Raw genomic sequence first — 71,174 nt, forward strand, 5'->3', positions numbered from 1 at the left:
CGCATATTAAATTCTAAAGAGCCACATGTTGGCCACCCCTGATCTAGACCATCCCTGAGAGGTGTTTGTCCAGCCTGCTCTTAAAAATCCCCAACGATGGAGATTCCACGACCTCCCTAGGCAATTTATTCCAGTGCTTAACCACCCTGACAGTTAGGGAGTTTTTTCCTAATGTCCAACCTAAACCTTCCTTGCTGCAATTTAAGCCCATTGCTTTTTGTCCTGTCCAGAGGTTAAGAAGAACAATGTTTCTTCCTCCTAAACGAACATGTACTTTAAAGCTGATGATATCTTCTCCAGACTAAACAAACACAAATATTTTAGTCTTCCTCATAGGTCATGTTCTCTAGACCGTTCATCATTTTTGTTGCTCTTCTCTGGACATTCTCCAATTTGTTCACATCTTTCCTGAGATGTGTCATCTAGAACTGGACACATTACTCCAGTTGAGGCCTAATCAGTGCGGAGTAGAGCGGAAGAATTACTTCTCATGTCTTGCTTACAATACTGCTGCTAATACAGCTCAGAATTATACTTGCTTTTTTTGCAACAGCGTAGCATTGTTGACTCATATTTAGCTTGTGATCCACTGTGACTCCCAGATCCGTTTCTGCAGTGCTCCTTCCTAGGCAGTCATATCCTGTCTTGTATGTGTGCAACTGATTGTTCCTTCCTAAGTGGAGTACTTTAAGAACATAAGAACGGCCGTACCGGGTCAGACCAAAGGTCCATCTAGCCCAGTATCTTTCTACCGACAGTGGCCAATGCCAGGTGCCCCGAGGGAGTGAACCTAACAGGCAATGATCAAGTGATCTTCCTGCTGCCATCCATCTCCATCCTCTGACGAACAGAGGCTAGGGACACCATTCTTACCCATCCTGGCTAATAGCCACTTATGGACTTAGCCACCATGAATTTATCCAGTTCCCTTTAAACATTGTTATAGTCCTAGCCTTCACAACCTCCTCAGGTAAGGAGTTCCACAAGTTGACTGTGCGCCATGTGAAGAAGAACTTCCTTTTATTTGTTTTAAACCTGCTGCCTATTAATTTCATTTGGTGACCCCTAGTTCTCGTATTATGGGAATAAGTAAATAACTTCTTATCCACTTTCTCAACATCACTCATGATTTTATATACCTTTATCATATCCGCCTTAGTCTCCTCTTTTTCCAAGCTGAAGAGTCCTAGCCTCTTCAGTCTTTCCTCGTATGGGATCCTCTCCAACACCCTAATCATTTTAGTTGCCCTTTCTGAACCTTTCTAGTGCTAGAATATCTTTTTGAGGTGAGGAGACCACATCTGTACACAGTATTCGAGATGTGGGCGTACTCATGGATTTATATAAGGGCAATACTATATTCTCTGTCTTGTTCTCTATCCCCTTTTAATGATTCCTAACATCCTGTTTGCTTTTTGATCGCTTCTGCACACTGCGTGACATCTTCAGAGAACTATCCACAATGACTCCAAGATCTTTTTCCTGACTCGTTGTAGCTAAATTAGCCCCCATCATATTGTATGTATAGTTGGGGTTATTTTTTCCAATGTGCATTACTTTACATTTATCCACATTAAATTCCATTTGCCATTTTGTTGCCCAATCACTTAGTTTTGTGAGATCTTTTTGAAGTTCTTCACAGTCTGCTTTGGTCTTAACTATCTTGAGCAGTTTAGTATCATCTGCAAACTTTGCCACCTCACTGTTTATCCCTTTCTCCAGATCATTTATGAATAAATTGAATAGGATTGGTCCTAGGACTGACCCTTGGGGAACACCGCTAGTTACCCCTCTCCATTCTGAGAATTTACCATTAATTCCTACCCTTTGTTCCCTGTCTTTTAACCAGTTCTCAATCCATGAAAGGACCTTCCCCTTTATCCCATGACAACTTAATTTACGTAAGAGCCTTTGGTGAGGGACCTTGTCAAAGGCTTTCTGGAAATCCAAGTACACTTTGTCCACCGGATCCCCCTTGTCCACATGTTTGTTGATCCCTTCAAAGAACTCTAATAGATTAGTAAGACACGATTTCCCTTTACAGAAACCATGTTGACTACTGCTCAATAATTTATGTTTTTCTATGTGTCTGACAATTTTATTTTTAACTATTGTTTCAACTAATTTGCCCGGTACCGACGTTAGACTTACCGGTCTGTAATTGCCGGGATCAAACCTCTAGAGCCCTTTTTAAATATTGGCGTTACATTAGCTAACTTCCAGTCATTGGGTACTGAAGCCGATTTAAAGGACAGGTTACAAACCTTAGTTAATAGTTCCGCAACTTCACATTTGAGTTCTTTCAGAACTCTTGGGTGAATGCCATCTGGTCCCGGTGACTTGTTAATGTTGAGTTTATCAATTAATTCCAAAACCTCCTCTAGTGACACTTCAATCTGTGACAGTTCCTCAGATTTGTCACCTACAAAAGCCAGCTCAGGTTTGGGAATCTCCCTAACATCCTCAGCCGTGAAGACCGAAGCAAAGAATCCATTTAGTTTCTCCGCAATGACTTTATCGCCTTTAAGTGCTCCTTTATATTTTGATCGTCGAGGGGCCCCACTGGTTGTTTAGCTGGCTTCCTGCTTCTGATGTACTTAAAAAACATTTTGTTATTACCTTTGGAGTTTTTGGCTAGCCGTTCTTCAAACTCCTCTTCAGCTTTTCTTATTACACTCTTGCACTTAAGTTGGCAGTGTTTGTGCTCCTTTCTATTTGCCTCACTAGTATTTGACGTCCACTTTTTAAAGGAAGTCTTTTTATCTCTCACTGCTTCTGTTACATGGTTGTTAAGCCACGATGGCTCTTTTTTAGTTCTTTTACTGTGTTTCTTAATTTGGGGTATACATTGAAGTTGGGCCTCTATTATAGTGTCTTTAAAAGGGCCCACGAACTTGCAGGGATTTCACTTTAGTCACTGTACCTTTTAACTTTTGTTTAACTAACCTCATTTTTGTATAGTTCCCCTTTTGAAATTAAATGCCACAGTGTTGGGCTGTTGAAGTGTTCTTCCCACCACAGGGATGTTGAATGCTATTGTATTATGGTCACTATTTCCAAGTGGTCCTGCTACAGTTACCTCTTGACCAGCTCCTGCGCTCCACTCAGGATTAAATCTAGAGTGAAATGTTCCCAATCAATATGGGGATAATTGAAATCCCCCACTATTATTGGGTTCTTAATTTTGATAGCCTCTCTAATTTCCCTTAGCATATCATCATCACTATTACTGTCCTGGTCAGGTGGTCGATAATAGATCCCTACTGTTATATTTTCCTAGAGCATGAAATTTCTATCCATAGAGACTCTATGGAACCTGTGGATTCGCTAAGATTTTTACTTCATTTGAATCTACACTTTCTTTCACATATAGTGCCACTCCTCCCCCTGCACGGCCTGTTCTGTCCTTCCGATATATTTTGTACCCCGGAATGATTGTGTCCCATTGATTGCTCTCAGTCCACCAGGTTTCTGTGATGCCTATTATATCAATATCCTCCTTTATCACAAGGCACTCTAGTTCACTCATCTTATTATTTAGACTTCTAGCATTTGTGTACAAGCACTTTAAAACCTGCCCCTGTTTATTTGTCTGCCCTTTTCTGATGTGCCTGATTCTTTTTATGTGACTATTTATCATCTGACCCGGCCTTTACATTATACTCTTCCGTCTTCTGCTCCTGACTATAACCTGAGATTCTCTATCATCAGACTCTCCCTAAGAGAAGTCTGTGTCCGATCCACATGCTCCTCTGCAGCAGTCGGCTTTCCCCATCTCCTAGTTTAAAAACTGCTCTACAACCTTTTAATGTTTAGTGCCAGCAGTCTGGTTCCACTTTGGTTTAGGTGGAGCCCATCTCTCCTGTATAGGCTCCTCCCATCCCAGAAGTTTCCCAGTTCCTAATGAACGCGAACCCTCCTCTCTACACCATCGCCTCATCCACGCGTTGAGACTCTGAATATCTGCCTGACTACCTGGCCCTGCGCGTGGAACTGGGAGCATTTCTGAGAATGCCACCATAGAGGTCCTGGATTTCAGTCTCTTCCTAGCAGCCTAAATTTGGCTTCCAGGACATCTCTCCTACCGCTCCTTATGTCACTGGTGCCTACATGTACCACGACCACCGGCTCCTCCCCAGCACTACACATAAGTCTGTCTAGATGCCTCGAGAGATCCGCAACCTTCGCACCAGGCAGGCAAGTCACCATACTGTTCTCCCGATCATCACAAACCCAGCTATCTATGTTCCTAATAATCGAATATCCCATTACTAACACCTGCCTTTTCCTAGAAACGGGAGTTTCCTCCCGGAAGGATTTGTCCTTATTGAATTTCATCCTATTTACTTCAGACCATTTCTCCAGTTTGTCCAGATCATTTTGAATTTCAGTTCTATCCTTCAAAGCATTTTGCAACCCCTCCCAGCTCGGTATCGCCTGCAAACTTGATAAGTGTAACAGAGAGACTCTGATGCTGGGAGGGGTTCACCATGTGTCAGAGGGTTACACCCTGGTGGGAGGGGGCTAGGCCTGTACTGGGATACGGTCACTCTGTGCTTCACAGTGTGGCAGAACCTAGAGTGTCCATTAGCAGGGAACAATGCTGGGGGGAATAGACATGTGGAAAGGACAGAAACCCTGTCTGAATTCTCTCACATTGCCCTTCTTGCCCTGGCAGGCTACAGAATAACGTCCACGTTTCGCCCCAGATCATCCCCTCCTCCTAGGAGGAAGAAAATGGCTGCAATGGAGCTGGCTCAGGTAAGGGATTCTCAGGGAGCTGGTGGTGGGTTCTGCTTGGAGGGAGAGGAGCAGTAAATGTATAGGAGGCTGGGAGCTGCTCGAGGTGGTGGGAGGCAGGAACTATCTAGGTGTGGAATGGGAGGACAGGATGTGACAAACCTGCTGAGACTTGTGGACTCTAGGGTGTGATGGGTTGTTACCCCGGGGTGCAGTCTGGGGGGTCCTGGGAACCGCTGTGCCCTCTAACCCTCAAGCTGGACTGGCCCTTTTCACACTGCTTTGCTGGAGATTCAGCCAGCCTCTTGGGGCCCTGTTATCACCCAACACGACAGCAGGTGGCACCTTACACCCAACTAAGCTACCTGAGTGGTTTACCTACGGGTACGTCTTTACTACCCGCCGACGGCAGGTAGCATCGATTTCTCGGGATCGATATATCACATCTCATCTAGACGCGATATATCGATCCCCGAGCGCTGCCTGTCGACTCGTAACTCCACCAACCCAACGGCGGTAGCGGAGTCGACATGGGGAGCCCCGACATCGATCCCATGCCGTGAGGACGGTAGGTAATTCAATATAAGATACTTCGACTTCAGCTACGTTATTCACGTAGCTGAAGATGCGTATCTTATATCGATTTTCCCCCATAGTGTAGACCTGCCCTAAGCCACTCAAGGAGAGAGAGAAGACAAAAGCCAATTTCCCTGCCGTAAGTGGTAGCAAACAGATCAAAGCAGATTACTTAGCAAATAACCAAAAACTCAAACTAAGCCTAACATACTATCTGGATAGAATTTGAATTAGCAATTTCTCACCTTGACTGATGATAGAAGCTGTCCATCAAGTTTCCATACACAAGCTAGAAATCCCTTTACCCTGGGACCAACACTTTCCCCCAGTTCAGCCTTTGTTCCTGAGGTGTTTCCAGGAGTTTTCTTGTGTGCAGAATGAGGCCAAGAGATGATGTCACACCCCACCTTATGTAGCTTTTCCGTATGGCAGAAACCATTTGTTCCAAACTCCGGTCCCAGTCCAGTTTGTGGAAAAATAGAGGTACCAAAATGGAGTTTAGTGGCTATGGTCTGGTCGCATGGCCTGCTGAGTCATAGTAGCCATGACTCATAAGCTGGCTGAAACATTCACAGGAAGGCTAAGCTCTTCCATGGTCCATTGTCTTTGTTGATGAGCCATGAACACTGTCTGGCTTCTTTGTTGTACCAGAAAGCCTCGTTGTGGATGTTACCCAGAGTAAGCACATTTGAAATACAGATACAGAGTCAATATCCATAACTTCAGTTACGAATATGATACATGCACACAAATAGGACAATCATATTCAGCAAATCCTAACTTTTCCAAAGACACTGAATATATGATGCCTTGCATAAAATGCATCATAATTATGTCCTAATCATTTGATAATCATACCACTATGCTGAATGTGGGGTGTAGTGTCAGGGCCTAATTTCAAGGCACAGAAGTTGGGAATGGAACTTCCCCTCTTTGTGGAACAGGAAATAACCCTCTAGCCAGGACTGGGAAAACTTCCCAGACTCCCAGTGCTGGAACCTGAACCTACTGATACTTCATTAGTTACCACCAACCCCGACCTTTGTGGCAACTGCAAATGTTATCGGTGATGATTTTATATTCTCTTCCAGGTCATTGATAAGAATGTTAAATAGCACAGGGCCAAGAACCAATCTTTGTGGGAACCCCCTAGAAAGAAATCTACTCAAGCATGGTTCCCCATTTATATTCATCGCTTTTAATCTATTTAATGTATGTTGTGTTTATTTTGTATCTTTCTAGTTTTCTGGTCAAAATGTTGTGCTGAACCAAGTCATATGCCTTACAGAAGTTTAGGTGTATTACATCAATACTATTAGTTGCAACCAAACTTTTGATCTCATGCAATAAGGATATCCCGTTAGTTTGATTGGATCTGTTGTCTCTGAACGCTTTTAATTGGTACTAATTATATTACCCTCCTTTCATTCTTAATTAATTAAATCCATATTCGCTGCTCCATTGTCTTGCCCAGTATCAGACTAACACTCTTGTAATTAGCTGGGTCATCTCTTTTACCCTTTTAAAATATTGGCACAGCATTAGCTTTATTCCAGTCTTCTGGAATTTCCGCAGTGTTCCAAGTCCTAATTAAAATCACCATTAACAGTCCTCCACACTCCTCCACCAGGTCTTTCAAAACTCTTGGATACAAGTTATCTGGACCTGCTTATTTAAACATGTCTAACTGTAATAGCTGCTGTTCAACATCCTCGTGAGTTATTGTTGGGATGGAAAGACTGTCAGCGTCAATGTCTTATATGACTTACATCTCCAAATCCAGGAGAGAAATATTTATTGAACACTTTTACCTCTTCTGCATTATTTTAATGATTCTGCCATTTCCATCTAGTAATTTACCACTACCATTGTTAGGGATTAAGTTTGTACTTAATATACTTTTTAAAAACTACCTTCTTATTTTCATTAATTGGTCATTGATTTCTGATAGCTTCCCTTGCCAACTTTCTACAATTCTGACTTTCTAACTTCTGTTCTTTACTATTAACTTCCCCTTTCTTCCATATATTTTATTTGGAGAGTGTTGGGATTCCTACCAGGGAACCACCAGCATGGTCCAGAGACAGCCCCATCTCCTATATCAAACTCTGGCTAGTGGGTATGTGATAAATGTGATGACCCTGCCTCCATCTGTCAGTTGGGAGACACAAAGGTTCTCTCTTTCCACCCTCTGATGCCGCCTGGCTGTTCTAGGCAAGGTGGGGTGGGACTCTGTTAACATGTGCCTTGTGGAGCTTCCATTTACCTGGTGCTGCTGTTCCGTGAATAGTGGGGCTGTGAGTGGAGCAGCAGGTCCTGAATGTTGCACTCTTGCTCTTTCAGAGGCCGGTGACCTTCGAGGAGGTGGCTGTGTACTTCACCAGAGAAGAGGGGGCTCTGCTGGACCCCACTCAGAGAGCCCTCTACAGGGATGTCATGCAGGAGAACTATGAGACGGTGACCTCGCTGGGTAAGGAGTCCTGTCCCCTGGGGTATTAGAAGCTGTGGGGTCTCTAAAGAACCTGAGCAGTAATAACTTTATACCTTTATTCATCATACAAGTTTTGACAAGTTTCCTTGTCCCCCCCCACCTTTTTTGCCTAATCTCCCACCCACTAGTATCATTTTTGTCATGTGCCTTTTTGGTGCCATCAGACATTTTAAAATTGCATTGAATGTGTCCTTATTGGCTACATTAATAACTATATTAATAACTGTCGCTGTGATGCCTTTCCCTCATTTTAAGAGGAAAATACGCCACCTGTAGAATTCTAAATTGAGGAAATAGATGTGTGACTCTTGCCTGGCTTGTGTGACAGTCAGATGAGCTCCTCTTTTGATAGGAGAGCGTATAATGTTGTCATTCAGGACCCCACGGATGAAGGGAGAACAGAGCTGTGGGGGGGGCGGAGAAGGGAGAATAGGTAATTCTGGGGTGCCAGGACATGGGGAGGGTGTGTGCAGGGTTAGAGCTAAGAAGCAGCAGGGAGGGAGGAGGTTGTGAGAGACGAGGAGGGAACACAAGAAGCTCCCAAGGTGCCGGCAGGTGGTGCTGGCTGAGAGTAATGGGAAGAAGTGGAGAGGAGTGTGGAGGAAGGGCACCGAGGAACTGGCTCAGTGTCAGGTGCTGAAGCTAAGTGGCCTGTCCTTGTGGAAGAGTGGGACCCCTTGGGGGGTCTAGTGTATTCAAGGGGCACCTCCCAAGGACTGTTTAAAAGCCAGGGCATTGCAGAGATCCTATGGATCCATGACAGTGCCAGAGGTTCAGCCTTATGGGGAAAAGATATAAAACAAGAAAAGGATCTAAATGCGTGTTTACCATCGCTCCTCTCAGTCCTCATGGGAATCCCTGATCCGCTCCAAAGTGTATTAAAACCTTCCTTAAAGGCTCACCTCTTGGTTATCAGGTCATGTCCATTTGTTAGAGGGTTTTCCTTCACCCTCCGACTTCCTGGTTCTTGTCACGCAGACAGCAAGCAGCGAAACACCAGAAGTCTGAAGCACAGATAATGCGATGTTTATTGGGGTTATTTCCAAGCAAGCATATTCCACTGCCCTAATGAACTTACACCTAGAAAAATTAATTATGCAGCAGACAGAAACAATTGGAGAACCAGACTGATTGTGGCCACCACTTTTACCTTGTTAAAGATAAAACGGTACAGAAATTAGGTTTCACAACCACAACCATTGAGAAGTGATTTCTTGCCAGACCAGCTGCTGTCAAACTAAGTTTTCATTAACCATCTTAAGATCTGTTTCTTTATCTGGTGGTGATGGGCGCTATCAGGACAGGATCATCTTCCTAACAGCCCAGTAGCACCTTAGTTCAGTGTGACTGGTTTGGGATGTGAGGATGTGACCCTTCGCTTCCCAGCTTATGGCTGCCCCTGCTGATTAGCCAAAGGCCTTAGCCTAAGAACAAGGCCTCAGCCTATCCTAGTGAGAGAAGGCCCATACACAGGCAGACTGTGATTTTGACTCTTAGCTAGTTACCGTATAAAGACAAAGTGATAAAAATACCCCTAGGTTCTTAAAGTCTAGGCTTTACAGGCAGGCCTGAATATCTCTATTCTAACAGTGGGTTCTAGCCCTTCCCCCATTCTGTGTCTGTCCTGTCTATTTAGATCGGGGTCGGCAACCTTTCAGCAGTGCTGTGCCGAGCTTCATTTATTCACTCTAATTTAAGGTTCCGTGTGCCAGTAACACATTTTAACGTTTTAGAAGGTCTCTTTCTATAAGTCTATAATATAGAACTAAACTATTGTTGTATGTAAAGTAAATAAGGTTTTTAAAATGTCTAAGAAGCTTAATTTAAAATTAAATTAAAATGCAGAGCCTCCTCGGACCAGGGCCAGGACCCAGGCAGTGTGAGTGCCACTGAAAATCAGCTTGTGTGCCGCAGGTTGCCTACCCCTGATTTAGATTGTAAATTCTTCAGGGCATGGGCCATCTACTGTTCTCTGTTTGCACTTTGCCTAGCACAATGGGGGCCCACTGTTAGTTGGTCCTTAGGCACTAAGGTAATGAATATGATTTGTTATAATAGTAACTCTCCTGCCACTTTGAGCCAAGGAAGATGGCCTTGGGATGCGTAGCCTTATTTGGGGTGTGTGAGTAATGTTGATTTGATTTATCAACTTGTTTTAATTTATATTGTAATTATTTTATTTAATTAATACTAATACTTAATCATTTTATATTAATTAATATGGGTTTAGGCTCGCCAATTTGTTTGATCAGAAGATAAAAGTTCGTGTTTCGAATCAGGTTCCACAGAATTGATAAAGGGACCTTCGGGGGTATGACAGGAAGCTCACACGGAGACAGATAGAGTCATAACGACTTTTTATTAAACTCAATGAAATAGTGAGTAAATTGTAAAACGGTAGAATTACAGAGTTACAATTGTATTACTGTTATTCAGGAGATACATATGATGATACAATATTATGTGCTGCAAACTTCGGTTAATATTCACACCCTGTTTTGATAAACTGCTGTTGGCCTCGCCTCTGGCGGTTCTGGTTTCACAGCTCTTGCAAGGGAAACTAATGCAAAGAGCTCTCAAAGCTACTTTGGAATTTACTTTTTAGGTCAACTAAATAATCTGATAGACAAATTAAAATAAAGTTTAGAGAGACCAAGCTTAGCCGAGTCCCTTTTGAACTTAAGGTTTGAAAAGAAAATAAGTGCAGCGTATTACTGGTTAATAGCTGTCGTGGATGGATAGCATGAATACGTAGTTGAAGATGGTGAAGTGTAGAGAAGAAGGAGGAGGTCGAGGTGGGGGTGGGGATACCATAGTGAGGTAGGTTACCTCTTTTTATAGAAATAAATGCCGGAAATCCTTCCTCTTATGCCCAAATTTCAGTCTTCCCCCATAGAAATGTTAGGGTACGCTTACTCCATAGGCTAGTATGTATGTGCGTATGGATGACAGGTATCTGCGCACTTATGGGGTACTTGTTCAGTCTGTGAGTGCAACTTTGAAAATCCCCTTTGCTATTCTTCATTGTCTGTTGGTCTAGGTAAAGGGTCTTAGACCTAAGCGTAGGCACTTTATTTGGGTATAGGAAAAACAGTTCCTTTTCTGGGTAAAAGGGCACAGGATGTAGCTATGCTAACTTTGCTTTAGCTTAAAATGCAGGTTTTTGGCCTGTAGGTTTCTTGCATTACAGCCAAATATTTTTTTAATATGAATTAATAAACCTATCACAATACTGTACTTATAAGAAAAGAGATATTGATGCAGGCAAGCAGATGAATCCTGAGAGCTAGAGATGTTACTGTCTAAAAATGAGATGGGGTTAAAACTATGGAATATTCTTTGTGACAAGTATCCCACAAATTCCACTGACCTCCCTTGTTTTCTTTGCCTGCAGTAGGGTTTCCAGTTTCCAAACCTGATGTGATCTCGCAGCTGGAACGAGGGGAAGAGCCGTGGGTCCCGGACCTCCAGGGCTCTGAGAAAGAAGTGGTCCAGAGAGCTGCCTTTGCAGGTGAGGAATTGGTTCAACAACTCAACAACTGCTTAGGAATGCAGGAAACATTTGGGATGCCCTACAAAGACCCCATGAGCTCTTCAAGTTCAGGATTGTTCCCTGCAGATGTGGAATCATTATGGCAGATGTCACTCATGGCTTCCGTCCTATTCTGACTGACAACTGGCAGCAGGTCCCTCCCTGATCTCACCTTCCCAAGAGTTATGGTGCAATGAGGACCCAGAACTGATCCCTTCCTCTCTTCTCTGTGGAAGGGTTTGGGGAAAATCAGCACCTGATAGGTTTGATCTCTCCCAGATATATTTTGGTTTCCATTCCTCTCTCTGACATTTCCTTTTTCTCAGGCACAGGGAGTGACCTATGTCTGGATTCTCTCTGTCTCCCATCCGGCGATGGGCTGGTGAGTGAGAACGAGGAGGAGAAACCCCAGCAGGAAGACACTGTGCAAGTAGATCCACATTGGATGTTATCAGGAATATCCAAAGGGAATGTTTCCAGGAGTTGTGCACTCCCAGAAAACACAAAAGCCTGTGAGACTCAGCAGAGGCCAGAGGAAAACTACAGTAGCCACTCAGCCCTTATTCCACGCAACAGAATCAACTTGGAAGAGAGACGCTACATGTGCCATGAGTGCGGGAAAAGCTTCAGTCAGAGCTCAGACCTTATCAGACATGAGAGAATCCACACAGGGGAGACGCCCTACACGTGCTCTGAGTGCGGGAAAAGCTTCAATCGACGCTCAAACCTTATTACACATCAGAGAATCCACACAGGGGAGACGCCCTACACATGCTCTGAGTGCGGGAAAAGCTTCGGGCGGAGCTCTGACCTTATCGCACATCAGAGAAGCCACACTGGGGAGACGCCCTACACGTGTTCTGAGTGCGGGAAAAGCTTCAATCGGAGCTCTTACCTTATCGCACATCAGAGAAGCCACACAGGAGAGAAGCCCTACACATGCGCTGAGTGTGGGAAATGCTTTAGTCAGTGCTCTGCCCTTATCGCACATCAGAGAATCCACACAGGAGAGAAGCCCTACACGTGCACTGAGTGTGGGAAAATTTCAATCGAACTCTCACCTTATCCCGCATCGTAGAATCCACACAGGAGAGAAGCCCTACATATGCGCTGAGTGTGGGAAAAGCTTCAATCAGAGCTCACACCTTATCACACATAGGAAAATCCACATGGGTGAGTAATCTTATGGATGCTCTGAGTGTGGGAAATGTTTCTTTAATCATTCAGGCCTCATCTTACATCAGAGAATCCACACAGGAGAGAAGTCCTACACATGCTCTGAGTGCGGGAAAAGCTTCAAGCACAGCTTAAACGTTGTCTCACATAGGAGAATCACACTCCGAAAAGGGAAAAGCTACAATCAGCGCTCAAGCCTCATTAGACATCAGAAAAGCCACATGAGAGAGAACTGTAATAAATCCCTTCACTAGGGTTGGCCAAAAATTTTTTAAAAATCACATTTGCTCATTCCCACATAGTGATTTTTGTACCATCTTCACTGTGGTCTCTCAGCTCCACCAGATCAGTTGCCTGCTTCTGCCTTTTGCACCTCATCCTTCTTCGGGTCAGTCCTGTGATCTTTTCTATCAACTCCTTTCCTTTGAGTCACAGGAGTGTGTTCCTCCGGCCAGGAATGTTCATCACCTCCAGGTGGGGGAAGAGAGGTTTGATCCCAACAAGGTACACTGAGGCAAAAACTACCCGTGCCTGACATCCACTAGGACTGTACATGGCATTGGCTGCTCAAGTTAGTGATCTTAATGTAAAAAATTGTAGTGCAGGTGCAGCCCAGGTGCAGTGATTGGCATTAGCTTTCCCCTTGACCTGACCTAAACTCCATCACTTTCCCTAGTCTAAACAAACCCTGAGCATCACGGTTATACTGTTCCCCCATTTCACAGCAATTATTAGTCATCGAGTTCTCCCTTGGGGAACAAATTGTTTCATTCCCAGTTGTTCTGATGTTGCTGCAGGTTGTGCTGAGAGCAGATATTTTCATCATCATTTTTCCCACTTAAAATATATTGAACTATAACAAAGAGCAGGAACAGGGCAGAGATAGGGAAAAAGGTCATTTCACCCGTTGCAACAACAGACGTAGTTAGGTAAGTCAGAGGATTCCCTTATTCCCTATTACCATCCTCCTTCAATCCGTGCTAGAACCTAAGAATCCTTTTCCTTTCCCCCGTTGTGGGATGGGAGACGTCCCAAAGTGCTCCCTGTGCTATAGCACATGGCTAAGCTCAAAGAATAAACCCCAAATAGCCCCTGAGCTTTGCTTTTTGAATTCTGTGTTTCCGATTACTTCAAGCCTGGGCATTGTGATTATTTACCAGTTTCTCTATCACTGTTTCTACCACTGTTTCTGTAACATTATTTGTTTTTTTTATGGGACAGGGTTGTTATTCCTTTGCCTAACCCCAACCTGGAAGGCCAAGGTGTGTTTTCTCTGGCCCCTCCCCACAGACAAATCTGACAGGGTTGAACCTGCCAGGGCAAACAAAATGCCCCACCGGTTACACACACACACACACAGCAGATAGACACACACAAGTCAGAGAAGAAACTGAATTATTTGAGCTATCAACATTTCCACTTTCCCACAGCATGTTAGTTCTGAAGGTTGTTTTAATTTGTTTATTTTCTTGGAACCAGAAATGGGGAAAGAGACACTGGAATCAATGGAATTACAGCAGGAAGGGATAAGTCTCATGATTCGTCACTAACCAAAGGCTTTGTGAACAGAGCGATAATGTTACTGAATGGTCTGGCTAACCCTGCAGTTAGAAACAATCAGCTCTATGGGTGGTAAATTTACAGAGGCTTTGCTGCTGATCATGAAATCCCAGCTGTTTAAAGGTAATGTGCTTCTATTTCAGTGCCTCTGGAAGTACAGAAAACAATGATCTGTGTTAAAGAAAAGTTGCCATTTCTCAGAGCCCCAATTTCTATTGTGTGTGTACAGGAAGGTTTGAATGTGTAGCAGGTAGTTTGGTAAAGCTTAGCTATTTTATGTGTGTAACAGGCTCCTGCCCACCTCCAGCAGAGGTTCAATCACATACGATGGCAACTTACCGAATGTCACACAAATTAGTCCATCCCTCCCCATATTCAGTCTCTGACCGGAATGTTAGAATGGGGCAGAGAACTGGGAAAGTATTGCAGTAGGAATACATTAAAAAGTGGGATTAATCAGAGCTGGGCTGCAGACAGAGCCTGTTCTAGAGCTGGTAAAGTGACAGGGACACACTCCCGCTAGTGCTGGCTCTGAAATAACAGCAGAAGCAGATCGAAGAGAATGAGCTCATGGGCAGCTGCCCTGGCAGTGCATCTCTCACCTGGCAGGTGTTACACGAAACACAGCACTTCCCCCCACTGCCACCACTTCATTATACTGTCCATGGGGCTGTTTGTCCTGCAGGACTTTGATCTCTCCGGGTGGTCCATGGTGATTCATAACAGAGCCATTGGGGAGCAGGAGTCATCCCAATGGAAATCTCTCCACTTCTTTCTCAGTGTTACCTTCTTAGCCCTGGCTTTGGAGATGACATTAGCCTTACTCCTGTCTTGATTTTAGGTAGGATTGTGATCACCTTCTGGGGCTTGGCAGCTTAGAACTTTTGAGGGCTTTTCTCTGCCTTTTTGGTCCCCGCTGCAGTCAGTACATTCTAGACATAGGCATGGTGACCTCCCTGGGGATCTTGACAGCTTTAGCCAGCTTCTTGGTGGCTATTTTCCTGCTCACCGCCACTGTCTTCTTCTCATGCCTTGTCCTGGGGGCCCAGCTGCTGGTTGAATGGGAAGGAGCAGAGGGTGCTGGTGACTTTAGCCCGCACCAAGTGGCCTTTGCTCGTCAGACTCCTGAACCCCAACTGGATGTGGTTCTTGTTCTTCTGCACAGCACAGCCCTGGAGAAGAGGGATCTGCAAATGTACATTCATATGATCCCTTTGTTTAATTGATGAAAACATAAACTAGACACTTAGAGGATTGGAACTGATTTCAGCTGATGGGCAGGTGTGCTAGGTTTTTATGCATTTGGACAGTGAAATGTTGAGTGTTACATTCATTTCAAGCATCCCCGTATAGTGGAGCTCCTGAACATAATGGAGAATGGTAATCAAAATGTTTTCCTTTTTTTAAAAATAAAAATAAAAGAATAAGGAGAGGCTTATTAGAGGGCACTTGGATTTGAAGCAAGGACCACTTGATCTGCAGTCAAACACTCTACCACTGAGCTATACCCCTGAGAGCAGATACTTTCCCATTGTAGCTGAAGCACATCAGTGATTCCAATAGCAGGGGCAGGTTCTCTCTGAGGCACAGAGATTTTTCGGGGAGTTGGTGGCTCCTTTCTTTCCTCACTCTGGAGTAAACTCAGCTTTTTATTCCATGGTACATGTTTTATGGATTAACAGCAGCAGCTTGAAGAAAGAGGAGAGTGAATATCTCACTCTCAGGGCTGAAGGTGGCCACGTCCCCTCTGTCTGACCGTTGCTATTGCAGGAGAGAAGGTTTCAAGGGAATTGAATGCCCTGGCTCAGACTAGAGACACAGAAAGGTTTTGCTGTTCATTGAACAGCAAAGGAAATTGTGTCTGTATGTGAAACTGAGGAGGGACATGAAATGCCCACAGGGTGGCGCAATGCCCTAAGCTAAGGCAGGAGGCTGAAGAAATGGGGCTGAGGAATGACTGAGGTGGACTCACCTGGGATTGAAATGACATTTGTTTGTGTCGGGCAGTGAGAAATGTGACATTAATTCAGATGCAGGGTTGAGGCTTCTTTAGCTCCTTGTAGAACTTGAACTTGATTTCCCTGAAGGGAAAAGGGGAAAGTCTGGGGCGGCCTTTAGTCCCTGGCTGGAGCAGTGTGTGAAAAAGGCTCCAGCTGGCAATTACAGGCCACTGAGGCTAACGTCAGTACCAGGCACATTGGGTGGAATTGTAGAGCCCAATTATTAGACCCATCGGTGGAGGGAATTTGCTGGGTGTAGCGGGTGGTTCCTGCTCCTGCCCTCTGCGGGGCTTGAAGCGCCCAGGAGAGGGCTGGGGCTGGGGCAAGGAGCCTGGGCTGATTGGGGGAAGCAGGCTCAGCTGTGGCCATGCCCCAGTCAGGCCCAACTGGCCCCTATAAGAGGCTGTGAGCCAGGAGCCCAGTCAGTCTCCCTCTGCTTGTAGTGAGAGAAGGGCCTGGCTGCAGGGACCTAAGCAAGACACCTAGATTGGGAGCAGGGCTGGGGAAGGGCCAGAGGAGCTGGGAGCTCTGGCCTGGAAGGCCCCAGGCTGCAGGCCTGACTATAGGCTGAATAGGTGCAGGGCTGCAATGGGGCAGCCCAGGGGGAAGCAGAGGTGGCAGGTCCAAACCCCTTTGCCTGTGATGAGTGGCTCATACTGCAGTCTGCCCCAGTGAATGGGGGCTGGATGGAGACTGGGCAGTAGCCAAGACTGACGTGAAGTGGGGATAGTGGGTGGGGGTTCCCCTGGGAGGGGGAGACCCAGAACTGGGGGGGTTCTGCCAGGGGGTACTGCCAGGGTAAAAGGGGCACCAGGGTCCTGGGAGGGACAGGGGGCCAGCTGCGGTAAGGCAGATCACCAGCCTGCAGAGGGCGCTCTGACAGCTGGAGAGCTAATTCCCAGGACTACCAGCAGGAGGTGTCGCCGGGTGAGTCTGCCCCCGCTTACATTGGGGAAGAATGAACATGGTTTTTGTAAAGGAAAATCATGCCTCACGAAACTACTATAATTCTTTGAGGGAGTCAACAAGCATGTGGATAAAGGTGATCCCGTGGATATAGTATACTTAGTTTTTCAGAAAACCTTTGACAAGGTCTCTCCCCAAAGGCTCTGAAGCAAAATGGGATAAGATGGAAGGTCCTCTCTGCGATAGGGAACTGGTTCAAAGGCAAGAAACAAAGAGTTTGACTAAGTGGTCAGTTTTCAGAATGGAGAGAGGTAAATAGTGGTGTCCCCCTGGGGTCTGTACTGGGACCAGCACTGTTCAACATACTCCTAAGTGATCTGGAAAAAGGGGTAAACAGTGAGATGGCAACATTTGCAGATGATACAAACCAACCCAAGTTAGTTACGTCCAAAAGAGAGTGCAAAGTGTGACAAAGGGATCTCACCAAACGGAGTGACTGGGCAGCAAAAAGGCAGATGAAATTCAATGTGGATCAATGCAAAGTAATGCACATGGGAAAACATGATCCCAATTCTACATCTAAACTGATGGGATCTAAATTAGCTCTTACAATTTAAGAAAGAGATCTTGGAGTCACTGTGGATACTTCTCTGAAAACATCTACTCAATGTGCATCGGCAGTCAAAAAAGCGAACAAAATGTCGGGAAGTCATTAGGAAAGGAATGGCTAGCAAGACAGAAATATAATATCGCCACCATTGTAACTGGTTCAAAGGCAAGAAAGAAAGGGTCTGATTTTCAGAATGGAGAGAGGTAAATAGTGGTGTCAGAAGATGTTGTGAGGGCCAAGACTATAACAGGGTCCACCAAAGAACTAGATAAGTTGATGGAGGATGGGTCCATCATTGGCTATTAGCCAGGATGGGCAGGGATACAAAACCATGCTCTTGAAGTGTCCCTGGCCTCTGTTTGCCGGAAGCTGGGAATGGGCGACGGGATGGATCGCTTGATGATTCCCTGTTCTGTCGATTCCCTCGCGGGCACCTGGCATTGGCCACTGTGGGAGGACAGGATTCTGGGCTGGCTGGACCATTGGTCTGATCCAGTATGGCCGTTCTTACGACCAATAGAGGGCAGTCCCCACCAGCAATATTTATATTTGGTGCACTGAAAGGGCTAACTTTCCAAAGCTGACCCAAAGGTTTAGTAAAAGTGTTTTGGAGAAAAACACTAAACAGAACAATGCGAATGAAAACTGGGAGGTATTGTTTAAGGAGCTTGTTAGATGGGGCATAAGCCACATTTCCTAATTAGCTGAGCTTGCAATGGCCTTCCACTCAACTCGCTGACATTTCTCCATCTGCAAATGTGGTACCCATTTTAAAACCTAGATCCAATCAATTTCAACATGTCAGGGAAGATTCTAGGCATCAATGATCTGATCATTGGGTTGATGGTGGTAAACAAGAGCTTCCCATAAGGCTCCCTCCCTCCCTCTTCCCAAGAGCCACCCTCATCCTCTCTCCCCTTTCTGCTCCCGCATCCTCTGCAAACTTTCGAAGACAGATGCCTCGTGATGGCCTTTGCTCCTGGGGATGTTGCCTCTTGGTCAGGGTTTCGGCCCTTTTGGGGGGAAGGATGCAGCAGATGGCATGTGGTGGGGGGGAGCCCAGGGCCTCCCATGGGCTCTGACTCAGGCCATTCTGAGGGCAACACTTCTTACCACCCCGCTATTGTCCTAAGTTCACAGTTTATCACAGGAAGCTCTGAAGGCTGTCAGCTCACTGCTCGGTACCTCTTCTTAGCCGGATGTGGCATGGCAGCTCTCTCCTTGGGGTGGCAGCTGCCTCTGTAATGCTGACAGATCCAGGTTGGTGACGCGGTGGTGGGCGGGATTGAACCGGGGACCTCTGGAGCTTAGTGTGGGGGCCTCTACAGCATGAACTAAAAGCCACCCGGCTGTTAGCGAAGGCTGTATAGAAGACATGTTTTATTGCTCCCTCTAAGTGATCTCGGTGCCACTAGCTGGGACACACCACCACACCCTGGAGGTGTGTGGGTTACGTACTCCCCCAGCTGAGGAAGCACATCCTGAGCTTCGCAGAGTTCCCAGCTGTAATCCTGGACGACCCCTGTAACAATGCGACCACTGGCGGGACACTACTGAGAGTATCAATTCAGGACAAATTGCTTGGAGCAGGGCAGTCACAGCCCGAGGCTGGGTGCCCTTTACTATTAAAGCACGTCACAGCAGCCATGCAGAGAGGACTTTGGTTTTACCCCACTGGCCAATCGGACGTCATAGAACCAATACCCTCAGCTATTCCAGTTCCCTTCTATCACCACCAGCCCCGCTCCTTATGGGGATGAATGGTTATGAAAACCAATACCCCAGTAAAAGAAAAAAGGTTCTCTTAAAGGACCAAGCCCCAGATGCAGGTCAATAGAGGAGTCAGATCTTACCCACAAATCACACTTTTGCAAATCCTTTAGCATTGTTATGGAAAAATTGATCCATGTGTTGTGTTTTCAATCAGATCAGCCTGAGGCCTTTTATTGATTAGAAGCACGCAGGGGAGAACCGTTATGGAAACGGCGTCCCCGAAGCTGGTTACAGACAGCCTTATAAAGCTTAAAACCACAATCGTAATATGCAAGTTACACACATAATTTCCTCATTATTTTGCTAAAAAATATTGCAAAGTTAATGCTGATTGGAGCAGGAGTAAATTTCTTCCATATTAGGCTTTTCCTGTTCTTACTTATCTGTTCTATGCGGTTACATGTTGACAGTAGGGGATATTACAAAATTGTTTATCAGTTGGGGACTGTTAGGACTTTCCACTGTCTCCTCCATGACCCCCTACTTGGCTTGTCTGGCCGGCCCTGGCAGCTTGACAAGGCCTTGGATAACACTGGATTTTCCCTTACAACATCTAAAATATAAAGGTTTATTCATAAAAAGAAAGAAATATAGGTGAGAGTTAAAATTTTTAAAGGAATTAATTACACACAGTAATGGCAAAGTTCTTGGTTCAGGCTTGTAGCAGTGATGGAATAAACTGCAGGTTCAAATCAAGTCTCTGGAGTCCATCCACAGCTGGGATGGGTCATTAGGTCCTTTGTATAGAGCTTCAGTTTGTAGCAAAGTCCCTCCTGAAACATGAAGCTGCACTGAAAATAAGATGGAGACGAGGCATCAGCCTTTTATAGCCTCTTGCCATGTGGTCTTTGATTTCTTTGTCCCAAGGACACTCTGTCCAGCACGTGGCACAGAAAAACCTTAGAGTTCTGTCCATAGGCAGGTCCCTGCAGACCTTGCTGAGTCACAAGGCGTATCTGCCTTCTCTCAATGGGGCGAATGTATAGCTGATGGTCCTTAATGGGCCATTAAGCAGGCGAGGCAGAACTGACACCAACTTATCTGGGGTGTTCCCGAGAAGCAGAGCACAAGTTTGAAATACAGGCAGCATAGAACCAATATTCATAACGTCAACTACAAAAATGATACACATCTAGAGATAGCATCATTATAATCAACCAATCAGAACCTCTCCATAGACCCCTTACACGACAACCTTTCTACAATATTGGCTGCAAATATAGAACAGTGGTCGCAAGGGTGATCTATACAGTTACAGATTATGTCAATAACGTCACAGGAGGTGACACGGCATCAGTAAGACTGATGCTGGAATACTGCCTCCAGTTTTGGTGTCTTCATTTGGAAAAGATGATTCACCACAGGAACAAGTTCATAGAATCATAGAATCATAGAATTCAAGATCAGAAGGGACCATTATGATCATCTAGTCTGACCTCCTGCAAGATGCAGGCCACATAAGCCGATCCACCCACTCCTTAGCAAGTGAACCCTGCCCCATGCTTCGGAGGAAGGCGAAAAACCTCCAGGGCCATAGCCAATCTTCCCTGGAGGAAAATTCCTTCCCGACCCCAAATATGGCGGTCAGCTGAACCCCGAGCATGCGGGCAGACTCTCCAGCCAAACCCTCTGGAAAAGGTTACATCATACCAGGCACATAATTGACCTATTGACTAAGCCCGTTATCCTATCATACCATCCCCTCCATAAACTTATCTAGCTTAATCTTAAAGTCGTGGAGGTCCTTCGCCCCCACTGTTTCCCTCGGTAGACTGTTCCAGTATTGCACTCCCCTGATGGTTAGAAACCTTCGTCTAATTTCAAGCCTGAATTTCCTGACTGACAGTTTATATCCGTTCGTCCTCGTGTCCACATTAGCACTGAGCTGAAATAATTCTTCTCCTTCCCTGGTATTTATCCCTCTGATATATTTAAAGAGTGTAATCATATCTCCTCTCATCCTTCTTTTGGTTAAGGAAAACAAACCGAGCTCCTCAAGTCTCCTTTCATACGAAAGGCCTTCCATTCCTCGGATCATTCTAGTGGCCCTTCTTTGTACCTGTTCTAGTTTGAATTCATCCTTCTTAAACATAGGAGACCAAAACTGCACACAATACTCCAAATGAGGTCTCACCAGCGCCTTATATAACGGGACTAGCACCTCCTTATCCCTACTAGAAATACCTCGCCTAATGCAACCCAAGACCGCATTAGCTTTTTTAACGGCCACATCACATTGCCTACTCATAGTCATCTTGCGATCAACCAGGACTCCTAGGTCCTTCTCCTCCTCCGTTACTTCCAACTGGTGCGTCCCCAGCTTATAACTAAAGTTACCAAGGAAAGTGATGGATTCTCCATCTCTTGATGTCATTTCATGAAGACTAGCTGCCTTTCTGGAATGTGTTTGCCCCAAAAGTAGCTATTGTGTCATACAGGAGGCCTGTGATACGCAGGAGGTCAGATTAGATGCTCTAATGGTCTCTTCTGGCCATAAAGTCGACTAATTTCTGAAAAACTGAGTGTAGCATTGGGAGCAGCGTCTGATGTTTCCCTGTCTAGCCGGCTTGCTGCCTAGAACGAACGCTCCTTGAGTGGGGTGATCCACAGGGAGTAGCTCAAACCTGCAAAGTGCCTGGCCAGGGGCAGGACATTGGCACAGCAAGGGAGGGGTGTGGCAGTGACATCACAAAGGCCTTTTGCAGGACCTCAGCCTATTGGTCCAAGGTGGTGGGGAGGTGGTGACCTCACAGAGAGATGCTGACATCAGCCAGGCAGGACCAGGGCGAGGGGCCAGGGAAACCTCAGAGACCCCTGTGGCTTTGCTCCAGCAAGTCTCCTTCTCCAGGTCTCTCTCTGAGGACTGAGAGAGTATTCGGGTTCACGGACGTGAGCGCCAGGAGGAACCTCTTTCGAGTTTTCTCCTTCCCTCTTAGTGATTTTACTAGAAAACAGCCGTCCCTGTTTAGAAGGTAAGAGCCTCCTGGAGGTTTGAAACTTGTTCAGTCTGATCCATGTGGTGACAATTGAATTCTAGGCATGGAAAACACGAGCTTAAGGAGGCAGAATTTTATTGTGCACCTGGGATTTTGTCCCTTAGAATCACCGGGGACATTGGGGTTTGTCCTTTTTGTTTCACATTTTCCTCCCTCCCTCCCTCCCTCCTTTCTCTTCTTCTCTTGCTTATTTTGTTCTTTCTCCTGTTCCCCTCCCAACACCAGGAGGGGTGTGTGTGTGTGTGTGCGCGCGCACGCGTTGCGGGGGAAGTGCTCAGGCAGTCAGGGCCGGATTAACCTTCTGTGGGTCCTGGTACCAAACATATTTGTAGGCCCCTATGTAGTCACTGTGGACTCCGAGTATGGGCGTGGTGGGGCAGTGCAATTGGTGCCATAGCATACCCAGTACTGAACCTCAGAGACATTTTTCATTTTGATCACACACCCCTACATGACTATATGCATTGCCATACAAGGCTCCCTCAGCCCCCGGGTTTTCTCATTGAGCTGTGCACCCATGTGGGTTTACCAGTGTCCACAGTGAGCAGAACTTTCATAGTGATCAAGGAAACTCCCCACAGATTTATCTCCTTCCTCATTCAGACCTTCTCTAGCCATGTCACCAGTACCCCCCATGTCACCAGTCATGGCATGTGGTCCTAGTCTCAGCTCAGAGTTCTAAAGCCAGCAGACACCTGATCAGTTCTGACAGATCCCTCCCTCAGCCCCCATCCTGCCATGTGAGCCAGCCACCTGCAAACACCATCTCCCCAAAGACAGGACTTAGCCCTTGGGAATCTGAAGCCACCAGCCTCTCTCCCTCTGCTCCCATCTACATGCTAGTCTGCTACCTGGTCACCACCACCTCTCCCCACCCTTGTTTCCTTTCCACTTTGGACATGCTCCCAACCAGCTGGAAGCTCCCTCTGCCAGCCTGACCTGCTCCCTCCTTCCCTGCTCCCCTTGACATTCCTGTCCTACTGGTGACCTCTGTTCCTTGAGGTGAACTCCAGTGTCTTTAGCTGCTCTAGCTTAATGGCCCCAGTAGTCACAGAGCCACTTGTAGCTTCTCTGGCTACAGCCATGGGGCCAGTTCCCAGAGGCCAGCCTTAGCCAGCTGCAGCTACTAGCCGCAGGAGGGGTGGCAACGCCAGGGCTGAGCATGCTTGAACCTTGCAATGGCTGCATTAGGAACTCCAAATCCTCAGCCCTGGCCCTAGGCAGCTGCAGACTCTGGAGTTAGGCATTTCCCTCCTCTAGGCCATGGCTTTAAATACCTGAGATTCTCATCACCTGCAGCAGAGGCCACCAATTCCCACGCCCCCCTCAGCCAGAACCTAGTTGTGCAGAAAGTGCAGCCTGAGTGATTTTGGAGGCTGGGGTGCCAGGAGGTTCCCGTCCCTGAGCAGCAGCCCTGCAACAAGCTCACGTGCTTCCCAGTTGGGACATTAGCCGTTACTGACAAGGCTTGTCTGTGTTCTTTTTTTGTATCTCATTGTTAGGTGTGAGAAGTATGAACTCTTCAATATGTTCCATTAGTAGGTTAATAAGATGTTTCTGAAGTAAATCACTGGCTTTAAAATAAGATCCAATCTGGAGCATATGAACTATTGACCCCTGGACTCCATCTCTGAGAGGGGACTTGTTTACCATCAGGACACAGGCTCAAACCAGTCCAAACCGGTTTTTCCCGCCAAAAGCAGCCCTCAGCGTTCCATCTCCTCAGCACTTTTCCCGCCACAGAAGTGATATAAGGACGTGCTCAGCGCCTGCGCGGGGCCGTCCCCCCCCAGCGACGGCCCCTCCACGGTCGGGTCTTCCCAGCGCTCCCGAGCCGGAGAGCGACGAGCCCCCTCGGTCCCGCCGTGAGACTGAGGCACAGGAGGCCTGTCACCCCCATTCCTGCCGTCCTGCATCCCTGGTGTCCAGCCTCCCACGGAGCCCCCGGGGAGTGAGAGACCCCGGGGGGGCACTGGGGCTGGGCAGGAAAGTGACTCTGCCCCGGGGAACCTGGGAGAAGCCTCAGAGCTGCCTCAGCCCCAGTGGGATTTGGGGGGCAGAGACTGGGGCCTGGCGGGGATCCTGTGGTGTGGGGGAGATGGGGGTGTCAGGCAGGGAGGAGAAGCTGGAGTTGTAGGAGGGGGAAGGTCAGTGGGACGCGGTGGGGGGGGTTGAACTGTCTCTGGGCAGCCAGGGAATTCCTGGGGGGGGGGAGTGGCGGGCGGGCGAAGGGGGGAGGTGAGTTAATTGGATCCTGTCCCTGTTTGTGCCACTTGCCTCTCGCCCCCGGTACAAATTCTCTCTAGTTCTGCCCCTTTTCTCTCTCAGTATCTCACACGGGGCTATAAAATCTGGGGCGATTACCCCCCTTTCCCCTTCAATGATCAGCTCTCCCGTCTCCCCCGATTTCCCCCGTTCTCCCCATGAATCTCAAACATCAGTTTAAAATCTTCTCTAGTGAGGGGCATTTTCCCACCCGTTTTATCTGCAGCGATTTGTCCTTGTTTAGGTGGGAAATTGTTGCCCTGAGTCATTCCCCAGCACATGGCTGCCCCTGGGGTGGGGGTGGGATGGCTCAGTGGTTGGAGCACTGGCCTGCTAAACCCAGGGCTGGGAGCTGACTCCTTGCGGGGGCCATTTGGGGATTTAGTTGGGGGTTGGCCCTGCTTTGAGCAGGGGGTTGGACTAGACACCTCCTGAGGTCCCTTCCAGCCCTGATATTCTAGGAGGTGCCGGGTCTCTGCCAGGGCAGGGCAGGGGGCAGGGGGAGCTGGAGCCGGGTCGCTTGGATGGGCTCTGGCTGGGAAGGTGCAATTCCTCCTCCCGGCCGCCGGGGGCGCTGCGCTGCAGGAGCCACGTGAGCTGCCTCCTGGCCCTGCTGCTGCTGCTGCTCTTTGGAGCTCTGGCCCTGGGGCTCCTGCTGCTGCCTGGTGGGTGCCCGGCTGCCTCCTGCTGCTCCCAGCCCCCTCCCCGGGGGAGTGTCTGCGCCCCTCCCCCGCCCAGAGCCCCCTGCCTGCACCCCCCCGCCGCAGCCAGCCCCTGTCACCTCCCCAGCCCCTGCCTGCACCCCTGCCCTGCCCCCATTGCACCCCTGCCCTGCCGCCAGCCCCTGTCTGCACCCCTGCCCTGCCACTCCCATTGCACCCCTGCCCTGCCACCCCCATTGCACCCCATGCCCTGCCCCATTGCACCCCACCCATAGCCCCTGTCTGCACCCCTGCCCTGCCCCATTGCACCCCTGCCCTGCCACCCCCATTGCACCCCTGCCCTGCCCCAGCCACCTGTCTGCACCTCTGCCCTGCCCCCAGCCACCTGTCTGCACCCCTGCCCTGCCACCCCCATTGCACCCCTGCCCTGCCACCCCATTGCACCCCTGCCCTGCCCCAGCCCCTGTCTGCACTCCCTGCCCTGCCACCCCATTGAACCCCTGCCCTGCCCGCAGCCCCTGTCTGCACCCCTGCCCTGCCACCCCCATTGCACCCCCGCCCGCAGCCCCTGCCTACAGCCACCTCCTGCTCCCAGCTGCTCCCCTGTGTGAGTGTCAGCACCCCGCTCCTCCCTGCCCACAGTTGCCCCTGCCACCTCCCCACCCGCAGCCTCTGCCGCCCCGCCTCCAGCCAGCCCCTGTCTGCACCCCTGGCCAGAGCCAGCCCCTGCCATCCGTCCTGCCACAGCCCCTGCCACCCCCCTTGCCTCCTGCCACAGTCCCTGCCCGCAGCCCCTGCCACCCCTCCAACCCCTGCCACAGCCCCTTTCCCCACCACAGCCTGTCTGCACCACCTGCCCACAGCCAGCTCCTGTTGCAGCCAGCCCGTGTCTCACTCCCTGCCTCCAGCGAGCCCTGCCCCACGCCCCTGTCTGCAGCCAGCCCCATGGCCACTGGTGCCCTGCAGTTCTCAGGGCACTAACCCTGCACACCTGCTTCAATGAGGGGGGCAGGGAGCAGCTGGGACCCCACATGTGCACACCCGAGGGTGACCAGACAGCGAGTGTGAAAAATCAGGACAGGGGGTGAGGGGTAATAGGATCCTATATAAGAAAAAGACCCGAAAATTGAGACTGTCCCAATAAAATTGGGACATCTGGTCACCCTAGCACACCCCAGGGAGTGGCGGGGACCCACACATGGGAAATGGAGCTCAGTTCTAGTTCAGGCCCATCTTTGTAAAAAAGAACTGTAGGTCGGGTTAACATACATCTGTATTTTCCCAGTGATGTCAGGCTTTTAGGTTCTTAAATCGCTGTCTGGGTGGTAAATTTTAAAAATTCCTCCCGGGAAAATACGGACGTATGGTAACCCTATTGGTACAAAAAATCCATACTGTGGCACATCTCTTCAATCAGAACTTTTTATAGGGAACCGGTTGTTAAGATTTTAGCAGCTCATCGCTGGAAGGGAGGCGCACGTGTCCCCCGTGGGGACTGCCCAGACCCCGTTTCCCAATCCCAGTTGTTGCCCCCTAACTACCAACACAGTTGCCCCCAACCATCAGTTGCCAGTCACCCGCCCGTCCCCCACTGCTGCCCCCTTCCTTTATCCAGGGACCTTTCAGCTCCCCCTCCCGCTCCCTTTTAATCAGCTCCACACAGGGCTCCCTGCTGCCCATGGCAATGGTGGGGGTGGGGGGAACCATCACTTTGTGTTTATGTATTGGACAGTTGTATAAAATCCAGTTCAACAGTCCCCCTTTTCCACTAGTTCGTTAACAGCAATATAAAATCCCCTCAGATCTTGGTGTTTTTCTCTCATGTTACCAAATACTCAGTTTGTGACACATTTTCTGTGCAAATCTCAAAGGTTCATATAAAATAACCTAAACATTTGCCCCACTGCTCTCTAGTTGTCTGTTTCTAATTGAATATGCCCTGAGATTTCCCCTGTCTCTCTAATTATAAAATACCAAGAAAATCTCAGATTTACACCTTTTCTCAGATTCTTGAACCTGGATGTAAAATGTTTGCAAATGTTGCCCATTTCCTCTTTATTCATTTATCAAATATTGATGTGAAACACTCAGATTTTGCCTCCTATCGACAACTGATATAAAATCCCTCTGATTTTCCACTTTCCTCTCTATAATTTGCAAAATGGATCCAAAATCTCTCAGATTGGGAACTCTTTCATTTCTGAACGTTGCTCTCAAAGCTCAGGTTTTGCCTCTTTCTGTGTCATTATCAAATGTCAGTTAAAAATCCTCTCAGGTTTGGGGCTGTTCCCCATATTTCTAAATCCCAGCAACTTCTTCCTTCGAGGGAACCTGTTGCCCTGAGTTCTTCTCCATCCTGGATGTTGTAGGGGGTTAAATTGCCCAGAGATCATCTTTCCCGACTCCTTTGTGATCATTTGTTCCCTCCTTTATCTCTGTTAAAATGTTTGCTGAAGAAAGAGACCAGCCAGATATTTAATACCCATCAAAGCCAGAGGCCTCCCCATGTTTGGGGATCAGTGGTTCCCAGCTATTAATGGGAGAGTTGGCTGGACCCTTTTCTTTTCTCCAGCTGGCATGGGATGAGGAGGTCACTCTGAGTGCAGTGTGAGTTGAGAAGTATCCTAAACCCCATGGCAAATGGCCTTGGTGAGGGGTTGCTTCCCACAGTGCTAAGATGTAGCCACTTCTGGGGTGGATCCAGGGTGGCCATTATTTGCTAGTGACAGGCATGGACATTTCTTACCTATTTTGTCCCTCCAGGCCTTCCATACTCCAGTTCAAGAGACATCCCCCAGGGCTCCCTCTGCCTGTGTGACTGGCCAGCAGGGGGCGGTGGTCACTTTCTATCCACTTCTCAGGCACTGTGAGGGTAACAGTGTTGCTGGGTGGGGGTGGGGCTGTGGGGGGAGATAGCAGCTGAAGGGGGATTGTGGTGGGGGAGGCCTCTGGGTGGCTGGGCAGGGGTACCCTAGTGAGGTTGGTGGGTTCTGGAGATTTGGGGTTTCAGGGGTGGTTGTGATGGGCCCAGCCCTGAGGCTGTGGGTCCTGGTGGTGGGTATTGCTGGGGGCCTGGTGGCTGCAGAACAGCCGGGGTGGGCGTCTCTTGGGGAGGTGGGACAGGGGGTTAGAGGGAGCCTGGTGCTGTGCCAGGGGCTCTGTCTGGGCTTCCCCCGCAGACTCCTGGGATCGCTGCCATGCCCAGTGCACAGAGTGTGTGTGGGAGAATCCCCGGCGCTAGGCCAGGGGTGCCCCTGTAAAGCACCAGGATCCCGCAGGGGGAGGAGGGGTGCCAGGCAAAGGGCAGGGCAGATCCTGCTGGAGGGCGGTGGGGGGGGGATCCTAGGCAGGCAGTGAGGGACCGAGTTCCCAGTGGGGGTCCCTTTTGGGGGGGTCTCTAGCTGTTGGGGTCTCTTGTTGGGGGGAACCTTTTCAGATTCCCAACCTGGAAATGAAGGTCTGGTGGGGTTCTCTGGCCGGTGGGGCTCTGAGGGGTATCTGAGGTCCCTGGCCAGGGACTCTGGGGGCTGGGTCCCAGGGAATATCTGGGGTGGGGGCTGGCTGGGGCTCTGGGGGCTGCTCCTGACCTTTCTTCTTCTCCCTGATTAGCTTATGCCAGAATCCTGGCTCCAAGCACTGCCCGACATTCCCCGGCCAGGCCCAGTCACCGTGATAACTTTCTAGCCACTTATCAAACACTGTGAGGTGAAATCACAGATTTTTGCTCTTCTCCCCTCTTGAAAACTGCAGGAACTTCCAGTTCCATTGTCCTAGATTGTCCAGTCCATTGTCCAGTCCTTGTCCTGGATCTGGGGGATGAGGGAGGTGGGAGCGGGGTCAGCACTGCCACACAATGGTCCCTTCCCCAGCGTTCTGGACTCAGTCTTTCTGAACTCTGGTTTCATTGAGACCATTGTTAATCCAGAGTCAATGTATGGAAAGACAAGGAGTGACTCCGGATCGACAGTGGGGCTGTCCCTCTCTCCTCAGGATACTGGGGTTCAGCTTCCTGGGTCAGACGCTGCAGCCTCCATTGTGATCTGGGAGATCAGCGGGGTTCTGTGCTGGGAAGTGACCTGAATTAAAGCTGCTTCTCTGCCCGGCCCAGGGGATGACTTTCTCCAGCTGGTCCTAGCCCCCTAGGGCAGCCCTGGGCCCTGTTAATACTAAATTCTGAGCCAGAGTCTCCAGGTAACTGACAGACCTCAGGGAAAGTGCTGGGGACTGGCAAGAAAGTGACTCTGCACAAACAGCCCCTCCTCGTTTCTCCTCCCAGTAGCAATTGCCAGGCGAAAATCCAGCCCTGGGAGAGCAAAGCCCCCAGGAATGGAACTTTCCCAGCCAGAGGGGCAGGGAGAGAGGACAGGGGAAGGAGAGACTGAAAGGGGCAGTGGGAGAAATGAGGGGGGAGGGATTTCCACCCAGACACATGTATTGCTGCATCCCTGGGCAGAACCACTTTCCAGTGAACAAAACAAGGATCAGACAGAGGAAAAGCCAGTTCCTGACTCCATATTCCCCCTGCTGGGATGTGGCTGCCGTGGGGTCAGTGTCTGAGGGAATCCCCCACAGTGACTCCTTTGGTTCTGCTCTTTTCTAGCCTTGTGTTCATAGACTTTGTTACAGGGTGAGGGGACGGAGAAGGGAGGTTAAAAATGTCTCTGTGGGCTTAGCCTGGCAGCAGGGGCCAGGACTACGTGGTAATAAACAGATTGAGCATTTCCCAGCATGGCAGAATCTAGGATGTCTATGTGCAGGGAAAGGGCCTGGGAGAATTCTGATGTGAAATTGACTAAAACTGGTTGTGAGATGCCCACAACTGCCCTTCTCCCCCAGACAGGCTGCAGAATGGAGTCCATGTTTTCCTCCAGCTCATCCCAGCCTGGCGTGGGACAGGGAAGAGAAATGGCTGCAGTGGAGCCAACTCAGGTAGAGATTATCGGGGGGTTGCTGGTGGGTTCCTGCTGGAGGAGAGGGAGAGCAAATACACCGGAGATGGGAAGGTTTGCACAGTCTGGTTTGGAGGTTGGAGCGGGGCAGGAAATTCACAGTGTGGGGAAAGGAGGAGGCCAGGGTGTGGCAAACCTGCTGGGAGTTATTTAATAAGTGCCCTAGATTCTAGGAACAGACCCAGGAGGTTGGGAGGTGGAAATGCCCTAATCTGTGAAGAAAGAAAATAGCCCACCTACATGGAGCTAGTCAAACTGACCAGACTCCCAGTGCTGGAGCCTGAGCTCACTAACCAGCGGCTGCTGTGAGATATGAAGGGGGCACCCATGAGTCAGGCTTATTGGAGCTGCCTCTCCCTTCATATCCCACTCCTCACAATGAAGAGGCTATTGGGCTTCCTACCAGGGAGCTCTCCCTGGACCCTGCTAGGGGCTCCATCTCCTCTATCGGTCAGTGGCCAGTAGGTGTGTGATGGATCTGCTGGGAGAGACAAGGGGCTCTCTCTTCATCCCCTCATCCTGGTATTTGCTGGATACTCTGAGCGGGGTGGGGGTTGGACTCTGTTGAGTGGGATCCACCCAGAGCTTCCATTTGATTGGCTCCTCTCTGCCATAAATAGTGGGGCTGTGAGTGGGGAAAGAGGTCCTGAGTGTTGGACTCTTGCTCTTTCAGGGGCCGGTGACCTTCGAGGAGGTGGCTGTGCATTTCACCAGGGGAGAGTGGGCTCTGCTGGACCCCACTCAGAGAGCCCTCTACTGGGATGTCATGCAGCAGAACTATGAGAATGTGACCGCGCTGGGTAAGGGTTCCTGTCCCCTCGGTTCTTGGAAGGGGAAATGAAGAGAAAAGGTTCATGCCAGCCCCACAATGCCACCTCTACTCTGTCCTGTTTCAGCATCACCCCAATATGCCAGTGACACACACACACACTGCCAGAGACCCTCCCCTGCTGCAGAACACTTTGGGAACAGAGCACAGGAGCCCTATCGCACAGTGTCAAATATCTCCTGTTTGCTCAAGTGAAACTGGGGGTTGGGTCTGGCATAACTGTTCCATACCCCTAATCGTTTTTGTTGCCCTTTTCTGAACCTTTTCCAATTCCAATATATCTTTTTTTGAGATGGGGCGACAACATCTCCATGCAGTATTCAAGATGTGGGTCTATCATGGATTTATTTGCTGTTTTTATGATTATAATATATGATATATTCTGTCATAGCTATCCCTTTCTTAATTATTTCCAACATTGCTTGCATCATATTTTGCAATATATTCCAAATAAGGTAATTAACGTGCAACATATGTGTCGTTGTTTGGGGTTTTAAGCTTTAAAAGGCTTGTGTGATTTTTAGCTCAGGGGGACAGTATTCCAATAGCTGTCGCCCCCTGCGCACTTTTAACTAAGAAAAGAACCTCAGGCTGAGCTGATTCAAAATCAGTCGTGTGGTTGTTTTCCACAACAGCTTCAAGAGGTCCCTGTGATGGAATGTAAATGTCTTCTTCACACCTTCCCCCTACAGGAGAATGGCTGTTTGACCAGCTGTTTGCCTTGCTGTCTCTGAGGAACTGCTCTGTGGGTGTTCCCCAGAATTGTAACATTTTCAGTAATCTCATACTGTAAAATCTCATAACTTTACATAGTGTTACTACACATTTTAACAGGAGGATAATATTCAGTAGGTTATGCCTTTTCAAATGATACCTCACAAGCCATACTGCGTACAAAATTGATCATAATTTTCTAGAAGAGTGAACACAGGGGTATAGACTGACACAGTGTCTGTGTGTGTGTTCCCAGCAGATATATGGGTATTTCAATCCCTCATAAGCACAGCGTTCGGTGTCTTCAAGGACCTGGGGAACTGGTCCTGGGAATTCACTGGTTTACCAAGTGTGACACTGTATGGAATTGTGAGACACTTTGGTATTAATAATAAAATAATAATATAATCTGATAAATTTGCAATGAATCGTGCTAGATATGCCATGCCAAGTGTCAGTGAAAATGTTATGATTTGCCAAGTATGGTAATTTTGTTTCTATGTTTGTATCACCTTTGTATTGTGAGTTATAGATATGTGGGGTATATCTGTATTTCCAGATTTGTGCAGTGTTTCTGGGTGACACCCCCAGACATATTGGCATAAACACTGCCTAGCCTGTTTGATGGCCCATTCAGGGTCATCAGCTGTACAATGAGCCCATGGAAAGGATCAAGGAGATACACCTATTGAGTCAGCAAGACATGCCGGGGTATGCCTGTGTAATGAGAACTCCAAGGCTTTTCCATGCCACGTGCTGTGAAGCTTGTGTTTGGGACACAGGAAGTACAGGCCACATGGCAAAAGGAATGTAAAGGGCAGCTGCATCATCTCCATTTTGTCTTCAATCCCCCTTCCTACCTCTGGAGCAACTTCTCTACAAACTGAACCCTGGAACAAAGGACTGAATGACCCATCCAAGCTATGGATGTGTTCCAGACGGACTTTCAAGCCAGCAATTCACCAATACTGCTAAGAACCTGATATATCCATTTTGGAATGTATCTGACTGCGTTCCCATTTAACTTCTTTCTGTCTTTCTTTCGTTTAAACCTTTAGTTTAGATGCTAAAGGATTGGCTGGAAGGATGGAATTTTGGGTAATATCCAAACCTATACTGACCTGGTGATGTGGCTGACCCTTTGGGGTCAGAGGAACACTTTGTTTATGTGAGCAGAGTTTTTAAATAACCTCTCACTGTACTGGACCTCGCTGCTGATTAGGAGCCAGAGAACTGGGATGCAATAAAGGGGGCCCTGTGATTTCTTTTTTCAGCTTCTCGATAACCCAGTTGGTGACTGGTCAGTGAGTTTAACTTCAGTGTTAACCAGCAGTTTTGGGAGCATCTGCTCTCCCTTTTTCAGCCTGCCCTAACTTTGGCATTTTCAGTGAGAACTGCCCCTGCCGCACCAGGTCACACTAAGCACTGAAGTTAAATTAATAGAATGTTTTTTTAGACCAAGTCTTATGAAATCAACTGGACTCCTTTGTTTTCTTTCATCTGAGCAGGGTTTCTAGTTTTCCAACTTGATGTGATCTCCCAGCTGGAACAAGGGGAAGAGCCATGGGTCCCACACCTCCAGCGGTCAGAGGAAAGAGAGATCCTGAGATCTTCCTGCACAGGTGAGGAAACATTAAACCACCTCAGAATCTGTAAGTGCCTGAAGGAAACATCTGGAATACCCAACAAAGCCCTTGGGGAGGTCTCTCAGTTCATTATTATCCCTAGCAGGGGTCGTATCCTCAGGGTAAATATAGTTCATGGATTCCTATAGATCCTAGCAGACACCAGGCAGTGGCTTCCTCCCTTCCCCTGCGTATTTGGATGGGATGTGAAGGTTGAATTCATCCTCCTCTCTCCTACTTGGGGGAAGAGTTTGGGGGAGTTCAGCTCCTGATTTTTATTTGACCTGTCCTCAGCACTTGTTTTGGTTTGGTCTTCCCCTTTCCATCCCTGTTTGAGGTTTCTGTCTCTATCACAGCAGGTGATGCAATGGCATGTGAGAAAGAGGAGCAGAATTCTCAGCCTGGAAATGTTGAGCCAGTGGGTAAAAACAGAGCATTATCTCAAAGATCAAAAAGGAATGTGTCCAGGAGTCATAAGCAGGAAAAACCCTGGGAGATTCAGCACAGACCAAAAACACATCAAGGAAACCAGCCAGGGAAGAAAGTGGATAAATTTATTTCTTGTTGGGGAACTCAGAAGGTCCTCATGGAAACCACAACACAGCAGGATATCCTCAGGTGAAAGAGAAAAAATACATGCAGTGCGTGTGGAAAAACCTTCTCTCACTTCTGAGCCCTTTCTGTACATCAGAGAATCCACACAGGGGACAGGCCCTATGAATGCACTGAGTGTGGGAAAACCTTCAATCGCAGTTTGCACCTTATTAGTGATCAAACAATCCACAGAGGAGAGAGGTCCTATGAATGCCGTGAGTGTGGGAAATGCTTCACTAGCAGCTCAAACCTTTCTCAACATCAGAGAATTCACACAGGGGAGAGGCCCTTTGAATGCAGTGAGTGTGGGAAAAGCTTCACTAGCAGCTCAGACCTTTCTAAACATCAGAGAATCCACACAGGGGAAAGGCCCTATGCATGCCGTGAGTGTAGGAAAACCTTCAATCGCATTTCACACCTTATTAGGCATCAAACAATCCACAGAGGAGAGAGGCCCTATGAATGCCGTGAGTGTCGGAAATGCTTCACTAGCAGCTCGGCCCTTTCTGTTCATCAGAGAATCCACACAGGGGAGAGGCCCTTTGAATGCCCTGAGTGTGGGAAACGCTTCACTAGCAGCTCAGACCTTTCTCAACATCAGAGAATCCACACGGGGGAGAGGCCCTTTGAATGCCGTGAGTGTGGGAGAAGCTTCACTCAAAGATCAGTCCTTTCTAGACATCAGAGAATCCACACAGGGGACAGGCCCTATGAATGCACTGAGTGCAGGAAAACCTTCAATCGCAGTTCACACCTTATTAGGCATCAAACAATCCACGAGGAGAGAGGCCCTATGAATGCAGTGAGTGTGGGAAATGCTTCACTAGCAGCTCAAACCTTAGATTTAATTTACCCTGGTTCCTCAACTGTTGTTACAGCTCTAGTACCCATCAATCCAAAGACTGAGAGAAATGGAGAGTTCCAACCATTGTCCTTTTAGTATCTTATTGTTCCTCTCTCTGTTTTTTGTGCTGGCCTTTCTATTCTATCATTTTCTGCCTTTGTTTAGTTGGTAACAGTTGGTTTCCATCACTCACGTTTGTTTGTTTAAATCTCTATCCGTTGTTAAATAAATTTTTTGCTTGTTCGATAACTGTACTCAGGTGCTGTAGCAATGGTCCACAGTAAAACTAGTAACCTGGGGTACTTGGGGAAGAGAGGTTCTGGGATTTCACCGAGTAGTTGGTGATCCGGGCTGGACCCCAGAGGGGGACACATTGAAGGAACTAAAGGGTTAAGGTGGCTGCTGTAGCTCAGAGGAGGGTCCTTGAGTTCCAGCAGGCTGGTGAGTTTGGTCACTAACATCCAGCTTCCAAATGCAAAAGTCCCTCTTCCTTGTGGCAGGTGGCAACAAGGAGACTCACAGCCCTCAGCACCCTGAGAAGGGTCACAATGTGTCTCTGTGTTGATCCACCTGTCAAATCCACACAGGGAAAGCTCCCGATAGCACAAAACTCTGCCCTATGAAATCATGGAACATGTGCTCTTTGCTCTGTGAAAGCATGTAAAGAACCCAAGCGCTGGAGGACAGGGTTTGGGTCCAGAGCGACCTAGACAAATTGGAGGATTGGGCCAAAAGAAATCTGAGGAGGTTCAACAAGGAGAAGTGCAGAGTCCTGCACTTAGGATGGAAGAATCCTATGCACTGCCACAGACTGGGGACTGAGTGAGTGAGGGGGGTTTGATAGCAGCCTTCAACTACCTGAAAGAGCAGCAGTGTGGGCTTTCTCCTGGCCACTTTTGCTGGGCTCGGCAGGCGTCCTGGAGGCCTTTCTAGAAGAGAATTGGGAACGGAGATAGAAAAACCAATGTGAAAACCAGAACCTCAGGTTTAGACTCATTTATTTATAATATTAAATCTTCAATTCTAGTGTCACAGTCAATACAATTGCTTCAGCCTGATAGTTGCCCAAAGGGAAACTTAACGTCTCTCCAAGGGGAGTGGAGAGAAAGCACTTTTCAGAGTCCAAGAGAGACAAGGTGGTGAGGGTAAGAGGACCAACCTCTGTTGGTGAAAGAGACAAGCTGTGGAGCTAACCCAGCACCCTTCTTCAGTTCTGTGTAGCCTGGAAGGGCGTCTCTTCCATAACCAGCAGTTAGAACATAAGAACAGCCACACTGAGTCAGACCTGTTCATCTAACCCACTCTCCCGAACGTGGCCAATGCCCGGCGCCCCAGAGGACCCCTGGGACCAGCATGGATACAACACCACCACAAACAAGGTTAAAAGTCAATGCACATGGAGAAGGATCTTGTGTTTCATTCTTTATGTCCTAGTCCCATCATGTGGCCATTTCCTTTTCTTCCTTTCTGTTAAAAGCTTTGGTGTTTTGCACAGAAACATTATTTCCCCAGGAGAGACCCAGGAGTGGGGGCTGCATTCCTGTACCAAACAGTCACTGGAAGGGGGCAGACAAAGGCCTTTAGGAGGAGGCGTCTGTCACTCTCAAAAGATCATCTCCCTCCTGCAGGTCACTGGCAGCCTGAATTTGTTCCTTATCCTCCCAGAGTCTGGGGGCTGGAATCAGCACTACCCAGCCCCTCCGTACGTAGCAGGAACAAACACAAACCTGGACTTTAAAACAACCTGTCCCCTTCCTCCTCAGGGAAGATTTTTCTGTGATTGAAGTTGAGCTCTCCTGGGGGTGGGGCGGGTGTGGGGCCAGCTCCCAGTGAGATCTGTTTTCAACATTGCCCCCTTTCAGTCACTCTGGGATGGTAACTCTGCTCCCAGCTGTCAGGCAGCTTCCAGCCCATCCACCCTGCTCACTAACTCTGTGGTCATGTGTCACTCCCTCTGCCAGCACTCACAGTCTGCAGGAAAGCTACTCCTGCCAGATGCATTGGTGATCTAGTGGTGTGCGTAGGTGCTTTGCAAGCAGTTGATCTGGGTTTGATTCACAGCCACTGCAATAATGGCTTTTCTCTTCTGTTGTTTCCTCATCTGGAAGTGGTTTAATTTCACTCACATTATGTTACAATCACATTATCTATAGAATGAGACAATAAATGTGTCAAAGTCCAGCAGGTCATACAGGATGGAGGCACACAAGGGGCTGGAATGTGTCATCTGAGAAAGACAGAACCCTTGGAAACCTGCATCTCCCATCCCCTGGCCTTGCGTGTTATGATTCCAGCTGTGTGAGCTGTTTGTAGGATGTTCCGGCATGATGGGGAAATGAAGTTTTGAGTCAGTTTTTGCTCCTGCAGGTTCCTTTGCTGTTATAATTATAATGACATGAACAACAGGGAGGCAAAATAAACATAAACCCCAAATTGCAATACAGGTGGGGAAAGAGACGATCACGGTTAAGCCAAACATGTCAAAATAAAAATTAATACTAAAAAAGGGGAGAGGGAAGAGATCAGGTATGTGGAGATCCCCTTGATATTTCAATGCACATTGTTAGAATCAAAGTTCATACTTGACACTGGAAAACCCGCAACTACCTGTCTCTCTGAACACCTATGATGAGCAAGATGGAGTTGGGACACCTGTTCTGCTTCAATCATTTACTGTCTCTCTGTTCTCTCCTTCTTCTCCCCCCAATTCCTCGTCTCCAATGTCTCTGCCTTTCTCCTCTTGCTCCCTCTCCCCTGCCCTTTCCCAGGAACTCACACTCTACAGCATTTAGGACAAGCCAGAGCTCCCATGTTCTGCACATGAGCCTGTGTCAGAGGACGTGTGACCCCGGTCAGAACCAGTCACCAGATCAATATGACCCTTTATGGGCGACTTCTCTGCCTGCTCTGCAATTTACATCTCCCCTCTCCCCCCCCCCCCCGCAAACAGGGTGGGGTACAGCTCTGACAGAGGCCTAACAGGAGAAATTTCAGCCCAAAGACAAATTTGTGTGAAATGCTGAGAAGTGAAGAGCCCCCTTCCCCATCCCCCAAATCCCCAGAACTCTAGTGTCACCCCCATGGCACCAGCACCGGGAACCCAGTGAAATGGGGTTACAGAATACAAGGGGGGAGGCAGCAGGGAGAGAGGTGACAGGGAATCTCTCTTTTTTCTTCTCTCATCACTTTCTGTTCTTCTCTTTCCTTCCAGGAACTGCAGTCACAGCAGGGAGGGATTTGTCTCCGTGTCTGTCACGGAGGTGGTGGAAGTGACGGATTCTGTGATTTCCTGCAACCTCCGTGACTTCTGCAGTGGGCACAGTGGCTGACTCCAGGGCCACTCAATCAACTGGCTCCAGGGACCGCCCAAGCAGCGGCCAATGCGGCTGGCCCTGGGGACCACTTGACCAGTGGTCCCGAGGTCAGCAGGAGCAGCCACAGCCTGGTGGCCTCTGGCAGCACTTCAGGGGTGGCCAGAGCAGCAGCTGGCCCCCTGGGGCTCCCCCCTGCCCTAGCAGCAGCTGGAGTGGCAGCGACTCTTAGGGCTTCTCCCCTGGTAGCTGGTGCTCATTATCCATCAAATAAATCAAAACACTTCCCCCTGCAAGTGGATTTAGCCCGGGACCCTCAGAGTCAGCAGCTGTTACGCCCCCACTGAGTTCTCTGGCCAGGTGTCCTAGTGCCAGGAGCCTCCGATGTAGATCCTAAAATAGCGTTTTTGCACCAGGGGCGGCTGAAATTTTGGACCAGAGATTGTAGCTCCACCGTTATTTTACTGAATTGCTTCAAAACAGCAAGTATAGAAAGTCTCCTAAGTGCCAGGCTCTCTGCCATGGAAACAGCTGCCCCTGCTCTGCAGGAGTCTGTGTGTTCCACACAGCAACGTACACACCTGCTCCGCACTGAAGGGGAGTCAGACAGTGACGGTGACACAAATCTTCAGACTATTAACCCAGGTCCCTTTCTTTAACCCAGGACGTGCCAGTCACCTGTTAGCCCTGGTGTTATCTTCACCTTAAAATACCTCTCAGGACATTTAACAGAGGGAGTGAAACCCCCTCCCCCGAATGGCTCCCTGTTGAGGCGTTGTACCGAACCTGCCCCTGGAGACTGTCTGGTTTTATACTCTTAGAGCTTTTTCTCTTCAAACCCCTTTTCCCAATCTCTGGGCCAACCTCCGCATTTCAGAGTTTAGAATTTACTCTCATCACCCTCCTATGGCACTTTCCATGTGAATTGGGCAAAGCAAGTAGGGGAAGCTCCGTGGCTAATGAAAACCAACACTCTGGGTGAGGCCTGAACTCACACCCACAGCTGTATTTCCCCCTGCATGAGCCACTATAGGTGCTTCTTAGACAAACTTGGGCTGTCGGTGGTTATGTGTGTCTGTGCTTCGCCGCTTTGGCTGCTCTGTGAAAAGCTGATGGTTCAAACAGAAGCTGGTGGGTTTTTGTTTTGTTTTAAGCAATTAGAGTCTAGTACATTTTAACAGGCAGAAAATGTCCTATTCTGGTCTAGCCCCATTTGACTCCTTCTGTCCATCTTCTTCCTTCCCCCTCAGTGTCTTTCCTTCCCCATTGGGGACATGCAGAGATGAACCCCAGTCAGTCTGTGTCACAGAGAGTCTGTATCTCCTAAGGAATGTGGGTGAAGGATTCCAGCTGAATTAATGCCGCTCACCTGGGTTAGAAACTTGTTTCTTTCGAGCAGATAGTGGGAAATGGGACATTAATTCAGACCCAGGAGGCAAGGCAGAGGCTTCATGACCTTGATCTCCATGAAGGGAGAGAGGATCCCCAGGAAGGAACAGAGCGTCCTTTAGACTCAAGCTGGGTCTCCTGGAAGTTGGAAAAGACCCTTGGTCACTGAGGATCTCATGGGATCGTGCTGCTCCAGAGGCTCGAGAGTCCTGGGTGCGGGGAGGGTGTCACTGCACAGTCTGAAATGGAAGGGAGGACCCTGGAAGGGACGGGGAGGAACAGAAAATGGAGAGGAATTAAACAGAATAAACGCCTCTTCTCTCTCCCATCCCCAACCCAGCAAGAACTGTTATCAGTGGGGAAACTCCCCACGATGAATGGCAGAGACCACAGAGACATTCGCCTCATGCTGAGAAGTAAGGTGACCAGACACCAAGTGTGAAAAATCAGAGACTTTCACCAGATGCATTGGTGGTATAGTGGTGAGCATAGCTGCCTTCCAAGCAGTTGACCTGGGTTCAATTCCCAGCTGATGTGATGATTCCTCCACTGGGAGTTGGTTTGATTTCAGTCATGTTGTATCAGTTTATCAATGGAATGAAAGAATCAGTGTCATTAAACACCCAGTGGAGGAAGAAAGGGGTGGGACTATATAATGAGCAGTTGGAGTCATCCTGGTATTACAATGCTTAGTTTATTTATTTTTTTTTAATTTCCTTTAGTTCCCTCTCCCTTTTAGACTCAGAGCCTTTAAGGTCAGAAGGGACCATTGTTATCATCTAGTCTGACCTGCTGCACCTTGCAGGCCAAAAGACCCCACCCACCCACTCCTGGAATAGACCCGGGAGGGGAGGCAGCTCCGTGCTCTGCCCCTACCCCAGGCAGGATATGGAGGCCCTCTGCTCCCCTCCCCAATGCGTGTGCAGAGATGTGCCAGCAGCACTAAGGTGGCTCCCTGCCCACTCTACATCCGTCCCTCCGTGCCGCTCCCAGAAGTGGCTGGCATGTCCAAGCATCCCCTGGGGTGGGGGGAGTGTCTCCACGTGCTGCCCCTGCCCCGAGCACCAACTCTGCAGCTCCCATTGGCCAGGAACTGTAGCCAATGGGAGCTCTGGGGGGGCAGCGCCTGCAGACAGCAGCACATGAAGTTCCCCAGCCCCACTCATCTAGGAGCTGCTGCCAGAGGGTTGTGTGTACCGGTCACTTTGGGAGCTGCACCACCCCTCCTGCACCCCACCCCCACCCCCAGCGCAGAGCCCACACCCAAATTTCCTCCCAGAGCTTTGCTTGTCTTCCTTTCACCAGAACCATCCTTCTTCTCCTGGGCTGCAAATAGCCACCACTGGGAAGCCAAGAGGCAGGCACAGGATTCTGCCAAGTAAGTGTCCCCCAGCACCGTGATGGACAGTGCGATGAAGGTAAGTCTTCCCGAGGCAGAATGAACTGCAATGCAGTGAACCACTGGCCAGGCGGTCGGGGCGAAGGGCATTCACTGGAGGTACAAGCTTGTGAGAGCACAGCTGAGCACAGGGCCCCTTCCCCTTTTAAGGACCTGCTCCTCATGGCCTGCGACTAGAGATGACTTGGCTGCATCTGGTGGGTCACACTCCACCTTGGGCAGTGTCCATGCTCTGGGTGTGTGAGTGCTGCCTAATGAGAGTCCCAGACACCTTGTCTATCTAGGAGCTCTTCTGATCTTCCAGCTGTTCAACCAGCCCCTTCATCCCACAAGCATTGCAGGAGGGAGCCGGAGGGAGAGGGGGAAGCCACTTCACAGGCATTCAGAGAGGGAGAGGAGACAAAAATGGGAATGGGGGAAGTATAACAGACCTATTGAGCATAGAAATCACTGCTGCTCCTACAACAGCAGGGACAGGCCACTAGGAGCTGGGAAAAATTAAGCCATTATGTTTCTGCCTGGTTTTGAACCAGGGACCTTTTGCGTGTTAGGCAAACGTGATAACCACTACACTACAGAAACTCTGTTGCAGGGCTCTGCCCCTCCCTTCATAAGAACATAAGAATGGCCATACTGGGTCAGACCAAAGGTCCATCCATCCCCATATCCTATCTGCCAATAGTGGCCAATGCCACGTACCCCAAAGGGACTGAACCTAACAGGTAATGATCAAGTGATCTCTCTCCTGCCATCCATCTCTACCCTTTGACAAACAGAGGCTAGGGATACCATTCCTTACCCATCCTGGCTAATAGCCATTAATGCACTTAACCTCCATTAATTTATCTGCAAAAAGAACAAGGAGAACATGTGGCACCATAAAGACTAACAAATGTATTTGAGCATAAGCTTTTGTGGGCTAAAACCCACTTCATCGGATGCATGCAGTTAAAAATACAGTAGGAAGATATATATACACACAGAGAACATGAAAAAAATGGGTGTTGCCATACACACTATAACGAGAGTGATCAGTTAACGTGAGCGGTTATCAGCAGGAGAAAAAAACCTGGTGTTGGGAGGAGAACAGGAGAAAGGACAAAGGAAGCAAGAGACAAAGAGAAAAGAGGGATCAGACAGTGGATGGAGCAAGAGGTGAAACAAAAAGGACAACCCCCAATGTCCCCAGTGATTCTAAGGGACAAAATCCAGGTGTGCAATAAAATTCTGCCTCCTTAAGCTCGTGTTTTCCATGCCTAGAATTCAACTCTCACCAGATGGATCAGACTGAACAGGTTTCACACCTCCAGGAGGCTCTTACCTTCTAAACAGGGACGGCTGTTTTCCAGTAAAATCACTGAAAGGGAAGGAGAAAACTTGAAAGAGGTTCCTCCTGGCGCTCACGTCCGTGATCCCGAATACTCCCTCAGTCCTCAAAGAGAGACCTGGAGAAGGAGACTTGCTGAAGCAAAGCCACAGGGTCTCTGAGGTTTCCCTGGCCCCTCGCCCCTGTCCTGCCTGGCTGATGTCAGCATCTCTCTGTGAGGTCACCACCTCCCCACCACCTTGGACCAATAGTCTGAGGTCCTGCCAAAGGCCTTTGTGATGTCACTGCCACACCCCTCCCTTGCTGTGCCAATGTCCTGCCCCTGGCCAGGCACTTTGGAGGTTTGAGCTACTCCCTGTGGATCACCCCACTCAAGGAGCGTTCGTTCTAGGCAGCAAGCCGGCTAGACAGGGAAACATCAGACACTGCTCCCAATGCTACACTCAGTTTTTCAGAAATTAGTCGACTTTATGGCCAGAAGAGACCATTAGAGCATCTAATCTGACCCCCTGCATATCACAGGCCTCCTGTATGACACAAGAGCTACTTTTGGGGCAAACACATTCCAGAAAGGCATCTAGTCTTCATGAAATGACATCAGGAGATGGAGAATCCACCACTTTCCTTGGTAGCTTGTTCCTGTGGTGAATCATCCTCGCTGTTGAATATTTGTGCCTTAGTTGTAATATGAATTTGTCTCTTTTCACATTCCAGCCATTGGGTCTTGTTATGCCTTTCTCTGCTGGATTAAAGAGCCCTTTAATACCCAATCCTTTCTCTCCATTAAGGCACTTCAAGACTTCAATGAAGTCACCTTTCAATCTTCTTTTGATAAGCTTAACAGGTTGAGCTCTTTCAATAGCTCCCTAGAAGGTATTTTTCTCCAGCCCTCAGAACATTTGGTGGCTCTTTGCTGCCCCAGCAGAGCAGTTTGCAGGGACCACTGGAGTGGTTCATGGAACGGCTGGTGGAGTGGAGCGGCTCAGACTCCCTGCTTGCGAGAGGGGAAGTATTGCCTCCTAGAGGCGCCCGGGGGGGCGGGGGTGGTATGTAATTGTCCCAGGTCACTGGGTGGGGGCTCGAGCCAGTTTTGCATTGTGTTATTGAAACAGAACCGCTAGATACTGAACCCGGCCCTTGTTTCTGCCAACTCAGAGGGGCAGAAGGGTTACAGGAATTTATCACACAACCCTCCCTGCTCCCCGGAGCCCCACGGGGAGAAGCTAGGGAAGGGGGAGTCATTCCTCCCCTGCCCTCCCAGAAGAGCTGCTAGGACTCCTTCCTGCCAGCTACTCACCCCTGGATCCATCCTCAGCTCCTGGGATCTTCCTGCTCCAAAGGCTCCAGAGGCCTGGGGTGGGGAGGGCGTCACTGCACCGTCTGACACACAAGGGAGGTTTCTGGAATTGAAGGAAGGAGCAGAAAATGGAGAGGAAAGAAACAGAGAGAAAACGCCTCGTCTCTCCCCTCCCCCTCCCAGCAAGAAATGTTACCAAGGACCAGCGTTAGGGGAAATGGTGCCCTGGGTAAACCTTGTACTTTGGCACTTCCCCATCGCCCCTGGACGATCCCCCTCCCCCTTTACCCCCAGCTCCTGCACTCCCGACCCTTGCACCTCCCCCACCCCTAACTCTGCCCCCTCCTGTGCCCTAACCCCTACGCTGTGTCCCCTCTGCCCTTAATCCCTGCACCCCCTCCTGTGCCCCCAGCCACTGCCCCCTCCTGCACCCCAACCCCAGCACCCCCTCATGTGCCACCAGCCACTGCCCCTCTCCTGCCCCCCTTCACCCTCATCCCTGCGCCCCCTCCTGTGCCCCCAGCCACTGCCCCTCTCCTGCACCCCTTCACCCCTAACCCCTGCGCCTCCTGTGCCCCCAGCCACTGCCTCTCTCCTGCACCCCTTCACTCCTAACCCCAGCGCCCCATCCTGTGCCCCCAGCCACTGCCCCTCTCCTGCACCCCTTCACCCCTAACCCCTGCACCCCCTCCTGTGCCATCAACCACTGCCCCTCTCCTGCACCCCTTCACCCCTAACCCCTGCACCCTCCTGCGCCACAAGCCACTGCCCTCCCGCCCCCCGTCACCCCCCACCCCTGCGCCCGCTCCTGTGCTACCAGCCATTGCCCCTCTCCTGCACCCCTTCACCCCTAACCCCTGCACCCCCTCCTGTGCTGCCAGCCACTGCCCCTCTCCTGCACCCCCTTCACCCCTAACTCCTGCACCCCCTCCTGTGCCACCAACCACAGCCCCTCCCACCCCACTTCACCCCCAACCCCTGCACCCCTCCTGTGCCACCAGCCACTGCCCTCTCCTGCACCCCTTCACCCCAACCCCTGTGCCCACTCCTGTGCTACCAGCCACTGCCCCTCTCCTGCACCCCCTTCACCCCTAACCCCTGCACCCCTCCTGTGCCACCAGCCACCAAGACACACCCCATAATCCAAAGTGTGTGTGGGGGGGCGGGGCAGGGACCACGCACAGCTCCTGCCATTAAGGGTACATGGGCAGCTGCTTCTGCCCTAGCACCTGGCTCTAGTGTGTAGCCAGAAGCCCTGGCGAGCAGGCAGAGGGATCCTGCTAGCAAAGGGAGCGTTTGATTTTAGAGTCTGATCCAAACAGACCCAGCAGAGAACACAACAATAGCTCTGCCTCTGCCATCCCAGCACAGGGCCCATAAACAAGAGAGGCAGAGACGTGCTCAATACAGTGCATGGGGTGGAGAGGGAGCACAGACCAGGGACGGGGCATGGAGAAAAACCACAAAGAGGGAGAGAAGGAGAAAGTGAGGAAGGAGGAGAAGCCAGGACTGTGTCTCTGGAGGGAAGGCCTGGGGAGAGGCGTTCGGATGCAGCATGTTAATGAGACCCTTGCAAACACAAGGGAAAGAAGCAGGGAAGGGATTGCAGAGGACAAGCCGGGCTACTCACTCAGTCTCCCCTGTGGCATTGGGTAGCAGGGCCCAGGAAATGAAAATCTCTTAACCACAGAGAATTGTTAACTGCTCCCAAATCCTTTTGTGCCACGGCTGCAAGCTTAGAAGAGCTTAAGCTGTGAGCTGCATGGACGGCCTCAAGAAATCTCTTGTGCGGAGCCTCGAGCAGGTTTGCATTGTGTGACCCCGATGAAAAGCCCAGCAGAGAAAGCTTGCAACTGTCCCAGCTCTTTCAGCCGCGTTTGGGGCCTTTAAATCACTCAGGCTGCATCTTCCAACTAAAATGCATTAACAATACAGCTCAGGCAAGCGGGCTGGGGCCGTGCAGGCTGCCGGCCAGCTGATAGCACTTCCTGCTGACGGCTGCTTTTCTATGCTGCAGTTTTGCTGTTGGACAGAGGCCCAGACTTCCTCCCATCTAACCCCCCCCCACTGTTCCTTGACTGCCCCAGGCCCCAGAAAGTCCCCCCCGAACCATCCAACCCTCCCCTTGCTCCCTAACTGCCCCCCAGGACTCCTCTTACCACCCGGCAGCTCGAGCCACTGGCTGCCACTGGAGCCAACGTTAAACACGTGCCAGCACACAGCCCCTCCCCCGCAGTGTGCTGAGGCAGTGGTGTGTGTGTGTGTGTGTGTGTGCAAGGGGGGGTCTGGCTGCTGGAGGCCCAATGGGAGCGGCTCAATCAGGCCCCGGCGGCCAATCAACTCTGCGGGGGGGGGGAATTCCAGATCTTTCCACCTTATTCCAAATTCCTACTAAGGCGCCACTTTGGGGGAATGTGCTCAGTGGGGGAGTGGCAGCCCCCCCTGCTCCACCCAGCGACACTCCTGCTTGTGGGGGCCCTTGCAAGACCCAGGGCCTGGGGCAAATTGCCCCACTTGCCCCCACCTCTGGGCGTCCCTGCTAGCAGCTCTTCTGGGAGCGCAGGGGAGGAATGACTCCCCCTTCTCTAGCTTCTCCCCGTGGGGCTCTGGGGAGCAGGGAGGGTTGTGTGATAAATTCCATCCAACTCCCGCTTTGATCCAAGCCGAGGGGGCATCTCAACTCTTCACGATCCCCTTGGCAGGGCCAAACAAGGGATGTTTTCCACTGCCTAGGAGACCCAGCCAGGGACTCAAGGCCGCCCCAGACTTTCCATTTCTCCCTTCTGGGAAATCAAGTTCAAGTTTTACAAGGAGCTAAAGAAGCCTCAATCCTGCATCTGAATTAATGTCACATTTCTCACTGCCCGACACAAACAAATGTCATTTCAATCCCAGGTGAGTCCACTTCAGTCATTCCTCAGCCCCATTCCTTCCCCCTCCTGCCTTAGCTTAGGGCATTGCGCCACCCTGTGGGCATTTCATGTTCCTCCTCAGTTTCACACAGAGACACAATTTCCTTTGCATGGATCCATGAACAGCAAAACCTCCCTGTGTCTCTTGTCTGAGCCAGGGCATTCGATTCCATTGACACCTTCTCTCCTGCAATGGCAATGGTCAGACAGAGGGACGTGGCCACCTTCAGCCCTGGCAGTGAGATATTCCCTCTCCTCTTTCTTCATGCTGATGTTGTTATTCCATAAAACATGAACCATGGAATAAAAAGCTGAGTTTACTCCAGGGGAGGAAAGAAAGAAGCCACCAACTCCCCAAAAAATCCCAGTGCCCCAGAGAAAAGCTGCCCTGTTATTGGAACTAATGATGTGCTGGAGATATGTTGGGAAAAGGGACTGTCTGAATTGCCAAGGCTGGAAACGAACAATCTACAGCAACATCATTAACCACAGACACACTCTAGCCATGCTCCAGCCAGTGGGGAATTGAGCAGGAATTCATGAAGTCAACTATAAAATGATACACATCTAGAAATAGCATAATTATAATCAGCCAATCAGAACCTTTCCATAGACCCCTTACGCTACAACCTTTCTACAATATTGGCTACAAATAGAACAGCGGTCGCAACGGTGATCTATATGGTTACAAGTATCAGAGGGGAGCCGTGTTAGTCTGGTTCTGTAGAAGCAGCAAAGAATCTGTGGCACCTTATAGACTAACAGACGTTTTGCAGCATGAGCTTTCATCCGAAGAAGTGGGTATTCACCCACGAAAGCTCATGCTGCAAAACGTCTGTTAGTCTATAAGGTGCCACAGGATTCTTTGCTGCATATATGGTTACAGATTATGTCAATAACGTCACAGGAGGTGACACGGCATCAGTGAGACTGATACTGGAATAGCCTCCATTTTTGGTGTCCTCCTTTGAAAAAGATGTTTTGAAATTAGAGTTTGGGGCAGCAAAGAGCCACCAAATGTTCTGAGGGCTGGAGAAAAATGCCTTCTAGTGAGCTATTGAAAGAGCTCAACCTGCTTAGCTTATTAAAGGAAGATTGAAAGGTGACTTCACTGAAGTGTTGAAGTGCCTTAATGGAGAGAAAAGATTGGGTATTAAAGGGCTCTTTAATCGAGGAGAGAAAGGCATAACAAGACCCAATGGCTGGAAGATGAAAAGAGACAAATTCATATTACAACTAAGGCACAAATATTCAACAGTCAGGATGATTCACCACAGGAACAAGCTACCAAGGAAAGTGGTGGATTCTCCATCTCTTGATGTCATTTCATGAAGACTAGATGCCTTTCTGGAATGTGTTTGCCCCAAAAGTAGCTCTTGTGTCATACAGGAGGCCTGTGATATGCAGGGGGTCAGATTAGATGCTCTAATGGTCTCTTCTGGCCATAAAGTCGACTAATTTCTGAAAAACCGAGTTTAGCATTGGGAGCAGCGTCTGATGTTTCCCTGTCTAGCCGGCTTGCTGCCTAGAACGAACGCTCCTTGAGTGGGGTGATCCACAGGGAGTAGCTCAAACCTGCAAAGTGCCTGGCCAGGGGCAGGACATTGGCCCAGCAAGGGAGGGGTGTGGCAGTGACATCACAAAGGCCTTTTGCAGGACCTCAGCCTATTGGTCCAAGGTGGTGGGGAGGTGGTGACCTCACAGAGAGATGCTGACATCAGCCAGGCAGGACAGGGGCGAGGGGCCAGGGAAACCTCAGAGACCCCTGTGGCTTTGCTCCAGCAAGTCTCCTTCTCCAGGTCTCTCTTTGAGGACTGGGAGAGTATTCGGGTTCATGGACGTGAGCACCAGGAGGAACCTCTTTCGAGTTTTCTCCTTCCCTTTTAGTGATTTTACTAGAAAACAGCCGTCCCTGTTTAGAAGGTAAGAGCCTCCTCGAGATGTGAAACCTGTTCAGTCTGATCCATCTGGTGACAGGTCACTTCCCTTCTCTGTACCTCAGGCTCCTCCCCATCTGCCCAATGGGAACAGGGACAGTTCTCGAACTCTGAGCAGTCATGAGCCTGAGTGAGATAAGGGGCGATAAAGCCCTGTGTGAAGGAGAAAGGGGAGTTTCACGGTGTTTAGCACCAAGGAATTCTAAAGTTTGCTAAAATGTCTAGTCTGTGGAAACAAGAAATGGTCAGAGCCAAACTTTTTAACCATTGCCTTTTCTAAAGCCCATTCAGGGATGTGAGTCTCTGTCTTTTAGGTACCTGGGGTTCTTTGCCAGCAGGAGAGAAGAGGTTCCTGCCTCCATTTTTGTGGCCTTAACAAACCAGGTGTTGTGCCCCAGTTCTCGTCTGAGATCCCTGAAAAAGAACATCTTCCCATCCATGAACAAGACAGGACCTATCTTTCAAAGGGGAACAAAGAGACCCCTGGGACTTACAGACTAGCTAGCCTCACTTCCATAGCTGGAGAGATACTGCAATACATTCTTAAACACTCAGTTTGTCAGCAGCACCTACAGGATAATTTGGTTCTTAGCACGAGGGATCATGGATTTGTCAAAAACAAATCATCCCAAACCCAGCCTCTTTCCTTCTTTGGCAGGGTTCCAGGCCTAGTGGAGGTGGGTAAACAGTATGAATGATGATTTGGAAAAGGGAGTGGAGAGTATCGTTCTAAAATGTGCAACTGACACCAAGCACTTTGGAGCTCAGGATTGGAATTCAAAACGCCCTTAACGAATTGGAGACTTGGTCTTCTTGAGCCAAACCCCATGGCTGGGCCCCTCCCTCTAGACTGGGCTGAAGTGAAACCCCAGAGCCAGACTCTCCTCCTCCTGGGCAGTGCGCTCCGACCTGAAATGGTCAGATGCTGCTTAGCGCTGTCAGAGCAGCTTTGGCTGGGGGATTCTCCCAGCACTTTCCAATAGCGGGAAGGTATTAAATCCCCATTTGCCTGCTGGGGACGGAGCCCTAGAGTGGGGAGCAACTTGCCCAGAGTCCCCCAGGAAAAGGAAAACAACCAGCAGTGGAACCAATAGGAAACCCAGCAATGGAACTCAGGAGTCCTGGGGGTGTGCTAGGGTGACCAGATGTCCCAATTTTGGGGTCTTTTTCTTATCTATGATCCTATTACCCCTCACCCTCTGTCCTGATTTTCCACACTCTCTGTCTGGTCACCCTCGGGTGTGCACATGTGGGGTCCCAGCTGCTCCCTGCCCCCCTCATTGAAGCAGGTGTGCAGGGTTACTGCCCTGGGAACTGCAGGGCACCAGTGGACATGGGGCTGGCTGGAGGCAGGGCAGGGGCTGATTGGAGGTAAGGTCTGGCTGCAGGCAGGGCAAGGGGTGCGGGGCTGGCTGGAGACAGGGGTGTGTGGGGCAGGCTGGCTGCAGGCAGGGACGCAGGGGGGTGCATCAGGGGTTGGCAGGGCTGGAGACAGAGGAGTGCAGGACTGGCTGGCTTCAGGCAGGGGGGTGCAGCAGGAGTTGGCTGGAGACAGGGCAGGGTGTGCACAGCTGGGGGTGTGTGGGTGCTGGCTGGCGTTGGGCGGGGCACAGGGGGTTGCAGCAGGAGTTAGCTGGAGACAGGGCAGGGGGTGTGGCAGGGGCTGGCTGTGGGCAGGGGGTGTGGAGCTGGCTGCAGGCAGGGCAGGGAGGACGTGGCTGGTGCGGGCAGGGCAGAGGGTGCAGGGCTGCAGGCAGGGAATGGGGTGCGGGGCTGGCTGGAGGCAGGGGCTGGCTATGGGCAGGGCAGAGGGTGCGGGGTGGCTGCAGGCAGGGCATGGGGTGCGGGGCTGGCTGCAGGGAGGGCAGGGGGTGGAGGGCTCACTGAAAATGTACTGAGAGGTATTTGAAGGTGAAGATAACACCATGGTTACCAGTTGACTGGCACATCCTGGGTTAAAGAAAGGAAGGTATCTGTAGTTAATAGTATGAAGTATTTGTGTTACCAACCCTGTCACTGTCTGACCCCCCTTCAGTGCGGAGCAGGTGTGTACGTTGCTGTGTGGAGCGCACAGACTCCTGCAGAGCAGGGGCAGCTGTTTCCATGGCAGAGAGCCTGGCACTTAGGAGACTTTCTTGACTTGCTGTTTTGAAGCAATTCAGTAAAATAACGGTGGAGCTACAATGTCCGGTCCAAAATTTCAGCCCCATTGGTGCAAAAACGCTATTTTAGGATCTAAACAGGAGGCTTCCAGCGCTAGGACACCTGACCAGAGAGCTCAGTGGGGGCGTAACAGCTGCTGACTCTGAGGGTCCTGGGCTAAATCCACTTGCAGGTGGAGGCGTTTCGATTTATTTGATCGATAATGAGGAAGGCGAAGATTTAATCGCAGGTATTTTTAGTAAATGTCATGGACAGATCACGGGCAAAAACCAAAAGCTCATTGCCCATGACCCGGCCATGACTTATACCATAAATACCCCTCATTGAATCTTGGGGAGGGAGGCCCAGGGGGTCCGTGGCACCAGCTGTGGGCGCAGGGAGTCCAGGGGGCCCGTGGCACCATGTACTGGGGGAGAAGCCCTGGGGACCCACTGCCACTCCAGATGCTGCCAGGTGCGGGGAGCCCCAGGGCCAGCCCTGCTCCGGCCACCTCGGGACAGGTGCCAGGAGCCACTGAGCTGTGGCTGCTCCTGCCACCCTTGGAACCACTGCTCAGGCTGCCCCCAGGCCAGCTGCTGGGGCAGCCACGGAGTCAGCCGCAGTGGCCACTGCAGAAGCCACAGAATCTATGACTTGTGCAGCCTCCGTGACATAGAGGGACCCCTAATAAAGAGACAAACCCCTCCCTGCTGTGACTGCAGTTCCTGAAAGGAAAGAGAAGAACAGAAAGTGAAGAGAGAAGGAAAGCAAGAGACTCCCTGTCACCTCTCTCCCCTGCTCCCTCCCCCTTGTATTCTGTAACCCCACCTCACTGGGTTCCCTGTGCTGGTGCCATGGGGGTGACACTAGAGTTCTGGGGATTTGGGGGGAGGGGAAGGGGGCTCTTCACTTCTCAGCATTTCACACAAATTTGTCTTTGGGGCTGAAGTTTCTCCTGTGGGGCCTCTCAGTCAGAGCTGTACCCCACCCTGTTTGCGGGGGAGGGGGAGGGGAAGATGTAAATTGCAGAGCAGGCAGAGAAGTCGCCCATAAAGGGTCATATTGATCCAGTGACTGGTTCTGACCGGGGTCCCACGTCCTCTGACACAGGCTCATGTGCAGAACATGGGAGCTCTGGCTTTTCCTAAATGCTGTAGACTGTGAGTTCCTGGAAAGGGCAGGGGAGAGGGAGTAAGAGGAGAAAGGCAGAGACATTGGAGACGAGGAATTGGGGGGCGAAGGAGAGAACAGAGAGACAATAAATGATTGAAGCAGAACAGGTGTCCCAACTCCATCTTGCTCATCACAGGTGTTCAGAGAGACAGGTAGTTGCGGGTTTTCCAGTGTCAAGTCTGAACTTTGATTCTAACAATGTGCGTTGAAATATCAAGGGGATCTCCACATACCTGATCTCTTCCCCCCTCCCCTTTTTTAGTATTAATTTTTATTTTGACGTGTTTGGCTTAACCATGATCGTCTCTTTCCCCACCTGTATTGCAACTTGGGGTTTATGTTTATTTTGCCTCCCTTTTGTTCATGTCATTATAATTGTAACAGCAAAGGAATCTGCAGGAGCAAAAACTGACTCAAAACTTCATTTCCCCAACATGCAGGAACATCCTACAAACAGCTCACGCAGCTGGAATCATAACACGCAAGGCCAGGGGATGGGAGATGCAGGTTTCCAAGGGTTCTGTCTTTCTCAGATGACACATTCCAGCCCCTTGTGTGCCTCCATCCTGTATGACCTGCTGGACTTCGACACATTTATTGTTTCATTCTATAGATAATGTGATTGTAACACAATGTGACTGAAATTGTACCACTTCCAGATGAGGAAACAACAAAAGAGAAAAGCCATTATTGCATTGGCTGGGAATCAAACCCAGATGAATTGCTTAGAAAGCACTTATGCACACCACTATACCAATGCATCTGGCAGGAGTAGCTTTCCTGCAAGCTGTGAGTGCTGGCAGAGGGAGTGACACATGACCACAGAGTTAATGAGCAGGGTGGATGGGCTGGAAGCTGCCTGACAGCTGGGAGCAGAGTTACCGTATTTATCGGCGTATAACACGCACTTTTTTCCCCTGAAAATAGGGGGCAAATGATGTGTGCGTGTTATACGCCGATATAACCTTAACAGGGCCGGCTCTAGGATTTCTGCCGCTCCAGGCAGAAAAGAAAGCGCCGCCCCAGCGGCGCGAGCGGCGCCTAGCCCCTGCCCCACTCCCGAGCAGCGCGGCTAGCCCCCAGCGGCCCGAGCCCCGCCCCTCCCCAGCGGCGGGGCCTGAGCCCCGAGCCCGGCTTGCGCGAGCCCCCCCCTCCCGAGCGGCGCGGCGCGGCCCTAGCCCCCTCCCGAGCGGCCCGGCCCAAGCTGCCTTAGCCCCCGAGCCCCTCCAGAGCGGCCCGAGACCCCGTCCTCCCTCCCTCCCCCGAGCAGCCCTGGCCCTAGCCCCCGCCCCCCTCCCGAGCGGCCCGGCCAGAGCCGCCTTAGCCCCCGCCCTCCCGAGCGGCCCGAGACCCCGTCCCGTCCCCCGAGCGGCCCTAACCCGCGGAGCACCGCCCTAGCCCCGCCCCTCCCGAGCGCGCGGCCCGGCCCGGCCCGAGCCCCGAGCGGCCTTAGTCCCCGACCCTCCCGAGCGGCCCGAGATCCCGTCCCCCTCCCGAGCGGCCCTAGCCCCTGCCCTCCCGAGCGGTGTGGCCCGACCCGGCCCTAGCCCCCGCCCCTCCCGAGCGGCGCGGCCCGGCCCGGCCCGAGCCCCGAGCGGCCTTAGTCCCCGACCCTCCCGAGCGACCCGAGATCCCGTCCCCTCCCCCGAGCGGCCCTAGCCCCTGCCCTCCCGAGCGGCGTGGCCCGACCCGGCCCAAGCCCCGTCCCCTCCCGAGCGGCCCGGCCCGAGCCCCCTCCCGCGAACGGCGCGGCCCGCCCGCCGCCCCTCCCAAGGCGCCGCCCCAAGCACCTGCTTGGTAGGCTGGTGCCTGGAGCCGGCCCTGAACCTTAAGAAGCTTCAAAGTCCTTTATTTGAAATTTAAGTTTTTTCCTGAAATTTCCCCCTTAAAATGAAGGTGCGTGTTATACGCCTGTGCGTGTTATACGCCGATAAATACGGAGTGACTGAAAGGGGGCAAAGGTGAAAACAGATCTCACTGGGAGCTGGCCCCACACCAGCCCCGCCCCTAGGAGAGGGGAACTGAAGCTCAACTTCAATCACAGAAAAATCTTCCCTGAGAAGGAAGGGGACAGCTTGTTTTAAAGACCAGGTTTGTGTTTGTTCCTGCTACATAGGGAGGGGCTGGGTACTGCTGATTCCAGCCCCCAGACTCTGGGAGGATAACGAACAAATTCAGGCTGCCAGTGACCTGCAGGAGGGAGATGATCTTTTGACAGTGACGGATGCCTGGTCCTAAAGGCCTTTGTCTGCCCCCTTCCAGTGACTGTTTGGTACAGGAATGCAGTCCTCACTGATGTGTCAGCACAGCCCAGGTGGGGAAGTGACCTGGATGCGGGGAGCCCTGGTGTGTGTGTGTTGAGGGGAGGATATTAAAGAGTGTGTGAATGTTGAAGGGAGTGTGTAAAGGACTGTGTGTGTGTGTGTGTGTGCCTGAGTAAGTGAGCGCGCTGTCTCTTTAAGAAAGTTCTCAGGGTCAGGAGCCTGAACTAGGCTTGTTCAGACACAAGCAGCTGCCGGCAGCTCCAGCCCCAGAGAGGCAGCAGCACACGCAGATTCCCCCGTCCCGTCACCCCAGCTCAGTGGAAATCGGGTACCTGGGTTGGGGGGAGGGGATCACCCCGCCATCAATCAGCACCTCCCCCTGCAGAGCAGTCAGGAGGATGCTCCCAGTCGGGGGTGGACGGGGCGACTCCGGGGGTGAACGGGGTTGGGGGGACAGGAACAGCAGCAGCTGCACACGTGGAGCAGGGCGGAGAGGGGCCCCTCTGCTCCGGAGCAGTCACCTGACTCTGACGGCTGGTCGTCCAATTTCCCCCTGCAGCTCAGGTCTCTCCCACTCCCCCACGCAGCTGCATATCTGCCTCCCTGTGCCGAGTTCATCAGCCCAGCGAGCCTCACGGCAGCAGGTCAGGTGGGAATCCAAACCCTGCGCCCGCCCCCTTGGGTGGGCACCTGCACGGCCCCTAAAGGCCGGTCCTGGGTGGGAGCAGAATTGATCCTCCACTGTCCCCTGTGGGGAAGAGTTAGGGGGAGTTGAGTCCCTGATTTTTATTTTCTGTCTCTCCAGCACTTACTTGGGTTTGTTCTCTGCCTTTCCATCCCCAATTCTGAGATTTCTCCTCTCTTCTAGCAGGTGATGGGGTGGTGAGGGAGAGCGAGGAGCAGAATCCTCACCAGGAAGATGCTGAGCTCGCCGAAGCGCATGGGGAATTACTGCGAAGAGCCAAAGGGAGCGTGTCCAGCCCTCGTGAGCAGGGAAAAGCTGGTGAAAATTACCCCAGACCAGAGAGAGAGCAGGGAAACCACTCAGAGGAGAGAGTGGATGAACCCATTAATTGTCAGGAACTCACAGGGACCTCAAGGAAACTACGTCCCAGGAGAAAATCCTCACGGAAAAGCGAGAGACTACGTGTAGTGAGTGTGGGAAAAACTTCCACTACCGCTCAACCCTTATTCGACATGAGATAATCCACACAAAAGAGACACCTTACAAATGCTGTGAGTGTGGGAAAAGCTTCAATCATACCTCAGCCCTTAGTAGGCATCAGCGAATACACAGAGGAGACAAACCCTATGAATGCTGTGAGTGCGGGAAAAGCTTCACTCAGAGATATACCCTTAACTCTCATCAGAGAATCCACACAGAAGAGCGACCCTACGAATGCTGCAAGTGCGGGAAAAGCTTCACTCAGAGATCAGCCCTTATCTCTCATCAGACAACGCACACAGGAGAGAAACCCTACGAATGTTGCGAGTGTGGAAAAAGCTTCTCTCGGAGCTCAAACCTTACTGTGCATCAGAGGATCCACACAGGAGAGAGACCTTATGAATGCCCTGAGTGCGGGAAAAGTTTCAGTCAATTCTCCTCCCTTATCTCTCACCAGAGAGTCCACACAGGAGAGAGACCCTACGAATGTTGCGAGTGTGGAAAAAGCTTCTCTTGGAGCTCACACCTTACTATGCATCAGAGGATCCACACAGGAGAGAGACCTTATGAATGCAGTGAGTGCGGGAAAAGTTTCACTCACCGCTTCTCTCTTATCTCTCACCAGAGAGTCCACACAGGAGAGAAACCCTATGAATGCAGTGAGTGCGGGAAAAGCTTCTCTCGGAGCTCAACCCTTGTTATACATTACAGAGTCCACACCGGAGAGAGACCATATGAATGCTGCGAGTGTGGGAAAAGCTTCACTCATAGTTCAGGCCTTTCTAAACATCAGAGAATCCGTAAAGGAGATAAACTTCATAAAAACCTTCTCTAGAGCTGTCAGGAGATTTTTTCTTTAATTCTTTTGAAAGTTCCCAAGTAGTGAGTGTTAAGGCTGTTTGCATCTTTTGCACACTGTAGTTCCTCAGCTCCCACACATGAGTTGCCCACTTTGAAGCTCGCCTGTCTTTGGGGTGGATCCTGTGGTCCTTTGTATCAACTCCATTGTCCTGTGAGTCATTGGAGTGTGTGTCCTTTCTACCAGGAATGTCATCACCCCAGGTGGGGGAGATGGGGGGTGTCTTCAACCAGCTACGTTGAGATAAAATCTACCTGGGTCTCATCACTGTGGTTGCCATGGAGTTAGCTAGCTTGAGTTCACTTTCCTGATGTAAAAAGAGAACTACTCTTGCACTAAAGACATGGGCCATGGATAGTTGGTGGAGTTATCTTGCACATTTCCTCCTGTCTGAGCTAACCATCATCACATTTCCTTCTCTAAACAAACCTGGAGATTGACATTTGTACTCCTCCTCCCAGTGGAAAGTTACTGTTAGAGACGTCAAGTTCCTCTTTGAGGAGAGATTGTCTCATTCCCAGTTGTTCTCACATTACCCTGGATTGTGCAGAACAGCAGTTATTTTGTTGACTTTTTTTCCCTCATTTAAAATATATTTAAATATGAAGAAGAGCTGGAGCAGTGTCAGGGAAATAAGGGTCATTTTAGGCTCTGTGACACTGGAAGGAGATGGGGCGACTCAGACATTCCATCCTTCCCCATCACCCCAGAACTGTTACCTTGTGCCTGAGCCATGCACAGTTCACCCCTTCGTATTCCTTCGCTTCCCAACGTGTCTGGTGGGGTCATGTTCTTGGCTGTCCATGCTTGGGAATGGTGCTTGTACACGTCTTTGATCCTAAATCAGAGTCAGTCTGGCAGGCGATGAAAGTGTCAGACTTGGAAGGGGATTTCAAATGGATCCCAAACACCGTTCAAATCCCCTTTTCCCTCAATGGCAAAGCCGCTTCTGGGAAGGTCGACTGTTTTTTCTCCCGTTATGAAGGTGCTAAAACTCCTGTAAATAACACTAATGAGAAAGGTATCAGAGGGGGAGCCGTGTTAGTCTGGATCTGTAAAAGCAGCAAAGAATCCTGTGGCACCTTATAGACTATCAGACTTTTGGAGCATGAGCTTTCGTGGGTGAATACCCACTTCGTCGGATGTATGAGAAAGCGCTGGGTGAAGCAGGTTTCACTGGATCATGGGAGAATCTCTCATCCTGATTCTGAGACATCAGATGTAACCTAGTCTGGAATTTCACTTTAAATTAAAATGAAAGTGTCTTCTACCTCTCTGTGAGATGGGTTTTCTATCTTTCATGAAGGCTCCTTGGTCATATAACTGCATGTTAGTTTTGTTTGACAGAATGTAGCTCAGATTTTTTGGGAAATTTCAGACAAATTACCATTTTTTTTACTTCAGGTTTGTTTTTCCCCCTATCCCTGCATGATGACATGGAGAAAATTCAAATGCAGTTCAGTCAGCAGGAGAGAATACTCCAAGCTGTTGGACATATTATCAAAGAAACAGTCGTATGTTTAAATCTCCACTCTGAAAAGGTGAACAGCAGCAGACCCCAAATGGGTGCAACTGACCGAAGTTAGTGCACATGGTCACAGAGTAGTTCAGTTGTTTAAGTCAATATTGTCTTAGATGATCCAGGGATAGAATTCCACAGCAAGTGATTTGGAACTAGGAAAACGCCCAGGTAGTTGGTTCCCACGGTGTTTGTGACCCAGTCCCTACAGGAAGTTACTCTTGAAGAGATCTCCACCTAATCCCAAAATTTGGGAAATGCTGTCTGTGATGAGGTGCATCCACCCTGCACAGGCACTGATAGGTTTAACTGCGCCATGTGGGCTGAAGAGGCCACACCCTCACCCTCTCTGGGCATGCTCCGACTGGAGACGGAGTATAAATGGGAGCAGCTCAGCCTGGGCGGAATGGGGAGAACAAACCTATAGTGTTGGCACGGGGTGTAGGGGGGGGGGGGGGACGAGCCCAGGCCTGGGCGGGCCGGGGGCTGTGGGGGGGGGGAAGCCCAGGGCTCGGTCAGCAGGAGCATGTGGCGGGGGACCCCAGGGCTGAGGTGGGGGCATCCAAAATTTTTTTTGCTTGGGGCGGCAAAATCCTAGTGCCGACCCTGCCTCCACGCACTGTGAGGTAGGTAGGAGCGGATCATTATTATCCCTACTTGAAAGAGGGAGAAGCTAAGGCGGAGAAAGGAGAATTGATTTGTCTTAGGTCACACGGCCAGTCAGTGGCAGAGTTGGGAATAGGACTCAAGAGCCGTGATTTTCAAACTAACCATGGGATATTGAATTTCATACATTGAATGACCTGAACAAAATGCTCTGATGAGCTCCAGACCAACAACAGTGACAGTAATTATTCAGCAAGTATTTGAGGAGAACTGCAATGTTAGAGAGTATCATGAACTGCTCAGAGACCATTAATGCAGAGTAGCAGCAAAATTCATCAAACATAGAACTGGTTCTGACTTATTTACTTGTTCTTAAAAGAGAACACCAAGGACCAGAATCTCGTCCCTGTCAATAACCCCCTGCTCAGCCAATCAGGGATACAGACTGAGGACGGGAGGCTGAGGGTTCTCACCAGAGAGCCCAAAGGATGGCCCAGGTCACTGATGGGATCACTGCCCAAGCACTATTTCAGCCCCATATTTTTGGGTTGACCTCCCACAGTGGGAGCTGCAGAGCACTCCCCCGCAACACACTCACACACACACACACCCCTCTCCTGGTGTTGGGAGGGGAACAGGTAAAAGGACAAAGGAAGCAAGAGAAAAAGAGGAGGGAGGAAGATTGGAAGCAAAAAGAAGAAACCCTAATGTCCCCAGTGATTCTAAGGGACAAAATCACAGGTGCAGAATAAAGTTCTGCCTCCTTAAGCTCATGTTTTCCATGCCTAGAATTCAACTGTCACCACGTGGATCAGACTGAACAGGTTTCAAACCTCCAGGAGGCTCTTACCTTCTAAACAGGGACGGCTGTTTTCTAGTAAAATCACTAAAAGGGAAGGAGAAAACTCGAAAGAGGTTCCTCCTGGTGCTCACGTCCGTGAACTCGAATACTCTCTCAGTCCTCAAAGAGAGACCTGGAGGAGGAGACTTGCTGAAGCAAAGCCACAGGGGTCTCTGAGGTCTCCCTGGCCCCTCGCCCCTGTCCTGCCTGTCTGATGTCAGCATCTCTCTGTGAGGTCACCACCTCTGACCAATAGGCTGAGGTCCTGCAAAAGGCCTTTGTGATGTCACTGCTGCACCCCTCCCTTGCTGTGCCAATGTCCTGCCCCTGGCCAGGCACTTTGCAGGTTTGAGCTACTCCCTGTGGATCACCCCACTCAAGGAGCGTTCGTTCTAGGCAGCAAGCCGACTAGACAGGGAAACATCAGACACTGCTCCCAATGCTACACTCGGTTTTTCAGAAATTAGTCAACTTTATGGCCAGAAGAGACCATTAGAGCATCTAATCTGACCCCCTGCGTATCACAGGCCTCCTGTAGGACACAAGAGCTACTTTTGAGACAAACACATTCCAGAAAGGCATCTTGTCTTCATTAAATTACATCAGGAGATGGAGAATTCCCCACTTTCCTTGGTAGCTTGTTCTTGTGGTGAATCATCCTCGCAGTTTGAATTTTTGTGCCTTAGTTGTAATATGAATTTGTCTTTCTTCACCTTCCAGCCATTGGGTCTTCTTATGCCTTTCTCTGCTCGATTAAAGAGCCCTTAAATACCCAATCTTTTCTCTCCATTAAGGCACTTCAATTAGGTCACCTTTCAATCTTCTTTGGATAAGCTAATCAGGTTGAGCTCTTTCAATAGCTCACTAGAAGGTATTTTTTCCAGTCCTCAGAACATTAGGTGGCTCTTTGCTGCCCCAGCTCCAATTTCCCATCATCTTTTTCAAACAAGACACCAAAACTGGAGGCAGTATTCCAGTATCAATCTCACGGATTCTGTGTCACCTCCTGTGACGTTATTGACATAATCTGTAACTGTATAGATCACCATTGCGACCACTGTTCTATATTTGCAGCCAATATTACAGAGAAGTGGTCGTGTAAGGGTCTATGGAGAGGTTCTGATTGGCTGATTATAATGCTGCTATCTCTAGATGTGTATCATTTTTTTGGTAGTTGACATTATGAATATTAGCTCTATGCTGCCTGTATTTCAAACTTGTGCTCTGCTTCAGGGAATGATACCTTTGTTTAATTGATGAAAACATAAACTAGACACTTAGAGGATTGGAACTGATTTCAGCTAATGGACAGGTGTGCTAGGTTTTTATGCATTTGGATAGCAAAATGTTGAGTGTTCATATTCATTTCAAGCATCCTTGTATGGTGGAGCTCCTGAACATAATGGAGAATGGAAAATAAATTTTTTTCAAGAGGGCAACTGGGTTTGAACAAAGGACCACTTGATCTGCAATCAAACACTCTACCCCTGAGCTATACCCCCATTACAACAAGAGTATGGAATCATGATCTCCAGGATTTTGAAGGATAGACCCTGCTTCATCGAGCTCCTTTGCCATTCCCAGACCACAGGTGGTTTTAAAAATGGGGTTTGATTAAACTTCTTAAATGTGGTCAACACTACAGGTTGCACCCCCACTGATATAGCTTCTCCCCATGGCAGAGCTGCCACCTCCTGGGGTAGTGGATTGACTACACCAACAGGAAAACTCTCCCCCCTCAGCATGGAGCAGTGGTTCTTAAGCTATGGGTCAGGACTGCAAAGTGGGTCATGACCCTGTTTTAATGGGGTCACCAGGGCTGGTATTAGACTTGTTGGGTCCTGAGGCTGAAGCCAAAAGTCTGAGCCCCCCAACCCAGGGCTGAATCCCTCAGGCTTTGGTTTTGCCCTCCCCCCACTGGGGCTCAGTCTTTGGCACTCCTCCCCCCGCGTGGAGGGGCTTGGTCCATCTTTCCAGGGCTACGTATTAAGTTATTTTGGCAGAAGGAGGTTGCAGTGAAAGGACGTTTGAGAAACCCTGGCACAGAGCATCTCCATTACTGAGCTGCAGCAGCATAGACTCACTGTTTGAAATATTGACCTGGCCTTAGCCTCTGAATATGTCTAGGCTTGGCTCCCTCTGGCACTGTTGTGATCAGACCCTGAAAGTACAGCCATGGAGACACCACACACCAGCCTTGCCTAGTTGGCAAGGATCAAACTTTCACAGAAAGGCACCCATGGTTTTCTATCCCAGCTCCCTAAGGCCTCAGCCACAACCACTTAACACAGAGGCCTTTCTACACTCTGGTTCTGTTCTCACTGAAGGGTCATTACAAATTGTTTGCTCAGACCAGCTTCCCAGCACACTCACTGCTGTGCAGCTCTGTACGTGTGGCCATGGCTGAACAGCCAGAGTTCCTGCCCATTTCCCAGTGGCTGGAGCACGGCTAGAGTGTGTTTGTGGTTAATGATGTTGCTGTAGATTGTTCATTCCCTGCCTTGGCAATTCAGACAGTCCCTTTTCCCATTGTATTGCCAGCACCTCTGGGAGTCCAGTAACAGAGGCAGGTTTTCTCTGGGCACTGAGATTTTTGAGGGCGTTGGTGGCTCCTTTCTTTCCTCACCCATGAGTAAACTCAGCTTTTATTCCATCCTTGATGACTCATGGAATAACAACAGCAGCATGAAGAGGAGAGTGAATATCTCAACTGCCAGGGGAAGGTGGACGCATCCTCTGTCTGACCATTGCCATTGCAGGAGAGAAGGTTTCAGTGGAATCGAATGCCCTGGCTCAGACAATAGACACAGGGAGGTTTTGCTGTTCATGGATCTGTGCAAAGGAAATTGTGTGTCTGTGTGAAAATGAGGAGGGATATGAAATGCCCACGTGGTGGTGCCTAAGGCAAAAGGGAACCCTAGAGGATTAGAACAGGATAAGCTCTCAAGCAACATGTTTCTTACTTTGCCCATCTGTTAGTTTTGATGATTATCGATGGAAAGATTTTGCCATTGGGTTGTGTGTTTACACAGAAATTGACATTTACCAACAAATACGTAATTCTTCCTAGTCTCCTGGTGGTGAGTTTAGAGGGACACACTCACTCTTCCCACCCCCCATGCCAGGCCTGTGCTCTCCAGAATATCAACTTCCCACAGAGCTGGGATCCTTCCCTCATCTCCCCCCAGGACCACTGCCCCACCCGCACTTCTGGGATCCCCTTCCAACACTGTCCAACTCCCCTTCCCATTCCTTTCATTTCCTGCCTCCCCTCTGAGCAAAAGCTCTGCATTGTTCCCACACTGGGAATTGAACCCAGGCCGGGGTGAAAACCATGTATTCAGATCACCAGACCATATGGGATTTGTATAGTCAATAGCACATTTACACATTCACACCCAATAATTCAAAGTAGCCCTTCAAAAACAGACTTCAAAAACAGACTTCAAAGAGAAATTGCAGAGTTACAATTGATTTGCAAACTTAACATCATTAATTTGAGCTTGAATGAGGACTGGGAGTAGCTGGCTCATGACAAAAGCAATTTTCCCTCTCTTGGTATTGACACCTCCCCATCAATTATGGGGAGAGGACCACATCCACCCTGACTGAATTAGCCTTCAACACTGGTTCTCCCCTTGTACGGTAACTCCCGTCTCTTCATGTTCCAATCTATATTTATGCCTCTATCTGCAATTTGCACTCCACTCATCTGAAGAAGTGGGCTATTTACCCATGAATGCTTATGCCCAAATAAATGTGTTAGTTCTTACGGTGCCACCGGATTCCTCATTGCTTTTAATTCTAAGCTGATCTTAACCCTTTCAGTACCCTTACAAACTTAGATGCTTCTCACCACAGGCTGGCTGGTGGCTTTTCAGCCAGGCTCTCCCCTTTCATCAGCACTTCAGTTGCTTGGTGTGGGGGTGTCTGTAGATGTAGGTGACAGAGAGAGATAAAGCCTGGCAAATGTCTCTCCTTTTATCATGTCCTTTCTTCCTCATGGCTTCCCCTTCAGAGTCAGGTGATCATCACTGCGTCTCTCCAAGCAAGTCTGAGCAATTCTGGGGTGTCCTCATGCAGGTGAGTCATTGCATTGTAGCTCCCTTGCTGGACAATGGCTGTCGATGGTTGTTTGACACCCTGTCCGGGTGTTGGTTACTTTCCTTGCTGTTGCCACTGGGGAGCTAATATTTGGCTGACTCCCCCACCTTACAGCACAGTGACAACCACACTGCACAATTCTCATAACTTCATATGCATGAATGGTATACATCTATGGGTAGAGAAATGACTTTCAGCAGATCATATCCTTTCCCTGATACCTTACAAGTCATGCTCTATATGTAAGATCACGATGATATGAAAATGAGGATTATGGGGGTTACAGCCGCTCCCCCAAAGGTATAGAATGTCACACTGAGATTCTATTTTCCTTTGTTCTGTAACAGCATTACAGAGATCCAGTGACTGACCAATGGCATTTCCAAGTGCTAAAATAGCAAGCGATGTCTGTCTCTCATTAGCCATCAGCGACTGAAGATGTGGTTTAATGAGCCGGAGCTCCAAGGCGAGGGTGGCTCTGTCCACTGCCTTCCGTTGCGCTGCTGGGCCCCAAGTCCCTGGTGGCCAGTATGTGACGCTGGGAGAAGAGAGTGGGGTGGCAAGTGGCGGCAGAACTTTTGCCACCAGGGTCTAGCTGCCCAACTTCCTCCTGGTACTGCTGGCCCCCCGTCACCTTCAGGTAACCCAGGAACTGAGGCAGGAATAGGGCGAGGAAGCAAGTAAAGCTGAGCAAGGAAGGCAAAAGTGAATCTTGTCTTCATGGGCCGCTCGCAATGACGTCCTTTCTCTGTGCCACAGCTGACAACAACATCCCAGACAGAAAAGCAGGAGGCCAAAAAGAAACCGAGCAGCTGCTGAAGTAGTTCAGTTGGGAGCATGCTAGACTAACAGGCTCTTCTATCCCCTTTGTGCACGGGTGGGATGTTGTCGGAAAGTGCAGCAGTTCCATTCACTGCCACAAGTCCCTCATTTCAGGCTATGCAGCAGGAAAAGGCAGCATGGGCTTCTGCAGCGAGTTGGCCCACCTGACCTTTCATTCTTCTCTTGCTCTTTGTCAGCAAGGGGAAGAAAAAGAAGCTCTCCCTCAAGCTGGAGTCACAAGGGCGACGTAAGGACGACTTCCTGAGCCCCGGCTCCAGTCTTCTGCTCTGCCTGCTGGCCCATTGAAGGGCTGCCACCACTTTCTCCAGGTTTGTCCATCGGTCTGTGCCAAGGTAAGCAACAGCCAAGCAGATGGAGTTTCTGTAGTGTAGTGGTTATCACGTTTGCCTAACACGCAAAAGGTCCCTGGTTCAAAACCAGGCAGAAACATGCTGGCTTCTTTTTCCCAGATCCCCTTGCTGTTCAGGAAGGCCTCCTCCTTCTCCTATTGGCCTGTCCCTGGGATAACTCCAACCCCCGCATGACAGAGGGTGCTGACAGCAGTGGAGAAAGCACCTTGGCGTCAGGCTGGAGAACCTAGAGGAGTGCGGCGTGTCACCTTTTGGAGGCTTGTGGCTTGGCCTCCTCTGCTGTTGGAGGTTGGCCGGTGGAGGCCGGCTCTTCCTGCTGGCCTCCTCTGTGTGACTTGCCAAAGGAGGAAGTGAGGCAGGAATGGGGCAAAAGAGGAAAGTCGAGCTGAGAAAGGCAGGGCAGAAGCTAAGCACCTCAGTGTGGCTAAGTGGGGTTAGTAGAGCGTCACCATTCGTTCTGCAAAGCCTGAGGAGGTGTGTTTGGCTGCTGGAAGGCAGAATCCTGTGCCTGCCTCTTGGCTTCCCAGGGGCGGCTCCTTGCAGCCCAGGAGCAGCAGGGTTCTAGGGGGACAGAAAAGCAGCAATGGCGAGGCGGATTGGGCTCCTTTCTGGCCGAAATGGTGGGCTGTGGTGGGTTTGGGAGTTGCCTATAAGCCATAAGTGGACTTGGTGGAGTGAAAACTGCTGCTCCATTCTGGCTGACCCGGGGGAGCCATTAATGACTTGGGAGTGGGGGCAGGGCGCTGGCTGTGAGCAAATGGGATCCAGGAAGCCCCAGCCTGCCCTCCAGGGGCCGAGTCTTCTTCTCTCCTGCCATGGGGAGCCCGGCCTTAAGCCTGCCCAGCATGCACTGCAGCTCAAGCATTAAGCCTTCCTGTGGCATAACCGAACTACGGCCTAGTGTAATAAGGGGTAAAGTTTAGATTGTGAATTTATCTTATTTCCATGGTAATTTACTTTGATCTTTTATGCTTACCACTTAAAATCCTTAAAACTCCATCTTTCTGTAGTTAATAAATCTGTTTTATGAAACTGGTGTATTTTGCTTGAAGTTCTTGGGAAATCTCAGCTCCATTACGAGGCTGGTTCATGTACTAGTCACAGTGAGGGAAGGGTGGACCCTGCGTAATAAACTCACTATTGTGTCATACAGGAGGCCTGTGATACGCAGGGGGTCAGATTAGATGCTCTAATGGTCTCTTCTGGCCATAAAGTCGACTAATTTCTGAAGAACTGAGTGTAGCATTGGGAGCAGCATCTGAGGTTTCCCTGTCTAGCCGGCTTGCTGCCTAGAACGAACGCTCCTTGAGTGGGGTGATCCACAGGGAGTAGCTCAAACCTGCAAAGTGCCTGGCCAGGGGCAGGACACTGGCACAGCAAGGGAGGGGTGTGGCAATGACATCACAAAGGCCTTTTGCAGGACCTCAGACTATTGGTCCAAGGTGGTGGGGAGGTGGTGACCTCACAGAGAGATGCTGACATCAGCCAGGCAGGACAGGGGCGAGGGGCCAAGGAAACCTCAGAGACCCCTGTGGCTTTGCTCCAGCAAGTCTCCTTCTCCAGGTCTCTCTTTGAGGACTGAGGGAGTATTCGGGTTCACGGACGTGAGCGCCAGGAGGAACCTCTTTCAAGTTTTCTCCTTCCCTTTTAGTGATTTTACTAGAAAACAGCCGTCCCTGTTTAAAAGGTAAGAGCCTCCTGGAGGTTTGAAACCTGTTCAGTCTGATCCATCTGGTGACAGTTGAATTCTGGGCATGGAAAACTCGAGCTTAAGGAGGCAGAATTTTATTGTGCACCTGGGATTCTGTCCCTTAGAATCACTGGGGACATTGGGGTTTGTCCTTTTTTTTCATCTTTTCCTCCATCCATCCCTCCCTCCTTTCTCTTTGTCTTTTGCTTTTGTCCTTTCTCCTGTTCCCCTCCCAACAGCAGGAGAGGGCATGGGAGCCGACTTATATGGGCTCCTGGGGCTTTAGCCCCAGGAATATTTACAGTCAGGGGCTCTGCTCCACCAATAGTTGGAGCTAGGTTTCGCCCCCTTTTAAATCCCAGCCGTGGCCGGGAGTCAGAGGGCTCTGGGCTGCCTGCAAGCGGGGAGCCCAGAGCCTTTTAACTCCCAGCCGCGGCCGGGAGTCAGAGGGCTCTGGGCTGCCTGCAAGCGCGGGGAGCCCAGAGCCCTTTAACTCCCAGCCGGGGCCGGGAGTCAGTGGCTCTGGGCTGCCTGCAAGCGTGGGGAGCCCAGAGCCATTTAAATCCCAGCCGTGGCCAGGAGTCAGAGGGCTCTGGGCTGCCTGCAAGCGCGGGGAGCCCAGAGCCTATTAAATCCCAGCCGCGCCGGGAGTCAGAGGCTCTGGGCTGCCTGCAAGCGGGAGCCGAGAGTCTTAAATCCCAGCCGCGTCGGGAATCAGAGGGCTCTGGGCTGCCTGCAAGCGGGAGCCCAGAGCCTTTAAATCCCAGCCGCGGCCGGGAGTCAGAGGCTCTGGGCTGCCTGCAAGCGCGGGAGCCCAGAGCCTTTAAATCCCAGCCGCGTCGGGAGTCAGAGGGCTCTGGGCTGCCTGCAAGTGCGGGGAGCCCAGCGCTTTAAATCCCAGCCGCGGCCGGAGTCAGAGGCTCTGGGCTGCCTGCAAGCGGGGAGCCCAGAGCCTTTAAATCCCAGCCGCGCCGGAGTCAGAGGGCTCTGGGCTGCCTGCAAGCGGGAGCTCAGAGTTTTAAATCCCAGCCGCGCCGGGAGTCAGAGGGCTCTGGGCTGCCTGCAAGCGGGGAGCCCAGAGCCTTTAAATCCCAGCCGCGGCCGGGAGTCAGAGGGCTCTGGGCTGCCTGCAAGCGCGGGGAGCTCAGAGCCTTTTAAATCCCAGCCGTGGCCGGGAGTCAGAGGGCTCTGGGCTGCCTGCAAGCGCGGGGAGCCCAGCACCCTTTAAATCCCAGCCGCGGCCGGGAGTCAGAGGGCTCTGCACTGCCCCAAGGGCAGGGAGCCTAGAGCCCTTTGAATCCCAGCCAGGGAGGCGGCTGGGATTTAAAGGGCTCAGGGCTCCCCGCAGCTGCCAGCAGCCCAGAGTCCTTTGAATCCCAGCCCCTGGCCGCTGATTGCCCCCTCCCCAGACCCTTGCCCCAACTGCCCCCCAGAACCTCCACCCCCTATCTAAGCACCACTGGTCCTTGTCCCCCGATTACCCTCCCGAGACCCCTGCCACTAACTGCCCCTCGGGACCCCAGCCCCTCTCGCAGCCGCCCGTCTCCATGTCCCCAACTGCCCCCTCCTGAGACCCCGCCCACCGTCCCCACAGAACCCCTCTACCTGTCCCCTGATAAACCTCCTGGACTCCCATGCCTATCCAATTGCTGCCTGTCCCCTGACTGCCCCTTCGAACCGCTGCCCCCTCCAACCCCCTGCTCCTTGTCCCCAAATCCAACCCCTGCTCCTTGTCCCTTGACTGCCCCCCGGAACTCCCTACCCCTTCTCCAACCCCCAAACCGCTTACTGTGCCACTCAGACCAGCGTGTCTGGCTCCTGCAGCTCCAGACAGTTGCTGCCATGCTCCCCCATGGACCCCACAGCCCTCTCCCACCCCGAGCACCTGCCTTCCAGATTTGAACACCTCAAAATTCAGGAGTGCTCAAGCTCGGTTTGGGCAGCTTTTACTTCATTTCTCCCAAATCAGTTTCCCCTGCAAGGTGCCAACTGAAGGTGTTGGAGAACAGAGAGATCGGGTGGCCTCCTAATGCCTGGAAAAGAGACAAAGGCAGGAGGAGGGAGTGTCAGTGCCTGTGCGGACTTCTGGGAAGTGCACGGTGTGGAAGGGGATGCTGTGATGCTTTGGAACAACTCCATACAAAGCCGGTCAGGACTCTGGGGGAGCCTCCTCTCTCGGAGCAGACTGTCTCCAGGGCAAGAAGCCTACACCTTCCTGGGTCTGACCTCGGAGCATTCAGCATGCCCTTCCACATCATGCACTTTCCACAGCGAGTCTGCCCAGGCTGGTCCTGGGGCAACCAGAGGTCCCTGTACCCCAACTCCGCAGTCAGATGTGGCTCTCAGCCAGACAGTAAAACAGAAGGTTTATTAGATGACAGGAACACAGTTTAAACAGAGCTTGTAGGTACAGAAAACAGAACCCCTCTGTCAGGTCCATCTTGGGGGGTGGGGCGCCCAGAACCAAGTTCTGGGTCTCTCCCCATTTCCCCAGCCAGCTCCAAACTGACACTCCCTCCTCTGGCCTCTGTCTCTCTTCCGGACAAGGAGGCCACCTGATCTCTTTGTTCCCAACACCTTCAGTTGGCATCTTGCAGGGGAAACTGAGGCACCCACACAGTATTCAGAGAAAATATTAAGGACATTCCCACTTCATCACAACAGGTGCAACAAAATATAATACTGTATATTGAAGCAGGCAAGTGCTGCTTCTGACTTTCCACTTTTAATTGACCTTTGTAATCTTGTGGCACTGACGCGTTGTAGCTTCATTTTATATCGGCTTACAGGGCGGGAGCCGGGGGGCACCACCATTTTGGGCCCCACCAAAAATTATACAAACCTGCCGCCTATGGGAGAGGGGTGTGTGTGTGTTTGTGTGTGTTGCAGGGGAGTGCTCTGCAGCTCTCACTGTGGGAGGTCCACCCAAAAATGTGGAGCTGAAATAGTGCTCGGGCAGTGACCCCCACCAGTGACCTGGGCCATCCTTTGGGCTCTCTGGTGAGAACCCTCAGCCTCCCGTCCTCAGTCTCTACCCTGCTTGGCTGAGCAGGGGGTTATTGACAGGGAGGAGACTCAGGTCCTTGTTGGTCTCTTTTAAGACCAAGGAAATAAGTCAGAACCAGTTCTATGTTTGATGAATTTTGCTGCTTCTCTGCATTAATTGTCTCTGAGCAGTTCATGATTCTCTCTAACATTGCAGTTCTCCTCAAATACTCGCTGAATAATTACTGTCACTGTTATTGGTCTGGAGCTCATCTGAGAGCACTTTATTCAGGTCATTCAGTGTCTGACATTCAAGATCCGATGGTTAGTTTGAAAATCAGGGCTCTTGGGTCCTATTCCCAACTCTGCCACTGACTGGCTGTGTGACCTAAGACAAGTCAATTCTCCTTTCTCAGCCTCAGCTTCTCCCTCTTTCAAGTAGGGATAATAATGATCCGCTCCTACCTACTTCACAGTGCATGGAGGCAGGGTTGGCTCTAGGTTTTTTGCCGCCCATACAAAAAAAAATTTGGCTGCCCCCATCCCAGCCCTGGGCTCCCCCTCACACCCTCCTGCTGCCTGAGCCCTGGGCTCCCCCCAACCTGCACCCGCTGCCGCCGCAGCTCTGGGCCTCTGCACACCTGCACCCCCCTGCCACCCCACCCCTGGGCTCTTCCCCCCCCAAGCCACACCCCCCTGCCATTCCAGCCCTGGGCTCCCCCCCTCACATCCTGTGCTGCCCCAGATCTGGGCTCTCCCCTTCCCCCCGACCAATGCTCCCCAACCCACACACCCCCTGCCACCCCAGGCCTGGGTGCTCCCCGCCCCCACCGGCACCCACCATACACCCCCGCCCAGGGTCACTGGTAACATTCAACCACGATGGGTCATTCAGCAGGAATTTTGGATGTGCACAGAACACAGACAGGACTGGTTCCCATATGGTTACAGAACTGCATTAAAATGGAACAATTTTCAGCTTGTATGATTGGAGGATACCTGGATGCATATTATAAGATTGTCCTCCATAAATGAGGAAAAGTTGAGGTGCCTTTATTATTCTTTGTTTCTATGAGGAATTTGCCAGTGCAATATCACTGTCTTCCTTTCAAACAAACAAAACTAGAAAAAAATGGCAATGGCTGTTGAAAATAGCAATTCCAGTCCTAATAACCCCTGGGAAGCATTTCTTGCTCAATTTTATCCTACCTTTTGTACAGCAAATAACGGTGGATCAGTATATTTGATTTGGGAGAAATGAAGTAACAGCTGCCCAAATTGAGCTCGAGCACTCCTGGATTTTGAGGTGTTCAGATCTGGAAGGCAGGTGCTAGATTCTCTTTCTGAACATTAGCTAAATCTGGAAAGGAAAAGTCAATTTCTGCTTCCATGACTCAGAAGGGGAAATCCTCCTACGTGCCTGGTACTGTATCTAGATGTAAGTGGGGGAATGGTCCTGCTATTGTGGGGAACTTTCCTGGCTTCTGCACTACCCCGGTGAAGTGGGCTGGCCAAAGGATCTGAGTCCTCGCTCCCACTTCCTTTACCCAGAGGTCTCCCTGCCCTTGAGGACTCCCCTTCCACTCTCCTGTCTGGCAGAGTCCTCGTAACCCCAACAAGGCTGGGCCCAGGATTCCTGGGGGACTCGACCCCCAACCCTGCTGTGATCACCCAGGACAGGGGCTAGGGTGTCCCTCTCTTTGCACTGCGCACCTCCCTGACCCACTGATCACATCATACAATTTAAAGCAAATACAAGTTATTTAATTAACAATAAAATTTAAAAAATAAGAAAAAATGGGAAAGGTTAAAGGAAAACACATCACCCTGCTCTGGGGCAGGGACCAGCACAAAAAGTGTCTCTGGACATCAGGGCACTTCACAGTCTGTTCCTTGTAGGTCCCAGGCCGCCTCCTCAGGCCCTGGCTGTGCTGCAGGGACGCTGCAGGTTGGACACTTGCTCTGGCGGTGGCCACACACTCTCAGGCTCTGGGTGGCAGGACCCTTCTCCCCAGCATCACCCCTGCCCTGTCAGGGTTACGATCCCCCTCCAAGTCTGGCCTGCAGGGCCTCTTGGCTGAGGCGTCTCCCTGTGCTGGGCCCACTGCCCAGGGTCCCCCTCGCTCTCCCCAGCTGCTCACTGCACCCAGCTCCGGACTGCTCCAGCTCGCTCTGCCTCAGCACGGCTGCTGCTGCTCTGCCTTCAGCTCCTGGGCTGC

General features: G+C 50.4%; 1 protein-coding gene and 3 non-coding genes across 4 annotated transcripts; 3 read left to right on the plus strand and 1 right to left on the minus strand.

Annotated features, from left to right (window-relative positions):
* Positions 1–5,270: 5,270 nt before the first annotated feature.
* On the plus strand, positions 5,271–55,885 carry LOC120381570 (zinc finger protein 470-like; the record flags this gene model as incomplete). The annotated part of the gene is made up of 3 exons (XM_039499739.1): positions 5,271–5,299; positions 34,158–34,661; positions 55,258–55,885. Coding segments are annotated over exons 1-3 (1,161 nt in total), but the record flags the coding sequence as incomplete, so codon positions are not given.
* Positions 40,008–40,079, plus strand: TRNAG-UCC. The gene has a single exon. It is a non-coding gene; the product is annotated as a tRNA-Gly (tRNA).
* Positions 41,451–41,523, minus strand: TRNAV-AAC. Its single transcript has one exon. It is a non-coding gene; the product is annotated as a tRNA-Val (tRNA).
* Positions 55,886–64,286: 8,401 nt separating the features above from the next.
* On the plus strand, positions 64,287–64,359 carry TRNAV-AAC. The gene has a single exon. It is a non-coding gene; the product is annotated as a tRNA-Val (tRNA).
* Positions 64,360–71,174: the final 6,815 nt, after the last annotated feature.

Source organism: Mauremys reevesii, linkage group 14, assembly GCF_016161935.1.
Source record: "Mauremys reevesii isolate NIE-2019 linkage group 14, ASM1616193v1, whole genome shotgun sequence".
Classification (NCBI taxonomy): domain Eukaryota; kingdom Metazoa; phylum Chordata; order Testudines; family Geoemydidae; genus Mauremys; species Mauremys reevesii.